This window comes from Tamandua tetradactyla, chromosome 2, assembly GCF_023851605.1.
Source record: "Tamandua tetradactyla isolate mTamTet1 chromosome 2, mTamTet1.pri, whole genome shotgun sequence".
Taxonomy (NCBI): Eukaryota; Metazoa; Chordata; class Mammalia; order Pilosa; family Myrmecophagidae; genus Tamandua; species Tamandua tetradactyla.
The window spans coordinates 84892433-84964521 of record NC_135328.1 but is presented as its reverse complement, the minus strand read 5'-3'; the positions used below and the strand labels follow the sequence as shown (position 1 = coordinate 84964521).

Sequence of the window (72089 nt, the reverse complement as noted above, 5' to 3'; positions counted from 1 at the left end):
CCATGCCTTTTTTGAGCTTCCTTCCTATTCTTCCCAGTTTGCTGAATAGTGAATGGATAATAGTCACGTAAATAAACAAACCCTCCCTGATGGGAAGAGTCTGTCAGCAACCAGGTGGGAAATGATAAGAATTGTTGCTATTTATTGAGCATTTACTGTTTGCCAGGCACTGTTCCATGTGCATTTATTAATCTTATTTAACTGGAAAATGTACTTATGGTAAGAAAGATGGGAAAATATGAGCAAATATGGTTTTGACAAACGTGGGAGAATTTAAATAAGAATAAAACGTAAATACATGTATATATTATAGAGAAAAAACATAAAATTTGTAAAACAAATAATATAAAGGAAACAAAAAAAAGACAAAAAATAAGTAGAATACAGATAAGACTATATAAAAAACATACAAGAAATAAATATTTATATTAAATAACAATGACTTTAATTGAAAAAAATCATGCGCTATTTACAAAAAAAAATCCCACATAAAACACAGGAATCGTTCCAAAATGTAAAATAAAAGAATTTACACAGATACACCAATATAATTAATTAGTAAAAATAAAACAGGAAAAAGCAGAAGCTACAATTATAATAATAGAAATAATACTTCAAGTTAACCATTAAATGAGATAAAAGATTCAATTTTATAAGATAGATATACAATTCATGAGAATGATGAACTTATAAATATACATTTTCCAATAAGCATCTCATTCTATATGCACACATTAGCATATGTAATACATAGTTTTAAAAGTTAAAATACAATAAAAATGCAAAGAAAAGCAATAGTAATAATTTAACATTACTCTCACTATAATGTTAATTTAAGAAGATTTATAATTTTCTCTAAAACGGAAACTGAATCTTCAAGTATCCAGGGAACATTAATGCAAATTCATCATACATTAAGCCATAAAGGAAAAGTCAATACATTCCCCAAAGAACAAAATTTACAGACTCTCCATTCTGACCAAATTTTACTGATATGTGAAATGAATAATAACATTTTTTGTGTTGACAAATCTTCACACATGGATAGTTCATGGTGTGCAGTCAATGGCTCACAATATCGTCACATAGTTGTGTATTTATCACTATCATCATTTTTAGAACATTTGCATCTCTTCAGAAGAAGAAGTAAAAAGAAAAAAACTCATTGAAGCAGAGAGCCTATGCTGCCAGAGACCTTTGGCGATGAAGAAGGAATACATCTCTGGAGGAGCTTCATGAAACAAGAAGCCTGAAGAGAAAGCTAGCAGACATCTCTGTGTTCACCATGTACCTTTCCAGTTGAAGGAGAAACCCTGAACTTCATCAGCTTTTCTTGAGTGAAAGTAACCTCTTGCTGGTACCTTTATTTGAACATTTTTATAGACTCATTTAACTGGGATATTTTCATGACCTTAGAACTGCAAATTAGCAACTTAATAAATTCCCTATTTAAAGAAGACATTCTGTTTCTGGTATATTGCATTCTAGCAGATAGCAAACCAGAACACTCATACATACCATACTCCTTACCCCTCCCTCTCATTGACCACTAGTATTTCTGTCTACCCAATTTATTTTACCCCTTATCCCCCCATTATTTGTTTATTTTTATCCATGTTTTTTACTCATCTGTCCATACCCTGGATTAAAGGAACATCAGGCATAAGGTTTCACAATCACAATGCCACATTGCAAAAGCCATATTGTTATACAATCATCTTCAAGAATCAAAGTCATGTGGGAACACAGTTCAAAAATTTCAGCACTTCCCTCCAACCACTCCAAATATACCATAACCTAAAAAGGGCTATCTATATAATGGCTGACAAACTTCCAAGATAACCCTTCGACTATGTTTGAAATCTCTCAGCCACTGAAACTTATTTTGTCTCATTTCTGTCTTGCCCTTTTTGGTCAAGAAGCTTTCTCAATCCGATGATGCCAGATCCCAGCTCATCCTGGGAGTTCTGTCCTATGTTGCCAGGGAGATTTATACCCTTGGGAGTCATGTCCACATAATGGGGAGGGCAGTGAGCTCACCTCCTGAGTTGGCTTAGAGAGAGAAGCCATATCTGAGCAACACAAGAGGTTCTTAGGAACAATTATAAATAGGCTTAGCCTAACCTTTGCAGGAATAAGTTTAATAGGGGTTAACCCCAAGATCAAGGGCTCAGCCTATTGATTTGATTGTCCTTACGGCTTGCAAAAAATATCAGGAATTCTCCAAATGGGGAAGTTGAATATTTCCTCCTTTCTCCGCAGTACCCCAAGGGGACTTTGCAAATACTTCTGAATAAAAACATTTGAAGTAAATCAGTCAAAATGTAATTTTATGGAGAAAGAGTAAAACAGAACACTCAAACTTTCAAATTATTCTTTTGAAATAGAAGAACTCAAAACTAACATTAAGACCATGGAGACCTATAAAAATATAAATTACTACTTATCAGAATCTATGGGGAGTTGTCAAAATATATTAAGGCAATTTATGGCCATAGAAAAATTCATTATTAAATGACAAAAACTGAAATGAATTGGAATGAATAAGGTAGAAGAATATGATAAAATCAGACTTAGGATGTAGAATGGAATTATTGTGTTAAAAAGTAAGACTCTTTTTGACATCTCGTTGAGGGAAATAAAGTAGACACAAAAGAACAAATATTGTATGATCTCACTGAAATGAAATAATTAGAATAAACAAATTTATAGAGCCAGACACTAGAATATAGGTCACCTGGGGCTGGGGTGGGGGCAGGAAGTGGGAAGTTAATTAAATTGTTCAGAATCTCTATTTTGGGTGACGGAAGAGTTTTGATAATGAATGGCGGTGATGGCAGCAACATATTGTGAATATAATTAGCACCACTCAATTTATATATTTGAAGTTGGTTAAAAAGGGGAGAATTTGGGGTTTATATATGTTACTAGAATCAAAAGTTTTATAATTAAGACTGTACAACACAAACACTTAACCTAATGTAAATCAGGGATTATAATTCGTAGTACAATTATAATAATATTCTTTGTCAATTATAACAAATGTGCCACACTAATGCCAAGTATTAATAATGAGGGGGAGTGTTTGGTCACTGTATTTTTTGCATGATTTTTCTGTGAACTTACAACCTCTCTAATTAAAAAAAAAAGTAGTATTTTTGACATTGTATGATGCATGCTGCTCTCCTGAAAGTTTGTATTTACATAAATCCCAATAACATTCCAAATTATTCTTTATAGCACCCTCTCTAACAAGGTATTATTGAGTTAAGCTAAAATCGAAAAATCTTCACTGAAGGGTTACTTATAACGGCAAAAAATTGGAACAAGAAAAACTAAGGGCTTAGTAACTAACCATTCAATAGATTGAATTTTAGTCATATGTTTAGATGATGCATATAAACATGAAATTATATGGTTCATATAACTTAAAGCATATATGAAATAGCCATAAAGTGAAAACCTATGCAGCCATTATCATACAGTTGTAATAGTTATCACATGAAAAACTGGTGTTTGGTGATACCTGATATTCATCCATTAGCCAATATGTAATTGCCTAGAAAAACAAATCTGTTCTGATGCCAAGTCTGAGTTGTTAACACCTCTTTGAATAACAAATTGGACTGCTTGGCAGTCTTCTCAGAGGCCAGGCTAACAGATGATTTGGTTCCCCACTCACAGGCCTGCTTATAATCTTATCGTACTCCGCTTTCCCACAAAATACACACACACACGTATACACACACACACACACACACACATACACATATGTGTATTATAATGCATTTCTATATTTGCATATTATATACGTTGTGTATGTATTTGTATATAATAAGGAGGAAATACTATAGTAAAAGATAAATGATGCTTTGATTCATAAAACAAGTCAACATTGAACATATGATTTCATGAAAAAGCAAAAGTCTGAGTCTTCTAGTTATAAAATCATTCAGAAAAAGCTTCTGTGAATTAGAGAGCATCCCCATTAACTGCTCATGGCTCAGTACCATCTAAACTGTTCAGAGGCCATCAGCATATGAGGACAAACCAAAAATTAAGTTAACGCCTTCCTAAAGTGATAAAGCAAGTCAGTGTGGCAAAATAACTCAATTCATAAAACATAATTAAGTCTCAAGTTCATAGAGATATGACCTGTATTTGACAATGGTAAAACTTAATTACAAAATTTTCCCACGATTGTATGCCAAATAACCCAACAGGGCGTAGTATGCACAGCTTTTTGTGAAAAAAAAAAACAGAAGTTAGAATGGCTACATTATAAAATGAGTCCCAATTCAGAACCATAATGAGAGTCTATCTTCAGGGCAGCAAGACCACCAAAAGGATCTGTAATCTGAGGGCCAAGGTGTTTTCCCTTCTAAGAAGGTTCCACTTTTGAAGAATGAACTCAAGGGAAGCAAATTCCCTTCTTGCTTAAAACCCTCTACTGTCCAACATCCCCACCCCTACTACCCGACCTGCAGCCATAGATATACTAACTAATACTAACTACCCCTTCTTTCCCAACCCCACTTTCACGACAAACCTACTGGAAGCTAAACTTAACTCAATGCTTGAATTCATTCTGACCCAGACAGGAAATATATTCCTATTCTCACAAGCATAGGGCTCAGAAATTGATTTGATAGTTTTAAGTGCAGTCGCTGGGGTGCAATGCTTGGGATGAATTAACCAAGCCATTGCCCTTGCCTCACCATGGTGTCTATTCCTTGTTTTATTAATTTATTATTATTATTATTATTATTATTATTTTTTTTTTGCATGGGCAGGCACCGGGAGTCGAACCTGGGTCTCTGGCATGGCAGGTGAGAACTCTCCCTGCTGAGCCACCATGGCCCACCCTATGCCTTGTTTTTATGTATGATTTTCATCCTCAGTTTCTGCCTAGAACTATAATTTTATCTCAAACTTGTTCCTTGCTCTGGAAATCAGTTGTTTGTCTTCCTCCTTGCCCATGCCAGTTCCATCTGGCCCATGTAAGTCTAGCCATTCTATGTAATGTGGTCACTCAGCTAGCATCATTGCTGCTTGAAGATACTTAATATCTAGCCCACTGGCAATCCAAAATTGCACAGGAATTTTGAACAGTAATTTGGTTTGTTGCACTTTCACACACCAGCCCAAAAGATCATTCAGTTTCCATTCACACAGTCCCCCCACTCACAATTCTGTTTTATTCTCCTTCCCCATTGTTCCAAAATCATAATCCAATGCTCTGCCTCACCCAGCACAAATATTTTAAGAAGTGGTTATAGCAAGGTGCACACTGGAGACTGAACAAAGACTGGCTATAAGGAATTTAGTAAGACAGATCTGTGATGTACATTGTCTCCATAACCCTGTACAGATAATTTAATCAATCTGTCACATATCTATGAAATAAGAGCAATCACATTTATCCTCCCACTACAGCACTTACAGGCTTTATTTAGTGCTTATAAAAGACAATAAGTTCTTCAAGGAAAGAGTGCTTATCAAGTTCAAAGGATCAATTTTATTATAAAGGAAATGTCAGGTCAATTTGTAAACCTTTTGAGCTAACAATCAAAGAATTACTTTATAATGAACTGTTTATTGAAGCAGAAAAAACAACAACATGTTTTAAAACATTCTAGGATCTGAATGTTTCCATTAATATTTATTTTACTTTTCAGTAAAAATAAGGAATATATTTCCCAGAATAATAAATAATTATATTTCTTCAGTGTGTCTCTATGCAGCTGAAACATATGAGCATATACAAAGAATCAGATAAAAATAGCCTCAATGTTATTCTATTAACCAATCTAGTTTAATTTAACTCATCTTTTTGGAGGGCCTTCATTTTGCTTTTATTTTAAAATAAAAGGAATCGTAACTATTAACTATATATTAGTGGAATTCAAAATATCAAATTTACTTAATTTTTAATATGTGAATGGGGTTTCCCAATGCTTACATTAAATTTAATAAAATCCTCTGCTTCCATTTTATAGCATTTATCTATGCTTCAGGTGTATCGATTTTCTTTAATCAGGCAAAGATCTAAGCTGTAATTTCAAAGACCAATACTAAAGTTAAAAAAAGAACATTAACCACTGAGGAAAATAAGAGCTTTTTAAATAATGGAACTGGTGGCTGAAACACTTTGGGTAGAAGTGTTTGGGTAGAAAATAACATTTTACCAAGATGCTGTGATATTTTGTGCTAATATTTCACACCTAAGGTGTTGTTTTCTTCATGCAGAGGCAGCAATCGCTTGGAAAATAGAGACAACACAAACTAACACACTTGTTTTATTTGTTTTTTTTTTTTTAATTTAAGTCTTAAGCTAATTTGCTACATGGTGATTAATGCTTTAATCAAGATTCTGAAGTTTGAAGATTAATCATTTAGTCAACTAAATATGGAATATGTGTGGATATAAAAATGCTATAAATCAAAAGGAAAAAAATTGGAAACTAAAATAGACATTAAAGAATTGTTAATTTTTCAAAGAAACCTCTGTCCATCTTTCCCTTGGTATCTTTCCTTCTGAAGCTCCAATCCACAGTTTATTAGCTACATTGCTCTGAGTAAAAATTGCTTAACCTTTGTAGATTTTTGTATCCATCACTTAAAAGGTGATACAAGTATTTGTGAATTGACTCTTCTTATTGGGAGAAACAGTAAAGGCACATTTCAAAGGGTCATGAAAAGTGGGGCATGACTCTTGGGGAGCCACTGTTAAAACAACCTGGCACATAGCCCCCCAAAAAGCAAAGAACAAGAGGGGTTCCAGGATTTTCTTGGAATAGGGTCCTACCAGAAGTCAGAGGAAGGGGATTTAAAAGGGAGAGGAACAATTGATATACGTGTTCTCAACTCCTCTATAGCATTAAAATTCCCAGGGCAGAGAGGTAAGTTAATTAGGTTGAGGTGAAAGAACAAAAGCTTGGGGCAAATACACTATCAGAATTTCTCCAAAGAGAACATATCACAGAACACCCCCCCAACACATAACCAAAATAAGGCAGGTGCCGCAGAGTAAAATCAGCAGGATAGCACAAGTTTAGCTCGCTAGAATCATCTGGATTCCTGTATAGTAGTGAAGCCATCCAACAGTTTTGCATATACCCTAGAGAAAGATGCAAATACTTAAGGTTGTCTAGCAACCGTGGAGTGTTGCTGCAGTGACACGGGGTGGGGGTGGGGTTAGTTTTGAGTAGCAGGGATGCGGAAGGACATTTAGCCAAGAGTTTCAGGTCAACGACTTCAGTCTGGATGGAAATCAGAGTTACATACATCACCAGCAAGACAAAGGTGGTGTTATTTCTTAACTGTGCTAAGAAATAACAGCTCTAGATTGAGAAGCTATAGATTGAAGTACTGGGTATCAGCAGGGTAGCGAGAATCCAAATCAGTGTGTGTGAACCTGCATGTGTGAGAGCTGAACTCACTAGGTGCCCACTGCCTCCAGTCACATGATGTCCCTAGCCTGCCTTCTCAAACAGGCCACTACAAGAGCTGGGACAGAGAGAAGATCTAAAAACCTAACAGAGACCAGGTTACAGTCAAACTGACAGGAACTACTCAAGGCAGAATAAATCTAGTTTCCTCTTGACCATTCCCATTTTCTAATATTATGAAAGTTTCATAAAGAAAACCAGGTCAATTGTTAGGAAATAAAATAGCTACAAGTCCTTTGCACTTCTAAATGTGGAATCTTAAATGAAGATAACCCCATAGTATTTCTTCTGCAGTGTGGCTAGGAATTAGGAAGAATCAACAACTAAATCAAACAGGTGAATTGTCCATCATAGTGCTTATGACTTAGAAGTCAGTCAATAGATGGTAGCTTCTGTAATTATCAGATGGCAAAAGAGGCAGGTTACAGACCTCCTTGCTTAGCTGTTCTTGTGCATTGTAAATAATTCATCCTTCATCCCTATAGTTTAATTGCAATTGCTAAGTTGTAATATGACTGCCCATGTGACATGCTTAGTAAGTATCATGTGGCCTGTGGACCACACGGTGAAATGACATGCTGGCACAGGAAGAAGTTATAAGGAGAATGAGTCTTTTGATGAAAGATTCTTTTGACTTGGATCATTAAAGATTGTTTTTAAATACCTATGTCACTCATGTTGGACTATCTGAACAACATGATCTTCACATAAGAAACAGGGTAAGCTCTCACTTGGAGCATCCTGGGACAATAAGATTATTCTGAGCTGACATTATCATCACCAGCACTTTGAGCACATCTCCAGTGAGACACTGACGAGGCTTCAGGACTCATCCTTATATATCTCACTGACAGTGAATTCTCGGCATATACCGTGGACAGTTGTAATTTTTGTAAGTTTTCTGTGCCAGTGTTCATGGTCACCAATCCAACTTGCACCAGCAAGAGGGGGCAAGCATAGCCATCAGTATTCTACACGATGAGAATGAAGCATGCCTCAAATGTATCTCACTACCTGCTTACTATTACCCCATGTCCCACCACGATTCATGAAAGAATATTGGAGGACCCAGCCCCTTAGGGTCCATGAGCCCATACAGACAACTCTGGTTATGCTTCTCTAGGGAATAGTATGGGAAGGTACATTAGGTAAATCCATTGTTTAAAGGTATTGTCAGGAATTGTTTTACCTATTGGAATGTTAAGAGTATAATTGAGAATAATAGATATTTTGTGTCCTGCATTTGTTAATTGCTTTTGTTTTTTAATTAGAGAAGTTATGGGTTCACAGAAAAATCATGCATAAGATACAGAGTGCCCACATATCACCCTATTATTAACACCTTGCATTGATGTGGTACATTTGTTATAATTGATGAAAGCACATTTTTGTAATTGTACTATTAACTATAGTTCATAGTTTAACTTAGGGTTTACTGGGCTGTTCATTTCTGTGGATTTTTTTTGTTTATTCTATTAGCACATATTCAACCTAAAATTTCCTCTTTTAACAAAATTTTAATATAAAATTCAGTGCTGCTATAGTCACAGTACTGTGCTACCATAACCACCATCCATTACCAAAATGCTTCCATCCCAAATAGAAACTCTGAACATTTTAACCATTAACTCCCTCTTCCCTGCCCCCACTCCATCCCCTGGTAACCTATACTCTAAAGTCTGACCCTATGAGTTTTCTTATTCAAATCATTTCATGTCAGTGAGATCATACAATATGTGTCATTTTGTGTCCGGCTTATTTTACTCAACATGGTGTCTTCAAAGTGTATCCATGTTGTAGCAGGTATCAGCTCCATTGCCTTTTGTGGCTAAATAATATCCGTTGTGTATATAGATACTACATTTTGTTTATCCATTCACCAGTTGATGGATACTTGGGTTGCTTCCATCTTTTGGGAATTGTGAATAATGTTGCTAAGAACATTGGTGTGCAAATGTCTGTTTGATTCCCTGCTTTCAACGCTTTGGAGCATATACCTAGAAGCAGGATTGCCAGATTATATGGTAACTCTATACTTTCTCAGGAACTGCCAAACTCTTTCACAGCAATTGTACCATTTTTCATTTCTCCCAACATCGAATGAATGCTCTTATTTTTCCATATCCTCTCCAATACTTGCAATTTTCCTTTTTTGAAAATTTTTTATTAGAGAAGTTGTAGGCTTAGAGCACAATCATTCCTAACATGCAGGATTCCCACACATCACCCCACCACCCACACTTGCATTGGTGTAGGAAATTTATTACAATTAATGATGACACTTATTTTGTAATTCTCCTATTTTTTAACAGCAGTTACATTTGTTAGAATTTTGGAAAGATTATTAAAGTAGTACTATAATTATTGTTCATAGTTTACATAGGAGTATTTTTCCCCATATTCCAGAGCTATTATCTTTTTTCATGCATTACTTTATTACTAATCTACCTGTGCACTAGTAAAAAGTTGTGTCAGTCACATGGTTTTCACAATCACATGGTCACATAATAAAAACTATATAGTCATACAATCATTATCAAAGATCAAGGCTGCTGGATTATAGTTCAATAACTTCAGGAATTTCCTTCTGGCTTTTCTGATACTGTGTACTTGTCTAATGGCTAATGATATTGAGCATTTTTTCATGTGATTTTAGTTTTTTGAGAAACCACCAAGCTGTCCCATTTTACATTGTTATCAGAGTAAAAGAGTGTTCTTATTTCTCTGCAACCTATCGACACTTATTACTTTCCATTTTTTTAATAGCAGTCATTTTAATGGGTGTGAAATGGTATCTCATTGTGGTTTTGGTTTCCTTTTCCCTGATGGTTAATGATGTTGAGCATTTTCTCATGCATGTTCTAGTCATTTTGTCTATCTTCTTTGGAGAAATATCTATTCAAGTCTTTTGCCCATTTTTTAATTGACTTTTGTCTTTTTGTTGTTAGTTCAAGAATTTATTTATATATTCCAGATACTAAATCTTTATCAGATCTGTACTCTCCAAATATTTTCTCCCATTGTGTAGGTTGTCATTTACTTTCATGGTAATGTCCTTCAGAGCACAAAAGTTTTTTTACTTTAATGAGGTGTCATTTATTCATTTTTTTCCTTCTGTCACTTGTGATTTTAGTATAAGGTCTAAGAATCACTGTGTAACACAAGATCCTGAAGATACTTCACTACAATTTCTTCTAAGAGTTTGATAGTTAGGCTCTTATATTTAGGTCTTTGATCCATTTTGAGTTGATTTTTGTATAAAGTGTAAGGTAGAGGTTCGCCTTGTCTTCTTATTTTATTTTGCAAATAGAGTTCCAGTTTTGCCAACAATAGTTGTTGAAGAGACTATTCTTCACCAATTGAGTGGTCTTTGCCCCTTTGTCAAAAACCAGTTGGCCAAAAATGTGAGGGGTTGATTTCTGAGCTCTCAATTCAGTCCCATCGTGCCAGTACTCTACTGTTTTGATTGCTATGGTCCTGTACTCAGCTTTAAGATTGGGGAGTGTGAGTCTTCCAACCTCATTCTTCTTTTTCAAGATGGCATTAGCTATTTGGGGCTCCTTACCCTTCTGTATAAACTTAATGATTGGCTTTTCCATTTCTGCAAAGAAGGCTGAAAGAATTTTGCCTAGGATTGTCTTGAATCTGAAGTCATTTGGGTAGAGATGACATCTTAAAAATATTTAAAACTTCATTCCATAAACATGGAATGTTCTTCAATTTGTTTAGGTCTTCTCTGATTTCTGTTAGCAATGTTTTGTAGATCTCTTTGTTCAAGTCCTTTGCATCCTTGTTTAGATTTATTCCTACATATTTTATTTTTTAATGCTACTGTAAATGGATTTTTTTACTTGATTTCTTCTTCTAATTATTCATTGCTAGTGTATAGAAACACTACTAATTTTGGGGTATTGACACTGTACCACACCATTTTGCTGAAATCATTTATTAACTCTAGAAGCTGTGCTGTAGATCTGGCATTGGTTTTGAATAAGATAATAACTGCTGTTTTATTCTGTTACTTGAAGTATCCTTTTAGGAAAAATTATTTAAGTGTCTGAAGGATTTAGATCTTAAAAGTAATTCCTTCTTCCTGAAATTCACTTCCCTGAATCCTCAAAAGGTCTGCATAAGAGATCCCCTGTGCCACCACCCCCCCCCCCAAAAAAAGAATAAACCAGGTAGGGCCCATAAGTGGATCTACAAATATTTGTTAGAAATAAATCATTCTAAAATAAAGAGCTATGCTATCTGCTCCCTAAATGTCCTAGAGGTGGACTCCCATCCTTCGAAGCCTAATGAAGATATGAATTGTAGCTAGAGACCACAAAAGTGGCATGCAAAACACCCCATTACAATTTTAAAGAATTTTCAATATGCCATCTATTTCTATGCTTATTAATTCACCTTTTCAAATACCTAAACACTAGGCAGGAGCTTCCCTAGTGCAGTGGACACAAGTATTTAATTACATTCTTCTTTGCATATTAATACAATACAATTATCTAATATGTATTTGGCAGCAGATCTATTGTTGGCCAGGATCTTCATCTTTCCTAATATAATTCTGATTAGACAATCACTTCATGGCATTTCCCTGACAACTATTATTGATCTTGGGTTGGGCATGAAATTCATATAGGCCCAGTCTAGTTGAATAAAAGATATATATTTGAATGCTAGGAGAAGAAAATGTGTCAGAAATGCAAATTCTTATGCCCTACCCCAGATAAATGAGGGTAGGTCTCAGAAATCTCCATTTTAACAAGTCCTCAAAGTAATACTGATACTCGTGAAGTTTCAGCTCTACTTTTCTAGATCTTCTTCATTTTATTTCATCAACAATTCAATAAAAGTTTGAAAATATACTATGATAGATTTGTATCAATTTAGCTAAGCTGAAATCATGTTTGCCAGAGTTCCCTTCCCTTTATAGTTCTGAGTTAGGTGAGTCACAAAGACATTTTGTTGTGATTTGGAAGGTGAAAGGAGGGCAGCAGTCATCCTGATTTGTAAGCCCTGAAGGGGAGAGCTGGGCACAGGGCGCTGTTCAGCTCTTACACGTTGAGGCTTACCTGCTGTCTCACCAGCATGGCCTGGGCAGCAGTCAAAGGAAATTCCACTCTTTCTGCACACTCTTTCTGATTTTCTGGCATCTGGACCATGAAGAAGGGCATTGCTTTTCAAGAAGGTCACCCCTATCATTGAAGTGGGAGACATGAAATGAGGAGCAACTGAAGTAGATCCGATCTGTACTCATGGGTTCCAGCTTATCTTCACCGGTTCCAATTTGTCTTTCTTTCTACACTTCCCAGCCACCCTACTTCTACAGACACACACAAATCAGCCTCATAAAGATTGTTTAGCAAGCACCCACAATTGTATAAATTCAAATTCCTATAATAAATCCCATTATTACAACTGCCTCTCCAAGGTTCTGCTTCTCTGATTGACTCTGACGGAAACAAACAGAATCAGGTGCCACTGTAGAGCATGTTTTATTGACAATAAAATGAGAAGGCAAAGAGGACAGTGCATCTTCCTTTTAATAAATCCTCATTAATGTTGCGTATGTTCTGCCCTTGAATATTTGCAATCTGACATCTTTTATCTTCCTTAAAGTCTTTTCTGACCATTTCCTTTTATGTTCAGATTTCTTGATTTTTTTTATCTCACTACTTTTCTTTTCCTATGGTTTAGGCCTTTGCTTATTTCCCTGTGATCTTCAGAGACTGTGAATAATAACTTCCCTTCATTATATTGTTTGTTACCTGGAAGCTACGGGACTTAAAGTGACCAGTTCTCCTCTGAGCACTCTTTTTTCTAACTGACATTAAAATATTTCCCAAAATTTCTTCTACTCTCATATTTTTATTCTCATTTTTTTGTTGTTGCTTCTGTTCCCATTTATGTTTTGCTGCTATTTTTTTTTTTCATGGGCAGGCATACAGGAATCAAACCTGGGTCCTCTGGCATGGCAGGCAAGCACTCTTGCCTGCTAAGCCACCGTGGCCCTCCCACTGCTATTTTTGATAAATGAGATGGCTCTGAATACAAAGAAACTTAGACATCAGTGATTTAATAGGTTTATACCCATTCCCGTTAAATATTTTAATGACCTGGATTTTTAAGCACCAGAGGAACTTTCATATTTTAACTAAAACAGATTTTATTTATTTTTCTAATGCATTATCTGACCTATAGCATAAGATAGTTAGTGAACACCTTATGTTGTCTTTAAAACCACCTATGACATACCTGCTGTAATCAGAAGTCATTAAAGTAAATGGAGCAAGTCATTTATCCTATTCAGTCATCTGGTATCTGTAAATTAACTACCCACAACTACGCTTCCATCATTTTCATATGCTGTAGTTTCTTCTACATTTTTTAACCAGTTATTGATGGTGCTGGTAGGTGATCTCTTCTATTTTATCTTGCTCTGAAATACTACGGATCTATGAATTACAATATAGTATAGAGCACTATTATTATTGTATGGTACATTATATAGAAAAATCTTGTTTTTCATCAAATGATTGAGACGATCCACTTCATCTCTAAATACCTAATGCAAACAAATCTGATCATCTATTTGATAATAACATAATCATGATATTACTTTTAAGTGTTACCTCAAGAAAAGAAAAGAAAGCAAGGTTTAAGAAATATTATTCATGCCAAGTGAGAAGAAAAATTAGAGGTTTCTGTTATACTAGTGGCCCAATTGCTGCATTTCAATTGTTGTTAGTCACTGAGATGGTCCAAATAACTTTGGTAAGTAGTAGCTTCAGTTCTGATTCACAACCTGAATTAGAAATTTGAATTTCTCAATAAAGATAAGGTTGACAGAAAAAAATGCAAATTTCCTTGCAAGCAATTTATTTAAATCTAGGAACCCAAAACTCTTCATTCCCACCTTTACCACATTTTTCAATTTCATAGTAATAATACATATAGCAGTATATATGTATATATATATATATATATATATATGTATTCCTACAATATTCAGTAATGCTGCTAAAAAATGCTTTCAACCATCATTATCATTCTTTTCTTTTTGCCCCTTGATTTATTTAGGACCCAAGTTAATATCTTCTCGAACCCAGATTTGTGGGCTTACATGGATACATTATGGATTCTGATTAGTTTACTTTTATCTTCAAAATGTCCATCCATCTTATTGCACCAAAGTCTATTTTTTTACTTTGTACATAGTCACATAGAAATGAATATACATAGAAAATGATCTTAAATCCCTGGTCAAACAAGGAGGAAAGGTACATCGAGTTCTAGGATTCTCATCGTGCAGTCCTTAACAACCCCAAGGACATATGCTTTTCAAAGAACACAAATCATTTTGTATAAGAAAAGGCTTATGCAGACTAATTGGTTAAACAACAGATCTGTATTCTTACAATAAAAAAATTAATTACAGTGAGAGGAACATTTATACCTTAATTTTGTTTTCTGTACACATTTCAACTGGAATATGCTAATTTATTTAAATATAGGGCTTATCCAGAACTCTACCACTAGTATAGGTCAAAAGAATTTAGAGAAATGGGGAGAAATTACCTTATATGACAAGATTTGAAATGGGACCTTTCCTATTGTCTTTGAATTTCATCTAAATCATCATCAGATCTAAGGAAGACAAGTGGCAGATACCTTCAAATATTCTAAAGAAAAGTACTATATACACTCCTGTAGGATTTACTAAAGGATGACTAATCTCCTCCATTAAGCTGACTCCTCATTAATCCTAATAAAATATGGCCAGAGATTCACTGAGAGCATTTTCTTTGACAGGATTGGTAACATTTAAGTCTGCATGACTTTTCCCCTTACCTCCCCCAAGTAAGCCAGAGAGAGAACAAGTTCTCTAAAAGATGGCAGATTAGAATCTTATGCTCCAGCAGAATGTCTGCAGAGAAATTTGTTAGCCTGTCCTTTGCTGCCACAGGAGCAGGGAAAGAATGTGTTTGAAAAAGCTTGAAATATGTCCACTGAAATTTGTGAAGCATTGAGACTGATGTTGATGGTTTCCTCACTTTTGAAAAGCCTGAAAGTAAGAGGCAGTTTAACACAGACTGCAGGGGTAAGGAGGAAGAGAAAGGGAAACAGTGAGAACAGACTGTGTACTATCTGAATTTGAAGGGGCAAAGGTAATTGAGTTTTTCCTTAAACCAAAGAAGCCACTAAAATGGCTACCTGGCGAGAGACAAGACCCTCTAATTGGGCCTTAAGGATGGGGTGGGGAGGCAGAGTTGCTGAGGGGAAAAGGAAGGAGATAAACCAGAAAATGCAACACTGTCACAGGAAATGGGGATGTTACAACAAGGGAAGGGTGCAGGTGAGTGCAAAAGCCCCAGGGGAGCCAGCTGTTTGGTTTTGCCCCTAGGAGAGAAGGGAAGGTCTAATTACTATAGGTCCATAGAAGTCTTCCTCCAATCACTTTCTCTGACCCTAACCAGATTCTGAAGAGGTCAGAAATCACAGACAAATGGAGAATGATGAAGATCATAGAGAATAAATACTACCAACAATAAAAATGGACCAAGCTCCCATTTCCCAAGACTGGCTCCTTTCAGGAAGTGGGAAAGAGGAGTTATGAATTGGGTCTGAGATGGAAGTTAGATTACGTGGAGTCAAGGGCTCTGAAACCAGGCTGAGAGGGAAGTGATCAACGCAGCTTCGCGGTCTGCTTGAGATGCCACCAATTAGAATGGAAGAAGGATGGTTGCACCTGGTTGACCGTAACAGACAAAAGAGAAAACAAGGAGACTTTCTGATTTTGATCTAACAAGTTCAACACTTATAATAAATCAGGTATACTTAAATATAACAAAAACACAACAAAGTTCAGGAAGACGTTGTTTCAAAGAAAACAATTGGCTTTGACCTATCATCTATCAAAAGTATCTAGAAACATACAAAGGAAATTTGGAGCATTTTCTTTCACCATGTTTGGGCAGCAAATAATAATTGTTTAGGAAACAGCATTTTAATCACACTTAATCCTATTTCAATCATTTCTCTCTCTTTCCAAACATTTGTGTCTGCTGTATCAGGGTGGGGGTGGGGTTAAGGAGGAAGTTTTGGCAATACTGAGTTGAATTTGGTAGAAATTAGCATTTACACCTCTTGTTAATTATTGTGCCTCACACTTAGTTGTATTGTTCCTGAAAAACAATTAGATTGAGCTGGGAGAACTGCGAGAAATAAAGAAGTTTGGAGAGCCGAGTATAGATCTTAGATATTTCTTGATAAAAAATACGGTAAAATGTCGTGAGTTACTAGTTTTGATAGAGAGTATGTGAAGAATAAAAATTTAAAAATCTAACATTATTGGTTCTCGGAGAAATGCATTCATTCCTTCTTTCCTGGTATGCGCCAGTACTATACGAAGTTACAGTTACAGAAAGGAAACACAACACTCCTTACCTTAATAACTTTACAGTTTTGAGAAAAAGCAGTGTATAGATAAATAAGCAACCACTATCGACAAACACATGTATACACACACACTTAGAAAAGGGATTTTCTAAAGGTGTGGGGTAGTGTTATCATGCCTAGAAACGGAGGTGATGAGCGCTGCTGTAAGGAGACGGTAAACTTCGGACTGAATCTTGAACGACAAATAGAAATTACCTAGGGAAAAAGAGAGTAGGCGGTGGGGTGGTGGATAGGGCAGTGGAGATATTTTAAGGTGAAGGAAGAACATATTTAAAAATAGACACTTTGGAAGAAGTGGAAAATTTAAATAGTTTACTCAGTTTAGCTGGCATGTGGGTATGTTCAAAACAGGAGCAGCAAATGTAATGGAGGGAAAGATCAAGAAGCATGCTTTCTCATACTCTCACGGCCTACTTTGACAAGGTGAGAGACAAAGTGAGTGGCGCTCAAAGGACCCTACTTCAACCAGAGAACTCTACTTCAGTGTTTTATATATATGATACTTTTCACATTAGATTTTAGTTGAAGTATTCTGCAACTTAAAAAAAATTAGAATCTGTAGATCTTTAAAAATAGCAGAAGGCATGCGGACACACAAAAAGCACCAAAAATGGGGAAAAAAAATCAAAAGAGGAGAAAGGATATTGAATCACACCCATGAAAGACTTAGATATTGTTGCTTTTTCTTCAAACTCTTCAGTCATGATGTCTTTGATTCCTGTTTCCTGTTTTCTTGAATTTGCCTCTTGATGTTCTCTTTCCCTGATGACTTTTCCCAAACCCACATTTTAAATATTCGCTCACAAATCCATTCTGTCACTAAACATTCTTTGACTGACAGAAAATGCAAAAGTGAGTGATAACTTACTGCCCATAAGGAACTTCCACCTCTAGTAAAGGGGGACAAATGAGGAGGTCACATATATCACAAATCAATATGTCAAGTTTTATGACAGGTGTACAAATAAACACCTATAAGACCCAGAGAATAAACAACCAACCTGAGAGAAAGAACACAAAGTAGAATAGCTAAGACTTATACTCAAATCCCCAACTTGCCATTTCTTAGCTATGTGCCTTTGCTTTTTTTCAATCATTAACTCTATCTACAGTTTAATTTTCTATCAAGTACAATGAGGGAAAATAGAAGTGCCTGCCTTTGGGGGTCACTGTGAAGACTGAATAAGATTATGATGTAAAGAGATGGACATAAAATTTAACCTGTGTCTTCATCACTTAAAAGTTTTCCAGGGAGCACAGGTGGTTCAGTGGTAGAATGCTCACCTTCCATGTGGGAGAAGCCGGGTTTGATTCCCAGACATGCAACCCAGGTGAGTGAGGTGAGATTAAGATTCCCAGAGAGAGGGACTATGGTGTTCCAAGGTCCTACCCTCTGGGCACTTCAGGTTATTCTACACAGGCTGTCTCTGAAAAATGACATAACTCTTGTGGCTTAACCACTGGATTAGGCTAATGCCTCCCTAAATAATATAATGAGATTTAAAATTTCTCCTGAGTTTCCTCTCTGTTGGTGCCCTATAACCACCACAAACTCAAACACTTTTAAACTAAACTCAAAATCTTTCTCTGGCTCCACATTGTTCTCCTCTTCCTATACTTTCTCAGCTCCATCATAGGCTCCCTGTTCCTACCTCACTGTCTTCTACACTCAAATCCTCGCCCAAGTCTGTTCATATAAGACACATTTATCGTCCAAATATGGCTTCACTTATCGAAATTCATTTATCATCTCTTGTCTGAACTTCTGAAATAATGCCTTAGCTATTCTCCTACATTCTAGAATTTCTTTTCTCTACTAATTGACCAATGATGTCTATATGTTCACTCTTCAAAGATTAACCAGACAACTAAAAGATGCCAAGATTTCTTCCATGTGCTAGGAAATTAATAATAAATATCTCCAAGCTACAGAGGCATTTCTTTATATTATCACCTGTCTAATCTTTTCAAAGCTCATCATATTACTTCTGCTAAAAACCTCAATCAACTGTGTATGTCCTATAGACTTTAGCTAGGCACAAATTCCTTAGTATGACATATAAAGCCAATCGCATTGAGGGGCCAGACTACATTAAAAGAACAAGAAAACTTTTCCCCTAGTCACCACTCCATTTTCAACTAATCAAACTATTTTAAACTTCTCTCCAATCTCAAGCATTCTATACTCTTTCTTGCTTTTGCACATGGTATATTGTCCTTCTGTACAGTGCCCTTCTCTCCATATTTGTCTGGGGCAATGTCCCAACTTTTAGTACTAGCTCAATATTTCCTCCATGAAAATGAAATCAGACAATTAGTGAGTTTCTATTGTGTCTTCATCTTGCTTTAGCCCGTAACCAGTCATCAAACATTTTGTACATCATTTTCTGACTGTTTAGTTTAATGCTTTCCTAATGCCAGTGGAAAACAAATCTCTACATCTCCTTAGAAAACCTATTCCTTTTGGACTTGGCCATTGCATTTCCTACTGTTTTTGTACTCAGATACTACAGTCGTATGTAAAATAATTGAAACATTTAAAGAAAGACCTAAATTTATCCCCATATGGCGATATTTTTAAATTAGAGAATATATCAGTCAGGATTCTCCAGAGAAGCAGGACCAAAAGAATGTACATTACCTATCTATCTGTCTGTCATCTGTCTATCTACCATCTATCCGTCAATCACTCTATTTACTTATCTCTCTATCATATATCCATCTACCTGCCTACATACATGCATACACAGAGAGGGAGGGAGGCATGTTTTATAAGAAATTGGCTCATGCAATTTGTGGGTGCTGGCAAGTCTGAATTCCATGGAGCAGCTGGGTAGAAATTCTCCTGATCTCTGAGCTCTCCGTTCTTGTTCTTAAGATCTCCAACTGACTGGACTATGCCCATCCACACATTATGGAGTATAATCCCCTTTACTTAAAGTCAACTGATTGAAGATGCTAATCCTATCTATGATACCTCACATTAACAACTAGGGCAGGGTTTGACCAAATGCCTGGACATCATAATCTAGACAAGTTAACTCATAAAACTCACCACCACAGAGAACATTGCATCCTACTTCTTTTCCTACATAAATTTCTGAAAGAGAAAGAAATTCTAAATGATGAACCAATTCACATCTTAATCATAGGTTAGAAGCAGAATTCATACTTAATCTACAATAATTAAATAATCATTTGGCTGACTGATGCTACCCTCATTCTCCTAAGTTCTCCAAATGAAAGAAATTTAGCAACTAAGATTAAATCCCCCTCTATGTAGTTGATACAAATATTGAATTTGTTCATTCATTCAACAAACAGCCTTTAGATAACCACGTTGTGCTAAGCACATTGCAAGGCTTATGGTATACAAGATCAAATGAGAATTCTTTACCCCCAAGTTACTCATAGTTTTGTAAAGAAACAGAGAGGAAAATCAACAAATGAAAACGGTGATAGTCCAGAGGCTTCGTTTTTAAGGAGGAGGTAGACATACAGATGGGGAGAAAAGTGATGTCAGTGTGCAACAATGAAAGAGAGCATAAGTGTTCTAACAGCTTGAAGGCATGTTTTTATAAACATAAATGTAGGGTCCCTCTTAATTGTAAATTCCTGAAACTACTCCAAGATGGCTCTTTTTAATCATTATTTCTCACATAATGCATTGAGCAGTAGTAAATATTTCTTGAATAGATAACTCTCTTGGAGAAGTAATGAGAAATGGTAGTTCTCAAATTAGTTGAAAATCCTTATATGTGATTTGGAATTAAGATCAGGAAATAGACATAGTAGTGTTTAAAAAGTTTGGAATTTAATCCCTAAGGTTTATTTGGACACTCTAGAGTATCAAATAAATTTGAGAAGATATGCTGCAGCACAGACTATTAATATTAGATTAAAGTTCATTGTGGAGCAGGATTTTTTTTTAATTTCCAAATAGAACTCATTAATTCTGTCAAGATAGAGCTGGCATAAAACAGATACATACCAGTGCAGGGAAAATAAACAGACAAAGTGCATGTGTGTCTTTTCAAATGTAACTTTAAAATGGTGTTGTTTACTATAAACCTCTATCGTATAGAGTAGTGACATGGAACTCACCAACTCTGGAATTTAGTTGGGGAGCCTTTCAATAACGCCATGCAAAGTTGGCCACAACCCATGGTTTTGTGGAATAGTGTGCTATTGTTATTACTCTCCTTTACCTTATGGCTGTGAAATTCAAACAAAGTCCACAGGGCAGCAGGCAAATGCTTCCTGCCCCCAGGAGGGCAGGTGAGGACAACAAGCAGAAGAGTACGAAAGAATAAGGACGTTGGAGTCCATCAGACCTGGATTAAAATGCTAGACTGGAAGCAAAACCTGAGTTCTGTCATTTGTAAATTGGACCTAACTCATGCTTATCCTCCAGGTTCAGCAAAGGTCCCATCTCTCCAAAGCCTTCATAATTCCTTACAAGAAATCTTGACACTTTCCCCACTTTCCATTCCCCATTGTCTTAAAACTTGCTTCCCCAGTCAGTAAAGGACTTACCTACATTTTACCTAGCTTTTCAGGCAAAAGTGTGATGTCTTTGCTACTTTCTTTTATTCAAACGCCAGAACCAATCCATCAGGAATTCCTGTCGGCAGTATCTTTGAGATAAATCCTGAATCTGACCTCATCTCATAACCATCACCACTGTCACCTTAGTCTGAATCACCCTCGCTGCAGGGACCACTGTAATGACCTCCCCCTCATCTTCTTGCTTCCATTCCTGCCATCCTGTGTTTTATTTTGTACAACAATTAGAGCAGTCTCTTAAGATGTAAATCAATCAGATTATGTCACCTCCTTCCCAAAATCCTACAAAGCTTTCCATCTCAATTGGAAAAAAAGATCCAAACACTTGTCATAGACTACACGATCTTACGTGCCTGGTCCCTGCCAGACTCTCAGAAATATTCTCCACCAGCTGGTCTCCTCGCTCTAAACATACTGGCCTTGTTCTAACTCGAACAGTGCCAAACACTCATAGATCTCAGGGCCTTTACATCAACTGTTCTCCAGCCTGAAAGGCTCTTTCCTCAAATCTTCACATGGCTCATGTAAACATGGAATGGTTAATAGTTTCACTAACCATCCTGATCTGCTTGACCTTCCTTTTTATCCAGGGAACTACAAAGAACAAACAGAACAACTGAGTCAGGCTGATATACCAATAATCTTTCACAGCGCCAACTACGACCTCTGACCCTCCAGAGAAGAAAAGGTCATGCTGAAACCAGCAAGTCTGTTTATTTTCACTAGATAGCCCTGCTCCTGCAGAAATATCCTGCCTGTCCAAGTTGTAAAATTAATGAAACGTAGTCCAAGAACAGCATTCCCCAGGCAACTCAAGTAGCTCCCTCTCCCTTGCTCCCCTCCCCATTGCCCTGCCCCCTCCCTTTGTTGCTGGAAGTCATATAAACTGCTTCCCCAAAGCTCGCCTTTTGAGCAGTGACTTCGTGTTGCTGTTCCGCATTGATGCTACTTTAGTTCAATAAAACTTCTTCTGCAATTTGGTTTTCAGCATCTGTTTACAGCAAAGCACTCATTTCTGGCCATAGTTTGGGGTTTTGCTCAGAAAGTCCGTTCCTGAAAACCTGAGCAAGGGGTACCGCCCCCCCGCCCCCATTTCTTGTTACATTGCTTAGTTCTTCCTTATCCTTATCTGATATTCTTTATCTATGTATTTATTTGTTTATTGTACAACTCTCCTAAGGAATCACGGTATCCATGAAAGCAGGAAAATATGTTTCTTTTGTTTAAATATCCTCAGTGATAGCCATGGTGTCTTGCACACAATAGATGGTTCATAAGTATTTGTTGAATAAATAAATTGTTCCCTCACGTACCCTGCAGAGATCCATCTGGATGCTCTCTGTGATTTGTATCTATTTCACCTATATTTCTAGTGCTTAGATTGCATCTGTTTACTTTTCTATACCCATCACTAGATTATATGTTCTTTGGCATCAGAAGGCTTTCCCTGGCTTGTTTTCCATTGTATGTTGGTATCTACCCCAAGTTCTATCATTTAATAAATGCTCAATAAATAGTTGCATAAAATGGTTGATCATAATGTCTGGGACCTCTTTAGTATTAAAAGAAATGATAATGCTAATAGATATTCTTATTTTATACAACTAGAAACTTCTTAACTAGTGCCTGCCTAAGGAGAGTTTAAAAAGCTGATTAAGAAGTAAATATGAGGGTGAAAAACAAGCCATTTGTCATTTCTATTCTAATTTTAGAAAACACAATCAAATTAATTTAGATGTATCACCCCTAGGGCAGTCACTTCTGTGCAGACACAGAAGATACCTGCAGTTTACTTCCAGCATGCTGAGAAGCGTTTTCCCAGCCAAGACAGATAACAGGCATTGGTAGCATTAAACTTATTTCTCTTCTCTATACCATTTGGCACTAAAAAGAAACATACTTTTAACCTAGGGCTGTTGTAGCACACATATTCAACAAAGGCATGAATTGAAAAATACGTTAACAGTGTGCTCTGACCAAACAGAAAAAAAAAAGAAGTAAATTACCTTGTGATTAAAAAGCAGTTTCTAACCTACCAGGAAAGCTGTCAAGAGCTGATGACATTATTTTCAAGGGTAGAGATAGGAGATAATCTTCATTCCTAGAAAAAGCTGAGTCAAATGATTGCCAAAACAATGAAGTAAAATATGAACTTCAAGTATTTCCAATACTGTATGATTTTGAATTACTGTTTTGGGTATTTATTGAAAACAGCAACATGATTTCCAAAGAAAGCTATCTAAATTTGATACTAAGATATCAGAATTTGGGAGGTATAATTATTGTTCTCTCTGGAAATTTCTATTTATATAAATTACTAAAATCAGAGATTCTAGTGTTATCCCAAATCCCCTGAATAATAAATAAATAATAAATCAAATTGGGGGGAAATAAACATTAGGGCAGTCTGTTATATCAATAAAGTACATATAAAAAAACCTTATTTAAAGGGCAAAGCCATTTCAATCCAAACCAGAGTAACATGCAGTATCGTGTGGTTATGATAACAGAATGAACAGGTAGGTAATTTCAGATCCAATCATCTCTCCTCCATTTGCAGTTACTACCTTTGCTTTCCTTTGTGAACACAATTGGAAAACTTTGTTCTCTGTCCTTTGACTCTAGTGATTCTTTAACCACCATCTATCTTTAATCATTCAGGAAATCCTCAACAAAGAGTGGTTTTCACTGTAACTATGTTAGCACACACTTGGAAACTACAGAAAACAATATCTCTCAGCTGGCAACAAACACTAATTCCTGCAAGGTCCATTGAATGGGAGTGTTAGCTTTTGGATTGATGAATTTCTTTTGATCTTTTGATCTTTGACATACCAAGGCTATATTTGATTTCAAACTTATTAAAATGTCAGGTTACAAAAATATTTGGTTGGAATCTTAAAAAAATTTTAAATGGTTAAAAATGTACTCTTTCTAAAATTGTTTAAAAAATAAACAGAAAACTACAAGTGCTGGGAAAGATACAGAGAAAGAGGTATAGCTACTCATTGTTGGTGGGGATGTAGAATCGTGCAGCTGTTCTGGAGGGCGATGTGGCTGTTCCTCAGGAAGCTAAGTATAAAATTGCCATAAGATCCAGCAATCCCATTACTAGTTATGTACTCACAAGCACTAAAAGCAAGGTCATGAATAGGCATTTGCACATCAGTGTTTATGAAACATTATTCACGATTACTAATGGATAGAGGTGGCCCAAGGGCCTATAGACTGATGAATGAAGGGTGATTGTGCAGCTGCAGGAAGGAATGAAGCTGTGATACATGCAACAATATGAATGAACCTTGAGGACATTATGTTGAGCAAAATCAGTCAGAGACAAAAGGACAAATACTGTATGGTTTCACCAATATGAACGAACTATAATGAGCAAACCCTGAAAGTTAATTTAAGGAGCATAGGTTGTCAGAAGATATACAGAGGGTAGAGATTGGGCAATTGATGCTTAAGGAGTACAGAATGTTTATAAAGGTTGATTGTAAGGGTTCAAAGAAATGGATAGCATAGTACTGTGTGATGATAAAACAATATTGTAAGTGGAATTATCAAAGCTGAGTTGAGTGTGGTTGAAATAGATTAGGGTTCTGAATGTCACTAAAAGAAAAGCTAAAGGATAAAAACTGGGACTGTATAACTTAGCAAAACCTAGAGTGAACAATGACGGTGGTTAATTGTACAAGTACAAGAAAGTTTTTTCGTGAACTAGAACAGATGTTATCACTTTTACAAGTGTTAATAATGGGGTGGCAGATGGGGAAAATGCAATGAATGCAAACTAAGGTCTATAGTTAACAGTAACACTGAAATATTCTTTCATTAATTGTAACTATACCAAAGCTATTTGTCAATAATAGGGGATTTTTTTCTTTCTGTCCAGAAGAAATGGGAATGTTCTTAGATTGTGTTGATGAATGCAGAGCTGTATGATTATCCCAGGAGCCACTGATGGCACACTTATGATGGATTGTATGGTGTGAATAAAACTGTTGAAAAAATGTAATTTTTAGAGAGTTAATGCAAAAATAACAATAAAGAGGTTAATGAAAAAATTTTAAATGCATTATCTCACTGTAAGTAATATCTTTCACATAAAGCAATAGAAACATCACAAGGCAATAGAATTTCTGTAGACCTTGCAAAATATGCATTGACTGTTTCTAGATTAACTAATTTCCCTGTTTTTTTTTCTAACAAATTTGTTTTCCCTCTCCATCACTACTTTCCAAAAATCTTACCGGTTTTCCATATATATGTAGTTAACACTTTCAGATGGCAATCCATTTGATAGTACTGTATCAAATGTTTTTAAAAGGGATTAGTTTATGTCAACTTTTGTATATGTTTTCATGACTCAACCCCAAAATACAGTAGGAAACATATAATGTCTTCAATATCTATTACCTTATTCTCAATAGGCCTTCCCTAAAAAAAATATGTAAATCTTAACAGGCACCTTATATGGAATATTTGGTAAAGCTATTGTGGTACACAGGGATTTTGTTATCTATTTCAGCAAGTCAAGTTTAGTTTTAAGTTATCTGCAATATTCTGGGAGAAGAACTCCAGATCTCTCATGTGTCAATTTTTATTCTAGTGCATAGACATACTTGTATATGAAGACAAACCAAAAAACCTGGTAAACAAGAGGAAAAGAAGCCAATTGAAGATACAATAACAAAATGACAGAATTCAGCATTTGGTCATGTTGTCATATAATGTTACTGTAAATCGTATAAATCCATGTAAAAGAATTTTTTTGTTGTTGCTTGTTTGTTTTTATTTTCTAGTTCCTGATATTAGGAAAACTACATTGAAAGAAAAAATATTCTTGAAAGCCCTAAAGATGGCAAGAAGTCTGTAGCCTCAGCGTATCAAATCCACTTATCCCCATGGTACGACTTGGAACAGATATTTCACAGCCTATTGTTTTGAAAGGTAATTCCTGAAATTCTGATTCCCACCTTGATTTTTACCTCTCTCTCTCTCTCTCAATCAATCAATCAATCTCCCTTTCTCTTACTAGTAATGGTGATTGGAAATAAGTTTAAATTGTCAGAGAATAGAAGCTATTATTAAATAATTCCAGATACCTAACAGAGCTGGCATGACCAATCTGTCCTAAACGTATACTTGCTATGCTCAGATCTAAGTTCAAAGCTCTAAACCAGCCACTGTAGGGTCTTTATAGGTTCCAAGGGCATAGCTATGAGTTTTTTTACTCTTAGATGTATTTTTTTACTGTTCTTTAAAGTCGGATCTCATAAATCTGCCAGTTTCTAAAAATCTGCAGCTTTTTGAATAGTGGCCCTTGTATTTCGATTTAAACCAAATGGGAGCAAACTTATTACTTTTATTCTGAAAGGTCATTTTTCATCAAGATTGTATTAGAAAATAAATCATTTAAAGCCATCCTTTGGACGGTTCCTTGCATGAATGTTTTAAGAAGAACATGTAATGAGAGCATCTCTGCAAAGCAAAGTGGATTTGTCAATCCAAAATGGTCTGAAGCTGCCACCTCCTGGCATTTATGTGGTATTTCTCTAAATTCAGTATTCCTCCGCTGAAGAGAAGTGACATAATTGGAACAATCTGCAGTACCTCTACCAGTATCCAAGAGAGGTCTGTAAGTGCAACAAAAGCAAAATGCCAACATCATGGCTCCATTTAAAAACAGGCTGTTATAGTAAAGTCCAAGCAATTTCCTGTAAAATCAGGCAAGGTCTAGTACTTGAGATGGAGACGTTTCTGTATGCCTTTGAAAACTGAAAGTTTACATGGGATGGAGGTTATTATGGTTGGTTGTTTTTTTTTTCCAGTATATTCTCACTTCATCAGGATAAATCACAATTTAGCACTTTATCAGTGCCCAGATTTGAGACTAATCAATTTAATCCCTTACTGTGGAAGCAGATGTTCAGTTTAGAAAATAAGCATCAACCAAATTATTGACAGCTATCTCTGCGTAGCTGAAACTCAAAAATGAAAATTCATACTACTAAAAGATTTTAAGTGCTTGTATGCATTTTTCTGATCATCAGAGCTAAAATGGTGTCTGTTGGGCAACATCAATAATTTATGCCAGGTGTTAGCTTTTTTTTTAGAACAAGCTCTTGGGATCATTCAGGAACAAAAGCCTAGAGCACAAATAAGCTGGTCAGCTGTGAAAACCCACTGAGCTCCATGAATGGCCACTCTCTTGTCTTTCTCAGAAGGCTATTTTCTTTTCATAATTGCCAGAAAAAATAAATTAAGAGCTTTACTATTTTTTCCATGTGCCTATCTTTCCTATAATGCTTTTCTCCAAATGAAGGGTAGCTGGGTAAGATATTTAAAATGAATAAAATAGCTCCAAGTAAAGAAACTGATGACTTTGAGCCTGCAAGAATTGTAGAACCTAAGTGAAGATTAATGAGGCCTGAAAATGGAGGGTCCCATGGTCTCCAAACAATTGCAAGTTGTCTCACCTCAACCTTCTCTACATTGAACAGCTGCCCATTTTCAAGGCTCATTTCAAGCAAAATTGTATTTGTTCCTGCTTTGACTCAGAAATAGTTTGATAAAACCTAGGACAAATAACTTAGCTTTAAAGGTTTCCTCACCTATCTATGTTTTTTTCCAGACCAGGGCAATTCAGCTTGCCTTCTGTCCATTGCAGAGTCATCATGATTGGGTATGTGCATTCTGACACTCTCCCCTAGCCTTGGTAATCAAGGACCAGGATCTTATTAAGAGTCTGTTTATGAGAGTGCACTATTCAAAAAAGGAAACATTATATAGCTTCATTTCTCTTTCCCCGTTCCATAGTCCTAGAGATGGAGTGCCTCTAGTGGTCAAGGAGCTTTGAAGGTCTGCATTATCTTTGATGAAGGGAACAGTGGATGCAAGAAAAAATGATTTTCTCCAATTGACTCTAGATTCCTGGATATTGCTAGTGCCCTATAGTTTGCCCGAGAAGATATAAAAACTGATTTGGTCTTAATCTTTCAAACGTTACGGGAGGTGTACACAACTCCATCTGACTATAATGTCACAGGAATTTTATGTAGTTAATATATCTTTCCTTGTTATCAGAAATGGAGAGACAGTATTAGATTAGTAGGCGTTCATCTAGGCTCTGTGAAAACCACCACAGAAGAGTCTACATTTGTCATTTTGTCCATTATTAGAGACCATCTATGGAATTTCTTTGTTCATCATGTTTGTCCAGTAAGTCCCCTTAACCTTATTAATCTTTTCTTATGGGAACCTCTGAAATGTTTTTACTCCCTACAGTTTACTTGTTCAAATTTCATGTTTACATGTTCAAATTTAGCCAAGGATTTTGGATTATCCGTCTCTTTCCCACCAACATTGACTAAACTCAGAACACTCAAATGCAGAATCATATAGGGTTTTAATGCTTGCCCAACGTGGTCCAATACATACATATATTGAAAACACCATAAATCCCAATTAATAGCAGATACTACTAAAGCAACCAAATAGTATAAGTAGTAAGGCAGGTGAGGGTGATTGCTTTCTCAGATCCCCTCCTCTCTTTCCAGTGTGTTCTTTGATCTCCTTCCAAGGGGCTTCACACCGTACCTCCTGACACTTTCTATAGGCTTTTGCCAACTACTCGGCTACTCAGATTTTGGTTGTTTACCCTGGATGGCCATCAAGTCCGCATTATTTTGCTAGTTTAGATAGTTGTACAACAATGCAGGAAGAAAATAAGTGCTTATAGTGGAACCAGAGAGAGAGGCAGCAACTGGACAATTTGGGCTATGACTGCTGTCCCTGTGTGCCAGCTTGAAATGATGTATGTCCCCTAGAAAAGCCATGTTTTAATCAAAAGCCCATTTCATAAAGGCAGAATAATCCCTATTCAATACTGTATGTTTGAAACTGTAATCAGATCATCTCCCTAAAGATGTGATTTAATCAATAAAATGATTAAATTGTTAAGCTGGATTAGGTAGAGGCATGTCTCCACCCATTTGTGTGGGTCTTGATTAGTTTCTGAAGTCTTATTAAAAAGGAAACATTTTGGAGAATGAAGGAGATTCAGAGAGAGCAGAGAATGCTGCAGCACCATGAAGCAGAGAGTCCATCAGCCAGTATTCTGGAGATGAAGAAGGAAGATGCATCCTGGTGAGCTTCATGAGAGCCAGGAGAGAAAGCTAACAAATGACGCTGTGCTTGCCATGTGCCCTTCCATCTAAGGGAGAAACCCTGACTATGTTCATCATGTGCCTTCTCAGATGAGAGTGAGACCCTGAACCTCATTGGCCTTCTTGAACCAAAGTATCTTTCCCTCCATACCTTTGATTGGACATTTCTATAGACTTGTTTTAATTGGGACATTTTCTCAGCCTTAGAACTGTAAACTTGCAACTTATTAAATTCCCCTTTTAAAAAGCCATTCTGTTCCTGGTATCTTGCATTCTGGCAGCTAACAAACTAGAACATCTTGTAAAGAGATACCAGCAGTGGGTCATAAGGTACAGGTACCAAAAGCTACTTGGGTATCATGATAGGGTCAGAGTCTTGAGAGCCTTTGAAAGCTGAAGTTGTTTTCTTCCCACAAAGATGCAAATAAATATTCATAAGAATTGAAAATCTGTAAGCAGCAGAGGGCTAGATAAGGAAGGGCAGATCCAGAATAGGAAGGAGAAGTTATCCAGGGAGAAGTGGAATGGCATTTCTGCGGGAGAACTATTGTGGCTGAGAGCAAGTCAACAGACATTAAGTTTGATGAAGGCTGTCTTTAGAAGGAACTAATAACCCAGCCACAAAAGAGAGCCCTGCTGTGAAATTCCAATCCCACTCCCTTCCTAGAATCTAGGAAAATAATATTGCATATTTCAAGATACTTTCACCTTTCACAGAAAGTCTGTGGTATGCTGTTTGTATTATGTACAGTATACAGCAATGACATGCAGTGTGCTTATTATACACAGTTGTGATAATCGCATTTCTATAGACATATATAGTGGCGCAGAATATTGCCTTGAAAATGTAAATAACTCTCTTAGTAAATGTGAGAGGGTATGTTCATCAAGGAAAAATATTCTCCATAATAGAAACCTCTTGACTAATTCTTGGTAAGGAGAGTCGAGAACCTGTTAACAGAAATTTTAGTCCCTTCTCATTTCTTACAATTATAATTATGTAATTGTATTTCCTCTATTTTCAAGGAAAGCTGTTCTCATTGTTTGAGTTAATGTAAATATGGAAAAAAGGTGAAAGCTCAATGTGGTATTCTCAACAGCTCCTCTAGGAATCTATTTATTATTTTAGGAGAGACAGCAAAGTATATGTATGTGTGTGTGCATTTATAATTATGCTTCATCCAGAAATTTTAAAAACGTGTATTTGAATAGTAACATGATGACTTCACTTAAAATTGATAAATAAAGGTAATTTCCACCCATACATTCTTGTTTTGTTCCCTACATGCCATTTACATGCTATAAATTTGCTGAGCTAATGCATTAAACACTCACCTTCAATTTTCCCATTTAGGCACAGATTACACTTTGTATATAAATGAGTTTTAGGAATTCAGAAAAAAAATTCTGAGCAAGCACTACTAAAACATGCATATGAATTTATTTATACATGATATACATTTAGCAATCTGTTAAAATATTCTTTATAAATCAGACAAAGAAATGATCAATTTACAAAATGAAATAAATAGTATTTATTTTAAATGTATCAACCTTTTTTAAAAGATTGAATTAGATTATTTTTTTAAATCTAAGCTTTTTAAATATTTATGATACAATTCAAATATCTGAGACAGAGGATTATTTTGCTACTTGGTATAATAACTACCATAGCTGGAAAAAGTTATGCATATACAAATAAAAGAAAGTCATCATTTCAGCCTCAAATTCTTCAAAGAAATTTGCTGGATTATGGCTAGTAAATAGACATCTTTCTTGATGTTCATCAGTTGCTCTGACAAAGTACTTGAAATGGGTTTTATTTTAAATAAACAGTTGCAAAACCAAAGAAAATGCTTTATTTGCTTAAACAGGTCAGAACATTCTAGTTTCAAGTTTTTCGAGTGTACCCATATGAAAGATTTACTGGCTATAGCTTACATCATTTTAGGCATCAAAATCATATAAAACCCAGGTTCATTTCCCGGACCATGAATCAAAAAAAAAGAAAAAAAATCATATAAAGATTCCAAAGTTTCCAAACATCTGTTTTCAGAATTCCTTCTCCCCATGGCACAAGTCTTTTGAGAGAAGCAGTTACTTTTCACTTATCGTTAACATGTTGTAGATAAGTCTCTTCCTAATATCTGCTAAGATAGCATTTCTCCAATTTTCATCAAAGAAAAAGTCAGAACATTTGGATCACTTGTTTCTGTATGATACAGAAGATTCTAAGAAAGCCCTGAGTGTTTAAAGATGTTTGCAATTAACCAAGTATATGGAGCACATTCTGGGGAACACAAGCTGCAAGACGTTGTAATATGATACAAGTGAAGGAGAGCAGTCTGTACAGCAAATATTTCTGATGCTTTATTAATTTCATTTTAGCTAAATATATATATATACGCATGTTATATGTAATATATTATATCTTTAACTAAATTATATATAAATATGTGTTATATATATTTGAAAATCCACTCTTTCCTTAAATAAAGACCCAATAGAAGTTTTGCCCATAATGAGTAAATCAGCCCCTCATAATCAATGAATCTTCATGAATCGTATTTTAAAAGTTAAAAAATTCAGCTAACAAGGAAGTCACTGAAGGATGACACTCTTGGAACAAGCACTATGTCTTCTTTAGTGACCTTCAATGTTCTACATTCCCAATCAATGCTATACCTCCTTTATAATTTTTTTTTTCTAAGACAAATGCTACAGTCTCTTTTGCATAGCCATTTTGGATTTTTCTAATATAGGAATCCAAAGTACAGTTTCCCCCACCTTACTGAGTACCATAATTTCCCACTCCCCTTCCACTGTTGCCTGCTGACCACAAAGCATGCCTTGGAGAGTGTCTTAGTGCAGGTGGAAGGACGATCTGTAGCTGTGACCTGTTAGGGAACCGGGTGTTAAGGTTCTAGGAACTGGCGGGTACTCCCTTGTCATTCTACAGTGCAGTTTTTATAAACACCTATGTCCTGCATTTAAATGGTGAATCTGTGGTGTCCTTTTTGGCACAGAATCACTATTTCAGGTGGGAGAATGCCCCACCTTATTTCAGGAATTACTAGTCTAAAAAAAGGTTAGATTTATTTAAAAGAAAAAAAAAACCTTCAAAATAATATAGCGGTTTGTGTTTTTAAAAAATACGTAAAATAGTCCCTCATTGTCATTAACTCAGTTGCAGGAAAGTTCTTTGAAGTGAATATAATAAAAACTAAAATGTATTTGAGAGGTTCTAAAATCCTAGCCTCGTTTAGTAATTTAGCTATGTGCCTTTTTCCATCGCATCCGGTGAAAAGGTCACATTTGATTGAAAAACTCCATCAGAGGGGATATCAGATTCAACAATACAATAGCAGGAAGATGAGGATGTATGATTCGGCTGACAGCTGTGTTTGGTTATTTGATGCTTGTCAGTTCCCAGAAACCTTATCTTTATTTGGAAGTACCTACTAGAAGATTCATAAGTGACTTCCTATCACAACACAAGCACTATTATGTATTTAATGTGATGTCCTGCTATCTGCGGGAAAAAAAATGAAAATGAGCTCAAATCCAAGATGGGAAATGATGTGAAAGGTTTATTTAGAAAAACCAATGGCCATGCTTTAAAGACTGTCTTTTATTACCCAATAATACTACTAAAAGAATGAGACATTTGTAAGTGCCATCTATAAAACACACACATAATAGACTTCTATGAAATGATTACATATTTCAAACAAAGGGAAATGGAATTTCCTAGACTTCTGAGGGGGAGGGCAAAAAATAAAATCTTGGTTGAATGAGTCCTCCATGCACACCAGACTTGTTCCCCTTCACACAGAATAGGAATCAAAATCACATGATAAATTGCTGCTTATTCTATCCATTTCATGCAAGCATAAACAAGAAAGCAACAAACAGCTAGGAAACTATTCCCAGACTATTTCCAAGTTTCTCAAAAATTATTTCACACAGTACCCTAAACCTATCAAACCCCACAGAAAATGGGAAATAAAGAAATTAGGTAATTTTTTGATAATTTAATTTTTAAACCTTGCCAAAATCCGAAAGCGTTAATAAATAGTGGCTTTGCTCAGAAGAACAGTATCTACAAACTCATGATCTGACCAAGTTTTATTCCATGACACCAGAGTCCAGCCACCCTTGCTGAGTGATTGCCAGGCTGGAGCCAGGTCTAGTCTCAAGTAGAATGAGATTGTCTGCCAAGGCCGGATTTGCCCAAGTCTCAAAAACACCTAAGCTGAGCCCTCAGCATATATTTTGGAATGATATATAAAGTTTAAGTTAACTAAAAGTGAGTAAGAACAGATTAGTTGGGTTTACAAGGGTAGTTCAGTGGTAGAATTCTCACCTGCCGTGCAGGAGACCCGGGTGCGATTCCCGGTCCATGCACTTACCAAAGAAACAAACAAACAGAGCAAAACAAACAAAAACAAAGAAACAAAAATTCAACAAACGGTGCTACTATAACAGGATATTCACATGGACAAATAATGAAATGTGACCCCACCATACAGTATGCAAAAAAAAACAGGGTAGTAAAGTGTGTTTATTTGCTTGTTTTTGTTGTTCTTATTATAATGTGTTTGGTGTGTAGTAACTTAATATTCCAAAAATACCAATAAAACTCAATTAAGGAAAGCCATTATCTGTGCATTCAGTCACACAGTAAACTATGATGTGGTCCCTATTATGGGAGCAAGAATGCACTGGGCACTGAATGATCTCCAGAACAAGACCCTGTTCCTTGCCCAGGGTATTTTTATTGTAAAGGATGACGTGGACCCGTCAGCATGCAATTCAGTAAGTGCCCTAAGGTGGGTAATTCAGAACAAGTTGGGAACAAAATAACAGCCAGTTTAGGTTGGGAAGGAGAGTAGTCAGCAAAGACATTTCGTCCAAGTGATACTCTGATACTTTCTTGTAGGGAATGGAGGACAGGATGAGGCGAGAGAGTTCCAGATGTGGGGGATGGCTCATGATGCATTAGAGGGGTGGGAACTCTGCCCATACATTGTAAGAGGGGGCACTGGGCAAGAGACAAAGTGAAGAGGTAAACAGGTGCCTTGAATTAATGTTGTCAAGTTTGAACTTTATCCTTAGAACAGTGATGAGCCATCTCAACAATCCTCAGCAATGGGCACTATGATATGTATTACAGAAATGGGGATTTAAGACACAAAGATCATGTGTGATTTTTCTAAATAATTACATATATTCTTCTGGGTTCTGGCGGGAAAGAGACGGCGCTCTCAAACTGAGTTACAGAGGATAACTGACTGCAGGGACTGCTCACAGAGGGGACTCAGTACTGAGGGAAATCAGCAAGGTGCTTGTCAAAGCAGGAAGCCTAAGGAGCCAGCGGGAGGAAGAGGTGACTGGAATCCAGAGAGAAAAGGTACAAGCGGTCCACATACATTCCATAGCAGGTACCAATAGGAAGGGAACATGGGGGCATAAACACTGTGACCCCACTTTCCATGGGTTGGAGCCAATTGGAAGGCAGAGGATAAGGGAACCCTTTCCTTAACTCTAGGGCACAAAGCATAGTCGAGAAAGGTGTGGAAAGAATCTGAAGAGGTAAAAAAGGACAAGCAGGAAATCAACAGCAAAACTTAAGCTTATCTCCATACCCCAAATCATTAGATAGAATTTTAAAATATCATTAAATTAACAATAGCAAATGTTACTTTCATAGGCCATTTTTTCCATTTTGATATAAATAAAAAGTTGTATTAGCAGGACATTAAAAGAATGAAATTATTTTTTTAAAAAACATCAGTGAACTAGAAATTCCTGGTGAATTGATAACTGTACTATTGCCTTTGGACAGTAGAAGGTGCCTTTATATTCCCTCGAAGGATGCTGTGGTCATGGTGCTGATAGCAGTAATAGAAAATAATGAATTTATATTCAGTTTAAATAGAAGTGACTATTTGAATAGTCTGAACTTCATGAAAGAATTTTTAAGATAATTAGAACTTAAGCAGTTTGAGATTCATCTATTTTACTGTTAAGCTAATTTACCAATGTTAATTGCCTTAAAGAATGGAGAAAACTTGTTTCGTTGTTTCCTTTTTCCTTTAAGATAATAAAGAATGTTTCCCTACTTTCAACAAATTGGAAAAGTTTAATTTCATCCTTGATCTTGAGGTACATTTAACCAAAGTTTTAATTGAACACTTTATTTTCCAAAAAAGATGATACTTAGTCTAATACAATGTATTATAATAAACTGAGGAAAATCCACTATGAATTTTAATCAATTATTTTAATAATAAAAAAGGAGGTCATACTTAATGAAACATACTATATAATATTTTTTAGAAGAAAGTTTTAAATAAAGGTACAAAACAGAGCCTAGAACACTTGTCTGGGAGAACAGAGATACTTATTTTATTCCTACCAAGGCATAAACTAGCTGTATTAGATTGTTTAACTCATCTAACTTCTCTAGGCCTGTTTATTCCCTTGGTCATTGAGGGAGTTGAATTAGATGACCACTGAGACTTGCTCCAGCTCTAAAATCCTATGATTCCTAGTAATTACAATAGCAATGTCACACAGCTATAACAGGGCAACACGAGGGATCCTTGAGGTGGCCGAAGTATTCTGCATCTTTACTGCAGTAGTGGATACAGGAACCTACACATATGATTAAAAATATACAGAACTAGGGAGTGCGAGGATAGCTCAGTGGTAGAATTCTCACCTGGCATACAGGAGACGCAGGTTCCATTCCTGGTCCATGCACTTCCCAAGAAACAACCAAGCAAAACAAACAAACAAAAATTCAACAAATGGTGCCATAATAACTGGATACTCACATGGAAGAATAAAGAAATGTGACCCCACCATACAGCATACAAAAAAAAACCACATAGAACTAATCAGACACACACATCTGGATACAAGTAAAACTGGGGAAACATAAAAAATATGTATTATATTATATCAATATCACTATCGTGGTTTAATTTAATATTATCCTATAATTTTTTCAAGATGTTATCTTTGAGGGAAACTAAATAAGGAATATTTGGGCCCTCTGTATGATTTCATACAGCTGCATGTAAATCTGCAATGATCTCAAAATAAAAGGTTTAATTAAAAATATCTTTAAATAACCACATCAGCAATTAGAAATGTTGTGTCAGTAACATAGAAGCAAAGGGTCCTGGGTTTGAGTTCTGGTACTTCAACTTGGATGCTGTTAACAGAACTTGAAACTCTTAAGTTTCAGTCTAATCACATGCAGCATGGGGACAATGCTATTAAAGTCTGCATAGACTTCATGGATGAATTAAAACAGAAAACGCATGAGAAATGAGTCTAAAAGATAGCTTTTTAAAAATTTTTAACTTTTTATTGTATAGTAGAACATGCATATAAAGCAAAAAAATAAAAAAGCAATAGTTTTCAAAGCACTTGTCAACAAGTAGATACAGGACAGATCCCAGAATTTGTCATGGGCTACGATACGATGCTCTCACATTTTTCCTTCAGTCTCAAAAGAGAACTAAGAAATACCACTGCCACTCTAACTTTGAAAGAGTGTAGTAAATATTCCTTACCCTGTTTCTGTGGCTCCTTGAAGATAACAGTTTTTATCTCACTGAATGCTGCTTTTTGTCCCTCAGGGACTTTCATTTGCTAAAGAGATTACATATGCTTTATGGTTTCCCTAGGTTTGATCAGAGCTAGCATGCTCACCAGAGCAAGAAAAAAACGTATAAACATAGAAATGCTTCTAAGAATAAAATGGCACACTAACAGGCGCTGCTGTCTTCCTCTCTAATCCTCCCGCCTCCAACCTCATTCCAGGGAAGTCTTCAAAATGTGAGGGAGGTTTACAGATATGGGAAACTAGTGAAAATCTGTCAGAATCCCAATGGAGACAAAATTTATCTGGGTCCTCCGATAGGAGGGAAACACCCCATTCAGAATGGAAGAGGGACAGGTAATTGTGAGAAGCTTCTCCTGGAGAAAATATTCTTCATCATACTTTTTTTTTCCTTTTACTCCGAGTTTCCCCAAGAGATCATCACCCACCCCTTTTAGTGGTAAAGGCTGAAAGACACCAACTGTATCCCTACCCTGGCTGGGGAAGGGATTGTAGCCTCAGAGGACACTAATCTCCGTTGGGTGATGCATGAACAAAAGGTGCAGACACGTCTAATGGCCCGTCTGGGCTCCCTCCACCCACGCTGCTCCAACACGCAAACCCAGGTCTCAGAAATGTTTGAAAAAGAAGAACGCTAGCTGAGGGGCCAACTCCCCTGGTGAAGAGGAAGCAAACAGAACAAAACTCAGATTCTAGCTCCAGAGACTCTCCACATGGAAGCTCAGTTCTTTCCCATTTTTCACTCTCCAGAGGCAAGCGAAGCTAGGGCACTAGACTTTAATCCCTTGGGCTGATGGTACTCCGTAACTGATACCCATGAGGGAATCTGAGATAGTGGGGTAAAATGACAAGACAAGACACGTGCCATCTGAGGAGCACAAATGTTACAAGAGAAAATGATCACCTTTCCTTCCCAGAGTCCCACCATGGCCCGGGGCCAAGGAGGCACTTGGAGCGTGTTGCCTCACCTAAGGGAGGGATACTCAACAAACTAACCAGTGTTTTTGCACCTTAGTCATCAACCAGTCCCCACAAGCTGAGGGAGTGGCTCCCTCTCATAATATTCTTCAGGAAGAGACTAAAGTATGCATTGACTAGAGATGGGGTAAAGAAAATGTGTATGTAGTGTTTCGTCAGGATTGAGAGCAAGATTTAAACTGATAACGCATATCCTGTTGGGTTCATTGATGTCCCGAGAAGAAAGGCAAGCATTTCCACCTGGTTTATGATACCAAGGGCCTTTCTGCTGCTCACCATATCACAGCTGAAGAGACAAAGTGCACAGGCCAGGAATCGAACTCAGCTCTCCCACATGGCCAGTGAGAATTCTACCACTGAACTATCTGTGCACCCCTCAGTTGTTCCTGACATTCAAGGAAAGCTCTGTTATAACACATCTGGAAACAGATGGAAAAGATGTCTCAGAGTCTAAATTCCAGCAATAAAAGACACTTAGATATCAAAATGTCATTTCAACAAAAGGCTACAAAATATACAAAGAACCAGACGAAGAACTGAATGAAATCAGGCAAACAAGAGATGAACACAAAAAGAGTATGGATAGAGAGATGGCAATTATGAAAAGGAAGTAAACAGAGCCGAAGACCATGGTATCAAAATTTAAAACTTCCCTAAAGAGGTTTAACAGCAGATTGGAGCTAGTGGAAGAAAGGATCAAAGAACCTGAAGATAAGGCAAGTGAAATCATCCAGACGAGCAAAAGAAGGAAGAGTGAAGGAAGTGAACAGAGCCTGAGGAATTGTGGAACACCGTCAAGCATTTCAATAAACACATTGTGGGAGAACTAGAAGGAGAAAAAAGGAGCAGAGAGAATATCCAAAGAAGTAATGGCTGAAAACTTTCCGAATTTGACAAAAGACAAGAATATGCTTATGAAAGACACTCAATGAATTCCAAACAGGATAAATCCAAATAGACCCATGCTGCTGTATATTATAATCAAACTGTCAAATGTCAAAGATAAAAAGAGAATTCTGGAAGTCAGAAAAATAAGCAATATGTCATGTTCAAAAGAGCCTCAATAAGATGAAGAGCTGATTTCTCATCAGAAAGCACGAAGTCAAGAAAGCAGTGGGAAGATATTTAAATTGCTGACAACAAAAAAAATTGCCAATTAGAAATTCTATAAGCAGCAAAACTTCTTTTCAAAAATAAGGGAAATAAAGAGTCCATGGGTAGTTCAGTGGTAGAATGCTTGCCTTCCATAAGGAGACCCGGGATCGATTCCTGGACCGTGCCCCCCCCCCCCAACCCCAGAATAAAAGAGTATAAAATTAAAAAGTAAGGGAAATATTAAGACATTCTCAGATGAACAAAAAAATATAATCACACTGCTGAACATGTAAAAGATAAAGTGTTTTGAATTTGAATTCCAGCTAGAAGATGAATTAGCATAAGGACACTGAATATCCTCAAAGAGTAAGAGGGAATAATGACAAGGTTTATGAACAAGCATTTACATTACTTTTTTTTTTAATTTTTTTTATTAATTAAAAAAAAGAAAAGAAATTAACACAACATTTAGAAATCATTCCATTCTACACATGCACTCAGTAATTCTTAGTATCATCACATAGATGTATGATCATCATTTCTTAGTACATTTGCATCGATTTAGGAAAAGAACTAGCAAAACAACAGAAAAAGATATAGAATGTTAATATAGAGAAGAGAATTAAAATAATAATACTAACAAAAAATATATATATATAAAAAAGGAAACAGAAAAAATACAAAAACAAAAGATACAAACAAACAAAAAACTATATTTCAGGTGCAGCTTCATTCAGTGTTCCAACATAGTTACATTACACTTAGGTATTATTGTGCTGTCCATTTTTGAGTTTTTGTATCTAGTCCTGTTGCACAGTCTGTATCCCTTCAGCTCCAATTACCCATTATCTTACCCTGTTTCTAACTCCTGCTAGTCTCTGTTACCAATGATATATTCCAAGCTGATTCTCGAATGTCGGTTCACATCAGTGGGACCATACAGTATTTGTCCTTTAGTTTTTGGCTAGACTCACTCAGCATAATGTTCTCAAGGTCCATCCATGTTATTACATGCTTCATAAGTTTAGTCTGTCTTAAAGCTGCATAATATTCCATCGTAGGTATACGCCACAGTTTGTTTAGCCACTCGTCTGTTGATGGACATTTTGGCTGTTTCCATCTCTTTGCAATTGTAGATAATGCTGCTATAAACACTGGTGTGCAAATGTCCATCTGTGTCTTTGCCCTTAAGTCCTTTGAGTAGATACCTAGCAGTGGTATTGCTGGGTCGTAATCCATTCTGCCATTCTATGTCTTTTGATTGGGAAATTCAGTCCATTAACTTTTAGTGTTATTACTGTTTGGATAATATTTTCCTCTACCATTTTGGCTTTTGTATTATATATATCATATCTGATTTTCCTTCTTTCTACACTTTACTCCATACCTCTCTCTTCTGTCTTTTCGTATCTGACTCTAGTGCTCCCTTTAGTATTTCTTGCAGAGCTGGTCTCTTGGTCACAAATTCTCTCAGTGACTTTTTGTCTATAAATGTTTTAATTTCTCCTTCATTTTTGAAGGACAATTTTGCTGGATATAGGAGTCTTGGTTGGCAGTTTTTCTCTTTTAGTAATTTAAATATATCATCCCACTGTCTTCTAGCTTCCATGGTTTCTGCTAAGAAATCTACACATAGTCTTATTGGGTTTCCCTTGTATGTGACAGATTGTTTTTCTCTTGCTGCTTTCAAGATCCTCTCTTTCTCTTTGACCTCTGACATTCTAACTAGTAAGTGTCTTGGAGAACGCCTATTTGGGTCTATTCTCTTTGGGGTGCGCTGCACTTCTTGGATCTGCAAATTTAGGTCTTTCATAAGAGTTGGGAAATTTTCAGTGATAATTTCTTCCATTAGTTTTTCTCCTCCTTTTCCCTTCTCTTCTCCTTCTGGGACACCCACAACACGTATATTTGTGCGCTTCATATTGTCATTCAGTTCCCTGATCCCCTGCTCAAGTTTTTCCATTCTTTTCCCTATAGTTTCTGTTTCTTTTTGGAATTCAGATGTTCCATCCTCCAGTTCACTAATTGTAGCTTCTGTCTCTTTAGATCTACCATTGTAGGTATCCATTGTTTTTCCATTTTTTCTTCTTTGTCCTTCACTCCCATAAGTTCTGTGATTTGTTTTTTCAGATTTTCTATTTCTTCTTTTTGTTCAGCCCATGTCTTCTTCATGTCCTCCCTCAATTTATTGATTTGGTTTTTGAAGAGTTTTTCCATTTCTGTTCGTATATTCAGCATTAGTTGTCTCAGTTCCTGTATCTCATTTGAACTATTGGTTTGTTCCTTTGACTGGGCCATATCTTCAATTTTCCGAGTGTCATCCATTATTTTCTGCTGGTGTCTGGGCATTTGATCAGATTTCCCTGGGTGTGGGACCCAGCTGGTTGAAAGGTTTTTCTGTGAAATCTCTGGGCTCTGTTTTTCTTTTCCTGCCCAGTAGGTGGCGCTCGTGGCGCTCGTCTGTCTGCGGGGCCCACCAGTAAAAGATGCTGTGGCTCCTTTAAATTGCCAATCTGAATCTCGCAGTCGGCCCGGGAAACCGTGCGTGGAGTGGGGGGTCGCCGGCCGCCGCGGCTTGGGGGAGTGCCGGTCCAAATTGCCCAGCTGGCCCGAGACGCCAAGCGTGGTTGGGAGGGCCCCGCTATCCAACGTTCCCAGTCAGACCGGGGAGCCACGTGCATGGAGGGGACCCCAGTCGCCAGCCGCCCCGGCCGGGAAAACGCGCGCCCCTCGGGTATCTCACCACAGCAGATTCTCCCTGCCCGTTCAGCCGTTCCAGAATGGGGTACGCTGTCTTTTTGGTCTCTGTCGTGGCTCCGGGAGCTGTTTTGTATTGTTTCTGTTTCTTCAGTTGCTTTTCTGGAGGAGGAACTAAGACCCGCACGTTTTACTAAGCCGCCATCTTCTCTGGAAGTTATATCACATTCTTCCTAACTCACTTAAAGCTTCGGCACTGCAACTAAGTAGTAAAAACACAGCATTCACATTTATATTACTTTTATGAAACATTATAAAGATGTATCAAATAACAGAATACACACATTAGAAGAATTTATCAGTGAACTGGAAGATCAGATAAGGCAATCCTCAGGAGGGATTCGAAAGGGGTGAAGAGATTATACTGTCAAGTTAAGACATGTGGAGGTAGAGATAGCCATATCAATATATGTACAGAGATAGCAAAAAAGAAAAATGATAAAATAAAAAAGAGAAAGAAATAACTGAAGAAACAGTAACTCAGAAATTACCAGAATTAGGGGAAAACTGGAAGAGTAACATTGGGGAGGAGAGAAAAACAAAGAAACTTGTAAATTGCCAAGTAAGATATATAAGAAAAGGAATGAAGCTTAGCTGCAAAATGGTGAAATTTGAAGAATTTCAAAATAAAGATAAAAGCCTAACTGACTTCTGAAAGAGAAGGAAACAATATCATATTCACAACAGATTTCTCAACAGAAATATGAATTTCAGGAAGAAAATAGTATAAAGTATACAAAACACTAAAGAAAAGCACCACAAGCTTAAAATTTGTATGTCCAACAAAAATAGCATTGAAATGCCAGGATAAAATAAAGATAGTCTCACTTTTGTAAGGCTCAAGAGTGTTCCTGTGCAAAGAACCTCTTTCAAAAACCAGCTAAAGATATTTTAGCAAGAAGAGGAATTAATCCAAGAAGATACACTAAGAAACAAGTTGAGTAAATATCTTATTAAAAGAAAATGCAACTTATTCTGCGTCTGGATCATACTAAAACGGTAATAGGTCACCTCATCTCTTTAGGGCTTATTCATATCAAGATTTTGGTACAGTGCACTGTTACTGCTTTGTCAGCTAGCACAACTTTCTAATTAGTGCTAAAGTAGAGCAAGGACGCTTGGAAAATTTTAGTTATGCGAAAATTAATAAAGGGTATTTTTCACATGGGTGATAAATGATAGATTAAACACTTGTAAATTTCACTATAAACACTTTGTTCCAATTTAAAAAGTAAATTGATGAAGTATCTTTACTGGCTCAGAGATGGACAAACAGTAGCTGTCAGAAATATCGTTCTTTTTTTCCTCTCATTTACCACAGAGCTAAGCTTAAGCAAAATAGAGGGCCATATAGAAGATGTGCTGAGTCAGATACATATCTGTACATTTAAACAATACTATATTCTATTAATTTCATTATGGATGATACAATAGTCAAATGCATTTATTTGTTTTAAGTTGGACTAGACACTCTGCTCCAATATCACTCTAGCTTGTTCACTCTTCCCTGAAACTAAAGATATTAGAAAACCTATAATCTTTGAATCCATTTATTTTCAACCCTCAAAGCACATACTCAGAAATTTATTCTTGATATGAAAACAATACTTCGTGGATAAATTACAAAGTCTTCCACAAAGCCAATAGAATATACATCTTTAAAACAAAAAACAAAAACAATGCCCTACTCATGTTGACATAGACAAAGAAATGAAGAGGACAATCAATTATCTTAATGATTTAAAATCTTAAATTAACTTTTTCTCAGTTATCATGATGGTATACATCTACTTGCTAGATTTGTTATCAATTTTTACCATCACAAAAAAAAAAGTTCAAAACAAAAATAAAGACAAACACAAAACTCTTTCTACTTGGTTGTAAACGATTAGGAGACATGATTTGGGTTTAATCGTCCCTGGCAATAAAAATTCTTTAGAGAAAACCATATGTTTCACATTCTAAAGAATATGCCTTTTGCTTTCTTTCTTTAATTGGAAAAATAGATTTAAATTTTTTAATTCAGAATTATTAGATATTTCTCACCAAGAATTCATACTCTGAGCTTGAGGATAGTGATAAAAAAAGGAGTTTTGAACTTCACATCAAAAGCTAAGCCATTTATGTTAATCAGTTACTTTCTCTTTGCCACTGCCACTGAATTTGAAATATTATAATCTGGAAAGGAGGGACTATGAAGGACTATTAGAGAAAAAAACCTTAGGTAAATTACCATACGTCACCCAAATGTATATGACCTTTTTCATTTACAGCAGAGAAAACACTTTCTCCCAGTCATCTTTAATTTTTGTTTTAAAAGGTTAGTTTGGATTTTTTTTAATTATCTAGTTTACCACTAGTTGCTAAGGAAGAGCCTTTATGCTTATGAAATGTATGACCCTATAGATGATCTCTTCTTGGGATCTTACATCCCATCTGTTGGTACTAAAAATAAATTTAGGGCGGTGTGATGGTGGCTCAGCGGCAGACCAAGCCAGAGACCCAGGTTCGATTCCTGGTGCCTGTCCATGTAAAAATAAATAAATAAATTTAAATGAATTCTTTTGTTTAAAAATGACTTAAATTTACATAGTGATTAAAAGAATAAGACAAACACACATCTACTTTCCCAGAACAAATTGTTAACATTTGTTCTCCTTCTTTCATATCAAAGAAAGAAGTCACACAAACATTTGTACATTTGAAGCGTGTTGTTTTCTATCCATTTTAATCATAGATAATATAATAGTCAAATGTATTTTTCAGCTTTGGCCTGGACTAGATGCTCTCTTAAATCATTCTAGGTTCTATCCCTTTTGTTTTTCCCAATGAAGCCAAAAATATCTATTTCTTTTTTTCCAGTACAAGATCAAGCTGAAGATCAATGGTCGTATCTGTTTAGTTTCTTTTATCAGAACAGTTCCTCAGCCTTTGTCTTATATGACATTGACTTCCGCTGATTACACTGTCCTTCCTCACCCTTTTTTCAGTAGAATATTCCTAATTTTGTTTGTATCTTTCTTCATAAATAGAATTAGGTTGTGCATTCCCAGTCAGAATACAGCATAAATGATATTATATCTTTCTGATAGTATCACATCCAGTGGAGCATTAAGTCCATTTATGCCTACTTGTGAAATTAGTTTTGATTACCTAGTCGAGATGCTGTCCCATTCCTTCACTGTGTAGTGATTTTTACTCCTTGCGCTTAAGGAAGAATCTGTGGTGATTCTATCAAGGTCAGGCAAATATCCTACTCCTCTACAAAATTTCCCTCTTAGATGAAACATTTAATTATGATTCTTGGTTGACCCAATCTTTATTGCGATGGTTATAAAAAGGAGATTTTCCACTTGAACCATGCCCCCATCTTCAACAGTTAGCATTGTACTGTAAATAAGAGCTCTCATTTCCCCCTTCTTCCACATTTATTTTTAATCTATTTACTATTGCTATAAATCCATGGTTTCTTAAGTTTTCCAAAAATTTATAGTTCATTCCTCTCTTTAATTATTTTGAACTGAAATTGTCCCTGATTTGGCAGGAAAGCACCTTCAAGCTGACATCTGTGTCCGCGTGACCGGTCTCATAATTGTTTCTAATGCTTCCTTACTGTTTGGCGTGACAAGATGCACTAGACTCATCTTCCCTCCCCAACCCTGTACTCAGCATCTTTCCAAGGATCCTATTTCCTTTCCTTTGTACTGTGGCATTAGAAAATAAGGTCTGGGTGCTATCTGTGCTCCTTGACATCGTTGGTGCCTTTGTTTCTAGAGCTTTTCAGTGGACAAAGTTAGGAAACATGCAAGTACATGCACCCACAAACACACCAACAAACAGAAATGCATGAGCATGTACAAATATTCACATAGATGTGTAAACATATTCCTGAATAGACATACACATATATAGTTTAGAAATTAAGAGTACATTTCACCCTATTTCCAAACCTTCCCCATCTGGCTCATCCTTGTCTTTCCCCATTTTCTATTTTTATCTCCATGCTTCCTCAGGTCTTCCAACAATATTGACATATGTATGCATTTACACAATCAGAATTGTTCTGCTGATACTACAAAAACAAATGTAAAAAAGACAGGGATTTGTTGGCTACTTAAGACTATGGATATATAGTTGAATATTGTGCTCACAAATGTCTTAATCCGTGCTTACTTCGGTAGCACATATACTAAAATTGGAACGATACAGAGAAGATTAGCATGGCCCCCGAGTAAGGATGACACAAAAATTTGTGAAGCATTCCATACTTAAAAAAAAAATGCCTTAACCCAGGTATCCATGTATTTTGTTTTCCTTTTCTACCACTTGATAACTATAGACCTTGGATAAGCTTATGAACTTCTCTGAGTTTCAGGATCCTCATTTGTGAAATAGGCATGATAGCAACTCCCACTTTGAAGGGTTATTGTACGAAGCAAACAAGACAAAGACCTTAACACAATGTGTGATGCTGAAAGAATTCAATAATAGGCCTTTAGTGGGAGAAAGAAGAGAAACTTTAGATTTAATAGACTTAATGGTAATAGCGGTAGTAGTGGTGACAGAATTAAATTTTTGATTTATTGAGATATGAGTCTATTCTGCTATTATTTTTGAAACATGGATCTGCTTAGGCCTGATTTCAAAGAAAGGCAATCCATTCCAAATGTGTCAAACTTTAAGTTTATTCAATAAACGTTCATTAAGGGTCTGCTATTTCTAGGTATTGGACTTATAACTATAAGACATGTTCCCTGCCTTTAAGTGGTTTATAAGAGACTATACAGATGCAGAGACGAGTAAACTAAATATGAAGACAGATTACTATAAAAGAGGCATATTGTCAAAAGGGGTGGAGGTTGGGGAGAATGTGTGAGAACTGCAAATAAAATACCTGTGTTTACATATGGGGCCCAAATTGTTCCTGTGGTACCTACAGTATCCACACAAATAATGGTCACTATGAAAAAAATATAGGGAGTTTCTATAATTAATAGTATTCTTTGCCTAATTTTAGAATTTCACTAAAATTGTTTATAGTAATTGGTCCACATTAAAAATGACTGTGTTAAGTCAATTTCCATGATTTCTAAATAGCAACCCTCCACTAGGCTTTGACTTGTAACAACTCAGTTTACAAATGAAGCAATGTTTTATGATGCTCTATTTCCCCATGTATTTTTTTTATCAAGCAAGTCTTGATAGTCTGAAATGATCTTGAATCAGATTCACCTTGCCCTTGGCTTAATATTTATAAAAACAATTTAGGCTCAATGAAAGAAAGATTCTAAACGAACAGCAGTAATAAAAATATCACCTTTTTATAATATCTACCAAGTCGCTAACATATATGACATTGGAAAGTGATCAGTAACCTTTCAATGTGGTTTCTTGGTTTATAGATCTAATACCTGGTTCTAAGAAAATTTATAAAAAAGAAAAGAAAGATCTGGTTCTCCAAGAGGTTTTCTAAAACTATTTTCTAAAAGTTGCCCAAATGTTATGCCATAAAAAAATGATTATGTGGAAATGTCCTCTAACAAGAATATTTGATGATTTCCTCACAGATAGAGAATAAAGCTCTAAATATATTCCCTGGTATTCAACACTGTATATCATTGGACAACTACCACCTTACATTTTATAATTTACTTTCATGAAATTTATGTTTCATCCAAACTGTAATACTATTTCCTTCATATACTCTCAAACTTTGCCTGCATCTTTTCATTACTTATTCTATCCTCTCTTCCTTTCCCTTCATCTTGTAAGTCACTTAAAGCACTTAAAGTGACTTGGGAGATGAAAGAGAGTGATTGGATAGATACAAAGTAATCAGGTGGAAAGAGCGCACATAGGATGCACATGAACTTAAAATGTTGATGGTTCCCATGCAATTTATTAAAAAGAGAAATACATCATTTATTTTTGTGCCTTCCATCCTCAATTCTCATGCTTCATCCTCCTTTCTTTATTTCTTTCTCCCTCATTTTGTTTTCTCTCTTTTTTTTCTCGCTTTTTCTTGTCCTTCTTTCATTCTTTTCCTTTCTTCTTTCTTTTTTCTCTTTTTTCTTTATTCATTTGTTTCTTTTTTAATTGTATTTTTTTCATTCTTCTGTAGAGCTATTCAACAAATATTTATTATTACATCCTATATGCCAGTTACTGCTCCAGTTACTGTTATAACAATGAGAAGATCCTGGTAAAGAAGACAAAATTCCTTGTCCACATTAATTTTTATTGACTGGGTTTTGTAGGTGGCTAGGTAGTTCACCCTAATCACATATTACTGGAGATACTAATAACCAAATAGTTATATAATATAGGTCAGAGTATTTAAACACTCTGAAAAAATGTATCCCCAGTGGGAGTGAGAGTGATTATTTAGATAAGGCATTTATCAATATTCTTTCTGAGGGATGACATGTGAAAGACATGAAAATATCCAGGAAAGTATATTCCAGGTATGTCAGAGATTAACAAAAAGGCAAGACCAGAGATAAAGAAAGAATAGAAAAAAAATAAAAATAGCAAAGAAGCTATAGAGATAAAGAGCAAGCCATATGGGGCTTGGTAGAGCAATGTATGAATTTGGATTTTATTTTAGGTGAAATTAGAAGCTACTGGAAAATGTTATAAACCTAATGTACTTCTGCGTAAGGTTTTACAAATATCATTCTGGCTGATGTTTGTGAGAGTAGATTGCAGGTGGGCAAGGGTTTGTTCAGTGGCTTTATCTGTCATCTAGGAGAGAAGTGATGGTAGCACAGACTAGAAATCAGACTTGGGAATAATTTGGGGAAAGTCTTGAGGATATATTGATGCACTGGGTGTGAGACTAAGAGAGAGAAGCTAAGGATAACTCCAAATCTATTGGCCCACACCCACATGTTTAATAACGAATGCTCAGTAGGTATTTGTTGACTGAATAATACATTTTTGCTCATTATTAAGTATGGTGCTAGATTCAATACTAACATTATGATGAGATTTGCAATAATTATATACATAGTGAGAGGGAGAGACAAAGAGTTTATAAACATTACATTCTGAGCTTTTCTTTTAAGGCTTACAGAAATATGTATTCCGATAAGATGAAAAGGTAGGAAAGTCTACTGGGGATAGGATTTGGGGGTTAAGAATTTTGGAGTTAATCCTTACAGAACTATAACTTTAAAGGGCTTTTCTCTGAATCTAGCTGCTGCTGTGGGTTTTGACTTTTTTTTTTTCCCAGTGCAGCAGGAAAGCAGGAAGAAATAGTAAACTCTGCCCCTGCCCTGATCTCTAGGGTGCCAGCATACATGTCAAATGGTATTGGAGGTTGAACTATGCTCTCTGAATTTAAAATGCAGAAGCCAATACAATACAACAGCCTCATAGACAATAAAAAAAAGCAGTGTTTTTATTCTTCTAGCACACTCACTCATTGGGAAAGTTGATCCCAATTTATGTCCCAGTGATATCAAAGTTCTTATACTTTCCCGCGTATGTCATCTGTTTTCATACCTCGTTCTCTATCTAGACATGCTTTCCTTTCTTTTACTTGTCAGAGTACCACCTTTGTTTTCATTCCAAGCATAATCATCTTTCAAAATTGACCTAAGTGAGTTTAATTTATGCTTTGATAGCAACCTGTGCTTAACTATATCATACCACATGCCACAGCGAACACAGATTAGCGGCAATATTTCTCTCTCTCTCAACTACAGTTATCTTGAGGGCAGAGACTCTTTCTTATTTATCTTTTTATTGTCAATATCTTCACAGTTACTAGTGCATAAATATTTAGATAAATGTAGACAAGAACTGAGGTGAAGTAGAATTGTGCTCAAACTCCCTCCATCCCACCATAAAGTGATGACGCACAGCATTTATTTTAAGAAGAATCAAGATGACCTTTCCTTGCAGAAAGGATATAGTGGGCTTCAGTCAACCATTTTTCTCGTAACAATGAAGGGGAAAGCAGGGTAAATTACAAAAGTCATATTTTTATAAAGAACATCTAACCTAAAATTCCAAAGAGGAGAAAGCCCCTCCAACATAAATTCTTGATCCTGTTCTCTTTCTTTCTAGAGGCAGTTGCTAATCTTAGGCACAGGATTGCCCTATGCAGAAAGACTCTGAGACAGAGGAAAAGTAGCAAAGCATTTAGCAATCAAATAGGCTCAGAGTAAGAAACTGGAAAATTCATTGGCCACAATAAATGGTCAGCTTTACCTTCCAGATATTTGCTTAAATCTGAAAGTTTTTGGGAGACAGAGAAACTGGAGTGAAATCCCTTACAGGCACAAGGTTTGCCGTAAGTACAATACCCTGCTGGGACAAAGGGCCTGTATCAAGCTCATTGTCAGTCTCTCTCTCAATTTTTTTTGGCAGTATTTTCAACTGTGGCGGGGAGAGTCTAGAGACCTAGGCTGAGAAAACCTGAAGGACAAAAGTGGACTTCCTCCAAAATCTCAGGACTAAGAAGGGAGAACATCCAAATAATAAAGCAGATGCACACTGCATCTTACTAAAACAGCATCATAGTCCTGTCGTAGTTCAATGTCCAGTAAGACTGAGGTGATCAGCTTTCTATCCCATCTGCCTATAAAAGGAAAGGGAACTTCTCTGGTGAAATATAACAACATCATTTATATACAATGTATAGAATAAAACTTGAGAAGTTACTATCTCTTAAGAGACAAATGACAAAGAAAGACAAAAAGAAAATCAAGAGTAAGACAATAGTAGACCCAAGGATGACCCAGACAAAAGAGTTACAAATTGACAAATATGCTTTAAATATATATATATATATATATGATAGAAGGATAAAATAATTAAACTCATGGAGAATTCACAGATAAATAAAATTCCCTTTTAATGGACATTTTAGAATTGAAAATGTTATATCTGAAATTAAGAACTCAGATGAATTTAAGAGCAAGGTATAACAGCAGAAATGATGATTATATAGTAGGAAAAGAGGTCAATAGAAAATATCCACGATGAAACACAGAGCTGTGTGTGTGTGTGTTTTAATGAAGGGAAAGAATAAAATAACATAAGAAATAAGAGGAAAATTCAAAAGTTCAAAGATGCATATGAATTTCCATCAACAAAATTAGGAAAGAATGGAGCAAAAGCAATATTTGAAGAGATGATGGATGGAAGTTTTCCAACACTGATGAAGGACAGCCCCCAATTCAAGAAACTCAGCAAACTCTAAGCAAAAAAAAAAAAAAAAAAAACAAAAAAAACCCACATACATACACACACATCATAATGAAAACCAAAGACCTAAGAAAAAGCCTTGAAAGTAGCCAGTAGAGAGAAAGGGGAAGGACTGGGGAGAACCCAGAACATCAAAAGTGGGACAATAAACTTACAACTGATTTCATCATAGAAGCCAAGAATATAATGAAATTATATCTGTAAAGTGCCAGAAGAAAATAACTGACAATCTAGAATTTTATATTATGTGCAGTGAAATGCTAATCAAAAATGCTTGTAAAATACATGGACATTTAATATATTATATTAAGAACAAAATGAGTGAGGAGGGTAAAGAAGTTAAAGTGTCATAGTCTCTTGCATTGTTTGAAAAGCCATTGTAAAAATAAGTAAAAGAAAATACTGAAGAGATTTAAAATGGATGTTCTAAAGGCAGATATCTTATAAAGATCTCATCCAGATAGCACAAACTTCCAAAGTATGCCCAGCCTCCAGCTACAATATTCCTCAAAACCCTAAAGACATCCAGAAACCATAAATAAACCACAAAATAATGAACTCAGCAAACTATCTAACCTGAAGGACATTTGGACACCCCAAATATCCACAAGCCACAAACAATTTATGCAATCTTTGTTTTCTTTAAAAACACTCTCACCTGGAAGTGACAAGACATGGTAGGGGTTGCTGCCTGAATGGTGTTCCTCAAATTGCAATTCTAAGCCCCCCAATAACGGCTTTTGTTGCTTTGTCTTTGAGTGTGCTATTTCTCAGCTGATAGAATAAAAACAGCAGCAAGGTCTACTGCAGTAAGTCAAGGATGCAGGTTTAACTTTTAGGGAAACCACCAAGAGAATAATATAAAAAGGCTCAATAGAGGGCTGAAAGAAAAGAAATGATGATATATTGAATATTTCTGACTAATCAAAAGGATAAAATATAGAAAAAAATTACAAATGCATAAGCAGAAAACAAATGGCCAGATATCATATAGAAAGTCTTAAATACAACAATAACAGTAATCACCTTAAATTTCAGTTGACTACACTTTATGATTAAAAGATTAAACTTGTCAGACTGGATTTACAAATCTATGCAACTATATGCTATTTCAAAGAGAATACTCTAAGTATAAGGATACAGAAGGTTAAAAAGTAAAAGGAGAAAAGAAGTTATATTATGCAAGCATTAACCAAAGGAAGTCTAGTTTTGCTATATAAATACCAGACAAAGACTTTAAGGCAAGAATATTACCAAAGACAGAGACAGTTCATAATAATAAAACATAATTCAATAGGAAAAATAATCATTACTAAATTTGTACCTTGTAACTTCAATATATATATAAGAAATAACTGAGGTATATTACCTAATCACAGCTGAAGATTTTCATTTTCAGTAACTGATTTAAAAAGCAGACAAAAGTTGGAAAAGAGATGGCTGATTTCAACACTATTAACCAGATTCATTTGACGTTTGTAGAATAGCCCACTGAACAAATGTAGAGTATGCATTCTTTCCAAGTGCACAGGAAATTTACTAAAGTCAATCATATGTTGCATCATAAAATTTTAAAGAAAGAAATCGTACAAATTATGCTCTATGACCACAAAGGGTAGACAAATTGGGGATTTAGATAAAATGCAGAAAATGAAAAACATAATTATAAAAATTGACACAAGAAGAAATGGTTCTGAATAGTACTCTATCTAATGAGGATATTAAATCTATAATTTTAAAATCTTCCCACAAGAAAAAGTCAAGTACCACAGTACTTCAGTGAATTTTTCCAAACAACTGAGGAAAAAACAATACCAGTGTTACAAAAATTCTTCCACACAATAGAAATAAAGGGGGTACTTTGCAAAGAATTCTATGAGGTCAATGAATTATAGATACCAATACATGACAAGGACAGTACAATAAAACAAAATGACAAGTAAGAATCTCTCATGAACAAAGATGCAAAAAATTCCTGAAAAATTATTATTGGAATAAATATAATGATATTTAAGAAGTGTAATACATCATGAACAGTGTTTATTCCAGAAATGCAAAGTTAGTACTACAAAAAAAATCAATGTATCCCTACTACCTAAAAAATAAAAAATCAATGTGATCCACCACATTAATAGAATGAAGGAGAAAAACCATATGATACTCTTAAGAAATGCAAGAAGAATGCAATATCCATTTATGAATTTTAAGGTCTCAGCAAATCAGGAAATTAAGAATGGTAGAAAATCTCCTTAATCTACTAAAAAAAAAAAATCTACGAATGAGCAGTATACTTAATGGTGAAAAATATACTTCCCCCTCCATTCAAGAGCAAGACAAAGAGGCCTTCAATCACCAGTTCTAGTCAACAATATATTGGAGGGATTTACCAGCTCAATAAGATTAGATTTTTTTCAGAAAGTACAGAAACAACCCAACTTTCCATCAACAGATGAATGGATAAACAAAATGTGGCATATACACATGATGGAATATTATTCAGCAATAAGAAAGAATGAAGTCTTGAGGCACACGACAACATGAATGAAACTTAGAACATTATGTTAACTGAAATAAGTCAAACACAAAAGGACAAATATTGTATTTCTGTCCTCTCACTGATACGAATTAATTATAATGTGGAAACTCGTAGGCATAGAATATAGAATAAAGGTTACCAGAATATAGAATGACGCTAAAGAATGGGGAATGGTTGTTTAATATATGCAGAATGTTTAAGCAGGGTGAGCTTAAAAGTTTGCAAATGGAAGAGGTGACAGTAACATATTATTGTGAGAATAATTAACAGTGCTGAATAGTGTGTGAATATGGTGGAATGGGGTACTTTAGACTCATGTATATCACCAGACGGAAGGTTAGAGTTTATAACATGAGAATGTACAACACAGTGAATCTTGCCTGGACAATGTCTTGGATTAATTTAGCAAATATTAAAAAGTTCTTCCATTAACTAGAACAAATGCATGGCACTATTACAGAAGTTAATAATAGAGGGGTATATTGGAAAAATGTGAAACTATGGATTATAATTATCGGTAATATTTTAACACTCATCAACAGTAACAAATGTACTATACCAATACTATGGGTCAATAATGGGGCGGGATAACATGGATGGAAGGATTTTATTTCCATTTTTATTTTTATTCCTTTTCTAGAGTAATGAAAATGTTCTAAAACTGATCATGCGTTTGGATAAACAACTATGTGATAATTCTGTGAGCCAGTAATTGCATACTTTCAAAGGTTTTATGGTATGTGAATATATCTCAATCAAACTGCATTTAAAAAGTAAATAAATTGAAAAGAAGAATCAAAATTGTCTTAATACATGGGTGACTAGAGTACACATATAGAAAATTGAAAAGATATCCAAAATAATACACTATTAGAATTAAATAAAGGAATTTAGTAAGGTATATAAATACAAGGTCAGGAAAAGTAAAAAAATTAATTGTATTTCCAAATACTAGGGAAAAAATACAAAAAATGAATTTCCAAATGCCATTAAAAATAGCACCAATAATCGTAAAACATCCATGGATAAATGTTATGAGAGATAAGCAAGACTACTAAACTAATAACCACAGTTACAGCAGAGAAAAATTAAAGAAGACAAACAAATGGAATGTGGATCAAGTGAAAATTCCCGTACATCTGTTATAGCACAATAAATTGATGCAATATCCTAGGAAGATCCATTTGGTAATAACTACTGTATCTGCACATAATCTATGACCTAATAATTATACTCCGAAGTATGCATTTAAGAAAAATTACAATTTTTGTATCAAAAATAATGCACAAAATATACATAATATATTTGCAATAACCCCAAACTTGAAACAAACAAATGTCCATTCAAAAACAAAGCAAAAAACAAACAAAAATACCCATTCAATGTTGAATGCCTAAAAAATTATGCTATAAATAAATGATTCACAATTATATAGCAATAACAAAGAAACCTCAACACAGCATGATAACTCTCATAGACATAACTTGAAAGAGTTCAACATAGTCTTTACCTCAAGAGGCATATTGACTGGAAGGAGCATGTGGGAGTCTTCAGGGGTATTGGAATTGTTCTATATTTTGCTCAAATCAGGCACTTTACTAGTTTTAAGTTATACTTCAATTGAAAAGAAAGAGCTAAAAGAATGGATTATCAGAAACAAACATTTAGTCCCTTCGAGCTATGACTGTGTCTTATATAGTCATCCTGCCTGGAATTTCACAGCGCATTGCTAATACTAATTTACATGCATGTTTTTAATGCTTGATTATTCACTGCATGTAAATAAAGAAGCAGATCATAGGATCCTACTTATCGTTCTACCCTCCTCAGTATCTAACTCATTGCTTGGCATGTAATATATATAAAACAATAAACACAACAGATGATTGTGAGAAATAAGCATTATAACATATGAACACATAACCTAATGCACTGCCAGGCATAGCATGTTCTAAAAAATACTTGTTATTTTCCTTCCCTTCCTAGAAAATATGAATTAATTTTATGCTTAATATGAAGGATTTGCAGCAAATGCCTTCTTGCGTTATATAGCAAAATTATCTCAGTAAAATGTATTCATAATGTGCATTCCCTTTTAGCAACATCGATTTCCTTTAAGGTAAGATTCAAAGAATATGACAAAACTAGGTCAAATAGCAAAGACTCAAATAATGTTGAGCTTCCAATAAAGGTGTTCATGGGTGAACTGTTTTAATTAATGCAATGCAGTATCTAGGATACAACATGTGATTTTTCACTGTTTTTTAAAAAATAATATGGTTCAAGAGGCAATAATTTATTATACACCAGAAAATATGTCCAAGTGGTTCAAGAGTGATAGATGTCTGATTCAATAATATGAAATGATTATGAGACCCATGTTCTCAAACCAGTATTAAGAGATTTTCTTTGTTTCTATTATTAACTCTAGTGGGCCACGCAGCATATACAATGTCTTCTTTGCTGGATCTGGGCCAAAGAAAGGTTACATCTAAGAGACAGGCAATTAAGCATTAACATATGTTGAGCCTGAGAAATATGAGAGGGCCTTGTATTACCCAATCAGAAGTAGCATGACATAATTCCAATATGAACCTCAAGTTGTAATTCATAAGGACAGACATGAAATTGCTCACATTGATTTGTGATTAAGGTGTGGCTCACATGAACAACTCTATGAAGCGTGTTTCTCAGGTGAGTAGCAGCAGGAATATATTTATCTTGTGAAGGTAAATTATTTTCTGCCAGAATTCCTCAAGAGGTCATCTAATCAAATATAAGTTCATATGGCTAATTTTTTTTTTAATTTTTATAATTGTGCTATGGGATAAAGAACTATTCCCATGGGCTAAACCGTTTACTAGTAAGATACTGTATTGTTGAGTCTTTTTTTGAAGACTACAATAAGCCACTTTAAAAAAATTTTAAAGCAAGGGTGTACAATAGTGGCTCAGTGGCAGAATTCTCACCTGCCATGCCCGAGACCCAGCTTCAATTCCTGCTGCCTGCCCAAGCCAAAATATATATATATATATATATATATATGTACATATTTAAAGGAAATCTTAAGAGAAAAAGATACATAGTACAGAGATTTATGACAAGCACAAAAGCTTGCTTAATGCATAATTTTACTATCTCTCCATCTTTTTTTTAATGTTCTTTGATTATATTTATTTGCATATGGGCAGGCACTGGGAATTGAACCCCAGGCCTCATAGCATGGCAGGCGAGAGCTCTGCCTACAGAGCCAGAGTGGCCTGCCCTATCTCTCCATCTTACAATGACTAGATTGTCCTTAGTGTGTTTGTGTGTGCACATGTATATGTGTCCTCAAGTCACTCATGTCACTTCTCTATGTCATGCAAGAAGGCAGATGTGATTCCTCTGTCTTGACACATCTTCATATGTTTTTCTTCCTACTGAAATTTTTACAAGTAAATATTTTATTTTACAAATAAACCCTGGTTAAATTTAGCCAAAAAATAATCTGAGAAGTTATAGCAGCTCCTCAAAGAAAGAAAATGGTAGTATAGTTTCAGAAGATGATACCAATTACTAAATGTTTTAAAAAGAATTTTCATTTTGACATAAATATAAATGTGCCTCTTCACTTGTGATGACCAGAGCAGTCTACTTGTAGTAAAGTCGATGACACAAATACCTTAAAAGCATTTTCTAAGGGTATAGCCTCTTTAGTCAGCTACAATTCAAAGGAGAAAAGAGTGGGAACCTTTTCAGCAGATGGGATGGCATAATGTTGCTGGGATTGGGGATTTGCATGAATATGGATTACAAATAGCACAGATAACACGATGTTCAAAAGCTGTTACAAATCTTGAATGTCAAAGTCATTTAACTGACATTTGGAGGGATATAATTACCTTAAGAACATGAAAATGGGTTGGTCTAAATTCCATGGACAGAGAATCGCAGGCCACACAATGGATTGCTTTGGCAATAATTGTGACAAGTGGGCATAGCAAAGGAAGCCAAGAATGGCACACATTAATGCAGTGACATTTTTTCAATGTGTGCTGCCCTTTCAGGAATATGCAGATGAAGCCTAAAAGACCTCTGACCTATTATAAAATAACAGAGGACAAAAAGAAATTTTTTAATCTATTTAACATAAGCCCTATCACTGGCAATCTAAAAGAAACAAGTTCATTCACATTTCACATTCAAATTTTCACATAGTCAAACATTTAATTATATTTTTAACTTCACCAGACTTTAAGACTTCTACCATTGGTGGCAGGTGTACTTCCAAATCCCCTAAATAGTAATTAGAATATTTGCTTTGTAAAAGCACATAAATCCTGATTTCAAAATGATGCTATTTAGTAAAATTATTTTCTACATAAACATGATTTGTTGACCAAAAATCAAATGTGCACTTTATCTTATATAAGAAAAAAAATTGTTTTCTGCAGGTTTCTCAATTTCCAATGCATATAAAAAAAAAGATTATGGAAAGCTGAGGCTCTCTGATGTACTCAAGATGTAGGAAATATGCCACGGATAGCATACAAGAATAGGCTCCTTGGAGGAGATAATTAACCACATGTAGTAGGGTCTCAGAAGACAGCATAGTTTACTCCCTATTTTCATTATTGGTAGTGCGCCATCAGTATTAAGAATGATATTAAAAGTCACTACAAAAAAGTGATCCCCCATTAGTATTTTATCAGATAATTACATATTATGAAATATTGATTAAGATACAATGCTAGTGATACAATGAGTCCTTTAATACCTAACCACAAAAAGAGAAGTTTTTGTATTCTAATTAATATTTCATTTTCAAAAATGGATGAGATACTTGATTTTTTTCAACAGATCAATATCTCAAGTTGCAATAAATTTTGGAGCCCCAGCAAGTAGACTTCAATTCACTCATCTATTTATTTCCACTCGGATATGAGGACTGATGAACCCAAGACCTTTTTGAACAATCACTCTTTCCTCTTCTCTTCCACAGTACCTGTGGTCTATACTATGCTGTTTAAAAATTAATTCTATTCATTCCTGTGTTTTTTTGTGTGTGTGGCTATTTCATATGTACCCATCTTTTCCCCTTAGTGGAATTATACAAATTATTTATGACAGTGTGAATATTATTTAAGGATATTATAGTTACTCATAGAATTTGTTGATAGATTAGAAATTGTTGCCTGGCAATGAAAACAGCAAACATTGATTGCCTATTATATGCTAAGAACTATGCTGACATCTAGAATAAAAGGACAAATAATACATAGTTCTCTATAAGGAAATCATACATAGTTGGAGAAGACAGAAATGTAGAAAGATGGACACAGCTCAAAGTTAAAGGGATTGAAAGATATGGTGACAATTGCTATAATAGAGAATACTATTATACCAAGTGCTGTGAAAGACCAAGGAATTCTACTAATGAAAGAAATAAAACCCCTCAATTGTAGTGGAATATATTAGTGAGTGGTAAAATATTTCAAGGTTAAGTTTCAAGAATCAGTCAAGATCATGCAAAATTAAATTGATACAACATTTGAAAGAAAGATGAAAATAAAATTGATATTAATAACTCTATGATGTTTCTTCCTCTGACTGACAGCATGTTATAGTAATCATTTTCCTAAAACTAAATTCCCCTTGGCATGTTCTAAACCAATTCTTGTTTAACATTCATTATATTTGTAATACACTACTGCATTTTATTTGTGGATATACTATTTTGAATTTTTTTTTTCCTTATGAGTAGGGCACTGGGAATCAAACCTGGGTCTTTTGGAATGGCAGATGAGAACGCTGACTGCTGAGCCACTGTGGCCCACCCTATACCTAATTCTTATGTGAGATTGGTCTGTAGTTTTCTTTTTACCTGCTTTCTTTATGGGGTTTGGGGATTAAGGTATTCATAGCTTCTAGCAATAAATTTGGAAAGATTTAACATTTTTATATGCTCTAGAGCAATTCATAATGTGAATGTTTTTAACTGGTCTTAAATCATTCAATAAATTTAAACACATCTTGCCTTATAGAAGGGAAATTATATCAAAAATGAGAAAATATCTGCAAATATTTGATAGAATACTGAAACTCTGTATGGCCTTGTTTTCGTGATAGAAAGAAAAGAATTGGGAATTGGATTATCCTAAATTTTCTTACCATTTTCTAAGTATCACAAGGGTTAAGTTTACTCATTACATCAGATTTAATGTATAAATCTTGCATTAAATACAGAGCAAGCGCATTTTGGGGCCAGGCAAATCTCCACAGCTAGAAAACCAAGAATTACTTTATTTAAGATTATGTGAAATGGGCAGGCCACGGTGGCTCAGCAGGCAGAGTTCTTGCCTGCCATGCCAGAGGACCTGGGTTCGATTCCCGGTGCCTGCCCATGTAAAAAAAAAAAAGATTATGTGAAATGTTATTTCATATGATATAAAGTTCAGTCTCAGTAAACCAACGTAGTCATGTACTTTTGTCAAATTTGTCTTACACTGAGTAAGAAAGATCCTGTCTAATGTAAGTCCAAACCTACATCAAAGAAAATAAAATTAATACAGAGCAGAACTTTTTCATCTGCCTTTCTATACCAGCATAATATTTACCTTTTTATTCTTTTGTTTCATTTTTTGTCACTGCATTCGACAGTATAGCATTTCCAGGCTAAAGTTTTATGAAATGGATTTATTTTGCAGTTTTTAAAATAATAGCTTTTCTCATATTCCTTTTAAATTATTAATATGATTGGTTTGTCCTATAGCAGTTCCTCAGAATTCTTTAATTATTCCCAAGAACCTAATTACTGTGAAAGCATGACTAGTTAACTAATGTGAAGGTGGCGTGCCATAAAGTAGTTGGCAGATCATCTTTAATGCAAATAATCTTGTTTCTCCCACAATTTGCACTTCTTTCAAGGTGCTACTTTCTTCTTAATGCTTTTAAATCTCAGATGACTGACTGGAAGCCTGACTTTGGCATGACAAACTTAATTAAAAGAGAGGAAATATGGTTTTTTGCTGAACTTATGGGAACACAACATTTTCAAAGTGTAAACGGGTGGCTTTCAAACTTGTGAGGAAAACACAATATTGTATTCTTTGTCTTACAGTCATGGGTTTGTACAAATGCGTACATGACTGACATCATTCGGCTCAGTGAACAATACCAAGTTATCCAGGCATCCATGAGAACTGCATTGTTGGAATTCATTCACTTATCTCCTTTTGCATCTGTTTTCATGGCATTTCTTCCATTTTTGAAAAGAAGAATGGTTTAATTTTCTTACTTTAGAATTTCTCCCTTTGACTTGGTCATTATAATTAATTGCTTTCATATTTTCAAGTCTCAGTTTTTTCACATATAAATGGATTCAGTTGGATTAGACAATTTCCAAGATTGGAGCCTTGTGTGAACTGCTATCATTTGCAGTTGATAGAACTCATTCACATCATAATTAATAGTAACACCCTGAAGCAGAGAGACCTGGATTTAAGGGCATTTATTCGCAGGCAATTTATTTAAATCCTCTAGCTCTGAGTTTCTGCATATGGAAAATACGGATGGTAATAGAACCCACCTCACAGAGTCACCAGAAATTAACTCTGACGATGTTTGTAAGAAGTTTCACAGTATTTAGTATGTGACGGGTGCACAATGAAAGTAAATATTATAATGATTATTATTCTTCCTTATACATTGATGGGTATGTTTCTAATCAAGTAGTAATGTCAAAGAGAATGTATTCTACAAAATATCTTTTATTTTTAAAGGGCTATAAACCATCTAATTTGAGTCATCATGTTAGTTTTAGTTATTTTACTCATGTCATCCAATTCCTCATATAAACAATCTTCAGAAATATTGAAATATTCCTTATTTTAATCCCTACAATTTTCCAGGAAGAAGATTACCAGAATGCTATCTATAGGCATGGTATGCTGATTTTGAATAAGCTATTTTGATATTCTTGTTACTTCATCATGCAAATGCTAAAACAATGAGTACTCAATTAAAGTCAAGCTAGTTGTCAGTAGGCGGAATGATTATGCAATAGTTATCAGTTACTGAGCAAAGTCCACATAGAGGAGCAACTGTTAGGGAAGTCATGGATACCTGCTAAGTGGCCATCTCCCAGACCTCACCTATCCTACCTCTTTCTCTGGGAATGTCACAGTCACACTTTAAGCAGCCATTCTCCAGCCTTCCACCACCTCTACCTGCTTTACTATGGTGCATCATTCCACCACCTGAGGCCAATGGTAAGTCTAATTGAAAAGCCCAGACAGACCTTAAACCCATAACTTCTGTTTTTTATAAATTAATTGTCCTTAAACCCAAAAATCAGGAACAGGCATCCCTGGATGCTCATCAGAACAGGAATTTGCAGTGACAGGGCCCCTCCTCCCCAGGTGGATAAAAACCACACTCAAATAGTATAGATTTGTCTTTCTTTGGGGCAAGTAGAGCTGCCATTTACAAGCCTCAACACTGAGTGATTTGGACCACCCTGGGAGATGGGCCATGATGGGTGTGTCTTCTGCTAACTTATGTACTCTTAGTGCTGTGTAAGTGACAAAGAGATTATGATCATTTGCCCTTGTGGCCCAATCTTGCCAGTTTATTAATTAAATTTAAATATTTAGTACATATATATATATATATGTATGTATGTATGTATCTCTCTCTCTATATAGGTCAGATTTCATTCTTTTTCCATGTGAGTATCCCTTTATTGCAGCACCATTTGTTGAATTTAATTTGGTTGTTTTGTTGGTTTCTTTGTTTAGTACATGGACCAGGACTTAGTACATGGACTGGGACTTGAACCCGGGTCGCCTGCATGGCAGGCGAGAGTTCTACCACTGTACTACCCTCACACACCTCTAAAAATTTAGCACATATATATTCTTATAACCTGATTCAAATCCTATGAAAGAGGATGGGTAATAAATCAAAACATTAAATGTTTTTTAATGTTTTAATGTCTTCAAAGACAAAAGTTTGGACTTAAAACTCCACCAAATCTGAGATTTTAAAGAGCTATTATGTTTAGGATGGCAGGAGAGGGTGGATTGAAAAGTATGTTTCAGGCCAGCATGTGAGACATTTGAGGAGAGAGGGATAGAGACTGTAAGAAGTTAAATGATAACTAAGAAATTTCAGGAAGGAACACTAATACTCAGAAACCCTAGTCACTGTGGGCATACTTATTTTCTAAGCCCAGAATGACCACTCAAAATTTGGCAGCTTTCAACTCCTGGGTCACACATAGCACATGGGAATCTTACTGTGGTTGGGATCCTGTGATTCAAATCCCACTTCACTTGTACCGTGGTACCAATTACTGTGAGAACCTATCATCTCCTCATTTCCCTAAAAGGGAGCACTTCTGGGTCCTCATTATTCCCTGTATAACCCCACATGTACTTCACGCCCCAGCCCAGCCCCAGCCCGCCTGTGCCAGTTTGAAACTGTTGTGTACCCCGGAAAACCCAAGTTCTTTAATCCTCATTCAAAATTGCCAAGTGGGATCATTTTGATTGTTTCCAAGGAGATGTGACCCACTCAATTGTGGGTGGTACCTTTTTTTTTTTTTTTTTAACATGGGCAGGAACCGGGAATCGAACCCAGGTCTCTGACATGGCAGGTGAGAACTCTGCCACTGAGCCACCGTGGCCCTCTGTGGATGGTAGCTTTGATTAGATGGGTTCCATGGAGATGTGTCTCCACCCATTCAAGGTGGGGATGCTTACTAGAATCCTTTAAGAGATAACCATTTTGAAAAAAGTTTTAGAGTCAACACAGCCGATACAACCAAAGACCTTTGGAGATGCAGAAGGAAAAAACCCCCAGGGAGACCTTATGAAATGAGGAGAGAAAGCTATCAGATGTCACCATGCGCCCTCCCAGCTGAGAGAGAAACCATGAACTTCATTGGCCCTTTCTTTGAAAGCAATGTCTTTCTCTGGATACCTTAACTTGGACATTTTCACAGCCTTAGAACTGTAAAATTGCAACTTAATAAATTCCCTTTTAAAAAAATATTCCTTTCCTGGTATATTGCCTTCTGGCAGTATACAAACTAAAACACAACCTCATTCTTTTGCTCTGTACAGATTCTGGGAAACAAACTGCCCAGTACAGACTCTGTACTGCTTTGAAGTGTTTTACATGGACTCTCCACTAGCATGCAAGCTTCTTGAGGATCAGGGCCACTTCTGCATTCTTTGATTTGTATGTCCTTTGTATTCATGTTGCCTGGTACATAGATGAGCAATTATTTTTTAAAATAAAATAATGACTACATAACCAAAATTAATCACCCCGACGCTCTATGTTCCCATTTCTTTGATTATTAGTCTTTGTTTCTGCAATTAATCTCACATGCCATTTTTTTAATGAGCTGAGTTCCTTGAGGGTAGGAGTTCATTTGTCTTTGCGCCTGATTCTACTGCAGGTGGGCCTTATTAAATGTTAACTAGATCAATATGAAAGGTAGAAAAAGTTGTTCTTATTCCTGCCCTGCAACAACATGATTATTTGACCAGACTTTTAGATGCTGAACTATTCCAAGGCAGGGTCTCAGTCTCAAAACATTGGGTTCATTCCAGGATCATATGAATTATAGAGAGAAAAAGAGAGCAATGCAAACTATTTATGCCTGAAAGCATGGTCTTACTCTAAAAGTCATTTGAAAAATTGGCAACAAGTCTCTGACAAATCACAAACATTGTTATTGTTATCTGAGTTTTCCTAATTATGTATCTATGGCATTACATATTAGGAGACTGTGACCTAGTAAAACGATCTAATTCTGATGTCGCTTCTTGAAAGTTTTGTAATGGATTTGTCTGAAGAACATACCATTAGCTTATATCTTTTTCAGGTAACCAAAAAGGATACTTGACTTTTTTCTTTAAAAGATACAAGAATCCTACATAAACAGTGAATGATTTTTCTAAAAGCATGTTTCTGCAACATTCTGATATGAAAAAAATCAGTTATTTATCTAAAATTCAAATTTAAGTGGACATCCTGTATTTTATTTGATAACCCTACTCTAAGTTCAAATTCCAATTTTCTAACAATCAGTTTGTGTCAGTTATTTAATTTCCTGGAGCCTTACTTTTTTGGAAAATGAGGGTGAACATATATATCTTCCATAGATTTTGAGATGATTTAATGTGATGTTGCTGTGCTTCCTGGCATGGTTACAAGATTGGAAGTTATCTCAAAATACTTTTCAATGAAAAATCTAATATGAATCAAGATAAACTTGAGCCTCTACATGCTAACATTAACAAATCTCTTTCTCTTATATAAAGAGTTTATTTCTCACGCATGCAGCAATTGAGACGACCTTAATCTTATAACCCTGCTATTTCAGCATAGGGTCTCCACCAGGAATGCGAGGCAGAAATGAGGAAAACCAAAGGATTGTCCCCCAGTATTTAAATAATTCAGCATGGAAGTGCTACACTTCAAGTCAGCACACAATCCCTAGACAACACTTGTTGCACAGCCCTACCTAGCTACAACGGGACAGAGAAAAAAACAAAAACAAAAACAAAAACAAAAACAAAAAGAACCTTCTGTAGTGCATGCTATAAGGCTTTAACACAATGTTTATCATAATTAGAAGTGATAATAGAATCTGCAAGTTAGACAAATGCTCAGAAGTCCAACTTCTTAATGCAAAAAGTTTCTTCCAGGCTGTCACCAACACTTCAGCTAGCCTTTGCTTAATGTTTTCAGTGACAGAGGGCTCACGGCCTAAATATTAAAGGTTTCTCTTCTGTTGAACTAAAAATCAGCTTCCTTGTGATTTCTAAAATTGGCTCTACTCTGTAAGAGTCCATAACAATCACTGCATTTTATTTAAAAAAGAGAAACAACTACGGTATAGAAAATAAGGTTAAAAATGAGAACCCATCATCATTTGAAGAATGAAGAATTTAAAAAATTGGAAACAGAGACATCATTTATAAAATCAAAGAATGCTTAGTAAAAACTCAAATATGTAATCCATCAATTGTTATCTTTTAACTTCTCAGAGTAAAAGTTCAGAAGGCAGGGGTGGAGGTAAAGAAAATGAATCTATTAACTTTCTTTTTGTTTTTTTGTTATATTTGCTATGTGTACCTGCTACTTCAATTTGGAACCATAATTTTTATGCAGAAACTTTCTAACCATGAACAAAAAAGCTTAATAACTTTGGCCTGTTTTAAGCTAAATTCCTTTATTATTAGCCAGGTAAAAGTGCTTAATTACATTATATATTTTTTTAAATTAAATTGTTGTAGTGGCAATTCCTGATGTTTTAAGGACCTGATTCTTTATCCAGGGATAAAAATGATAGATATACTTAGTATATATCTTCTATGCTGGTTTGAAATGATGTATGTACCCTAGAAAAGCCATATTTTAATCCTAATCCCATTTTGTAAAGGCAGCTGTTTCTTCTAATCCCTATTCAGTATTGTATGTTTGAAACTGCAATTAGATCATCTCCCTGCAGATGTGGTTTAATCAAGGTGGATTAGGTAGAGGCGTATCTCCACCCAGTTGGGTGGGTCTTGATTAGTTTCTGAAGTCTTATAAAAGAGGAAATATTTTGGAGAATGAGAGATTCAGAGAGAGCAGAGAATGCTGCAGCACCACAAAGCAGAGAGTCCACGAGCCAGTGACCTTTGGAGATGAAGAAGGAAAATGCTTCCCAGGGAGCTTCATGAAACAGGAAGGCAGGAGAGAAAGCTAGCAGATGACGCCATGTTTGCCATGTGCCCTTCCAGCTGAGAGAGAAGCCCTGCCTATGTTTGCTATGTGCCTTCTCACTTGAGAGAGAAACCCTTAACTTCATCAGCCTTCTTGAAACAAGGTATCTTTCTCTGGATGCCTTTGATTGGACATTTCTATAGACTTGCTGTAATTGGGACATTGTCTCGGCCTTAGAACTGTAAACTAGCAACTTATTAAATTCCCCTTTTAAAAAGCCATTCTGTTCCTGGTATATTGCATTCTGGCAGCTAGCAAACTAGAACACTTTCTTTGAATAAGGAAATATATTATTCTATTACCAGATTACTATGTTTCATCTATTTGAAGGAAAGTTTTGTTTCCTTCCTATTTGCTCTTTCCTACTTTCTAGTGTCTGGGTTTAATTTTCTCACTCTTCAGGTTCCTATTTTGTTTTCTTTAGACTTTAAAATGTTGGAGAAATATTAGTTAGCACTTCAGAAAGAATATAGAGCTCTATTTTTACTGACCTACTTATAATTCTGCATGAGAAAATAACCTACCGGCAGAGCTCATTTCAAAATATAGCAAAAGATTTAATAGTGACTACTAACTAACAGGAGCCCTGAGTAGCACCTGGAACATTCTACCAGGGCTGCAAAGGGTTCAGTATTAAATGGTTATAGTCTATATTGTCTATAATTATTCATACAAGATATTAACACAGCTCATAAATGAAACATGCATTCTATCAACCATTTCTAGTTCCTTAGACATTGGTTTGACTGCATTTCATTTTCCCTGATTGCTTTTTATATTTCCTCTTCACTCTTCCATCTCCAAATGTCCCCTTCAATTGTACTGTTAATTTCAAACCGTATAATAACACAATCACAATAAACTATAATGTTGTGGAAACAGTGATGGAAATGGGACTAGGAAAACATGTTCAATCCCGGCTTGATTTATTGCTATGCAAACTTGAGAAAGTCACTTTAGTTCTCTGAACTTCATAAGGACATCTACCCTATGAGCTACCATGAAGAGTAAATGTAAGATGGGTTGCACAATTGCCCCCTAAACTATAAATACTCCCTTTACAATTACAAAATGAGTGTGAGTTCCCTTTCCTTTTCAATGTCCACTGGAAAAAAACAAAAAGGGCTCATAATGAATGGTTTATCCAGGCATGCCTTGACAAAAAGAGTAATAAAATAAGCAAATGCAATATACCAAAACTGAAAAAAACAGAAATTTTTAAGTCCTTGAAAAATATAAATATAAAATAAACAGTTCTGATAGGTCTGTCCCTAAAAAAAGCAAAAAAGTTTTCCATATGCAGTCTATAGAAGAACATTTTTTAGATATGATTGGTTAGAATCATATTTAAGAATCTTCCTAAAATATTTTACAAAGGAAGGAAATCACTACTAATACCTTTTTGGAGAACTCAAGAATGTCCAGATGCTCAAAGGAATGGATGTGGATAAACAGGGTACGGCAGCAGATGCAATGAGTAGAATGCCAGGCCCCTGCTAACAACTTTGTGTTTCCAATCCACCCATAAGAAAACCAAGGCATTCGTGCTGCCACTTTTCTCTACGGATATGCACTTCTGCACGAGGACTATTTCCTCTTGCTGAACATCCCAGGAGAACAACTGAATGTGGACATATTTGTATATTGCAAATTGTGCCTATAACCCACAACTGTGACTCTTATGTTAAGGGCAGGATGCTATAGCCCCTCTCCTCCCACAGAAAGAAACTCTTAATCTTAACTAATAAAACTTGCTTAATAAAGGCCAGAATTTAATCATCTGTTTATTTTAAATGTAAGTGATGGTTCTCAGCCATACAGAGGGTAATGGAGACTGGGAATGCCTTCTTTAGGTTGCAGGGTGTTCCCTGTACCTGGAACATTAGCCTCAGTTTACAGCTCTCCTTCACACCCCTCTCTCTGGTGTCTCTGTCCCTCCCTTTATTAGTTAGGGTTCTCTAGAGAAACAGAATCAAAAGGGAACACACAAATATAAAATTTATAAAAGTGTCTCACGTGACCATGGAAACACAGAGTCCAAAATCCGCAGGGCAGGCTGTGAAGTCGATGATTCCAATGGAGCATCTAGACGAACTCCACAGGAGAGGCTCACCAGCCAAAACAGGAAGAGAGCCTGTCTCTTCTGCATCCTCCTTTAAAGGCTTCCAGTGTTCAGATTAAGCATCATTCATTGCAGAAGACACTGCCCTTTGGCTGATTACAAATGTAAGTAGCTGTGGATGTAGCTGACATGATCATGATTTAATTCTATGAAATGTCCTCATCATAACAGACAGGCCAGCACTTGCCCAACCAGACAAAAAGGTACCACCACTTGGCCAAGTTGACACATGAACCTGACCATGACACTCCCCCAGCTCCTCACTGCCTCAGTCCTGCTAACTTTTTCATTCCCTCCCCTGGGGTGTGATTTCTAATGCCCAGGCTCCAGGACTGATTACCACATGGATTAGGGGAAAGAGAGGGAACCTTATACACTTCTCAAAACAATTTGTATGGAGCAATATATGCCCACACGGAGTCCGTTTGGTAATGTTTTTCTTTCATTCGTCTGTCTGGAGCACTTAATCTTGACTTCCTATATGTCTCATTTGCCACTTTATTAATTAGAAAATTATAATAAGCTTATTTCATGAAAAATATTTATTTGTATTAAAATTCATTTGATCTTACTCCATTCATTACTGATTATGGTTTCATTCTAGTTTATTAGCAAATTTAACCCTGATAACAGTAAATCTATCCAGAGCCTTACTTCTCAATTGGCTTATTTCTCATAGTTTAATTTTAATCTTTAAAGGTTAAGGACAGGGCAGGCAATGGTGGCTCAGTGGCAGAGTTCTTGCCTGCCATGCCAGAGACCCAGGTTCACTTCCTGGTGCCTGCCCATGCAAAAAAAAAAGTTAAGGACAGTCCGGCTGCCACCATTGTTGCACTTCATGGCCCTCAGCACAGGGGGTGCAGGCAGTGGACAAGCTCGAGGTTCTTGGGGCCCCTGGTGACCTCAGCCCGCTGCATCCCATGGAGACTCCCGGCAAGCACCACAAGGACCGGACCCACCAGGGTATTTCATCCCTGTATGTTATGTCCCACGTAGAGGGTAGGGCAATGAAGATGACTCCCATGAGTCTGGCCCTGGCACCATCAGATCAACAGTGCCATCCTGACCAAAAGGGGAAAAGAAGTGTAACAAATAAGGTATCAGTGGCTGAGAGAGTTCAGAGACAAGAGGCTACTCTGGAGGTCACGTTTACACAAGCTTCAGTTTGACATTGCTGCCTATCTTAACTTGCCAAATTCCAATCAAAAACATTCCTGCCACCTAGGACATTATATAAGATTGCACAAGGGTTCCATGCAGTAGAATAACTTTCCCAAACCTGCAACCTCCAGATGGTCCCTGGACCAGATAAATCCTGAAATGCAGAGGAGTCAGCCTTTCCAGAGCATCAACTGGTTCCATCCTTCTACCCCACACTATCAACAGCCCCTTCCAGCATAAAAGAGTTGGAATGGCCATGGCCCAGGTACCCCTAAGGAATGGGAGAGGGATTGGGGGTGGCAGTGGAGTTGTGCAGAGAGGGTCAGGTTTAATAAGAGTGTGAGGGCTGAATCAGTATATTGATGTTTCTTTTGGTCTCCAGTACCTTAGAGCAGCTAGAAATAAAAACCTAGAATTGTGGAATTGCAACCCATACCAAACTCTGAAATCTGTTCGACAACTAATTGTTGCAATGTACTTTGAAATTTATTGCTTTTTTGTATATATGTTATTTTTCATGGAAAAGAAAAAAAAGAGAAAGAAGAGTATAATAGAGAAGATAGGATTTAGCAAATGAAAAAAAAAAGAAATATGAAAGCAAGTAGATTTCATATTTGTTCAAAAGACAAGAATTCAAGCACTGGAGGAAAAAGGTCCAAATCGTAACCACGTTTTCTTCAGCGATATCCCATATAACATGAAATGATCCAATGAGAGAAAAGGTTGGTAAGGTTAAATATGTGGAGCTTTTTAAGGATGAGGAAGGAAAATCAAGGGGTTGTGATGTGGTTGAATTCAAAGATGAAGAATATGTAAAGAAAGTTCTAGAAACTGTGACCAAATATGATCTTAGTGGAAGATGCCTGGATATTAAAGAGAATTCTGATGGAGAAAATGTTCCTAGGGTGCTGGAACAACAGGACCATTATTTCCAGGAAGAAGTACCTGATATGGGATCATGTTGTTGAATTTACCACCTTCTTCTCTTAATAATCAAAACATCCCTCCTGAAGTTATCAGGAACATGCAGACTGGTAAACTTGGTTCTGCAATTTTTGTTACTAATCTTGACTTCAAAGTTGGTGGGAAGAAAGTAAAGGAAGCATTGTGCATACCTGGAACTGTAGAGTGGGCAGATATTAAAGAAGACAAAAGATGGCAAGAGCAGAGGAATGGGCACAGTCACTTTTTGAATAAGCAGTGAAGCAGTTCAAGCAATTTCTATGTTCAGTGGGCAATTTTTATTGTATAGCCCTGCACATGTGAAAATGGGTGAAGTCTCTCCTTCATGAAGACTATGGTTCACATGATAGTAAGACAGCACAATTACCATGTGGTCTTGGAGTGGAACTTGGGTCTGGTGGAGCCTGTTAGTGCCAGCCAGTTGAACTTTGGTGGTGTACTGGGAAATTTAGGTCCAAACAGTATGGGAATGGATGGGACAGGTTTTGGAGAAATGAATGGAATCGGAGGAAGAATTGGGCTTGGTGGCCTGGAAGTAATGAATAGCACGGGTGGGTTTGGTGGAGTTGGCCAAATGGGAGAGCTATACGATGGTACAATGACTAGTAGCATAGAGAGAGATTTTTGGATGTGGTGATATTGCAATATATCATGACTTTGGAGATTCCTTTGGTAGACTTGCTGCCTTTTGACTTGACTTGGCAGAAACTAAAAGAAAAAATTCAGTCCATGTGATCATGTAATGTTTGCAGAAATAAAAATGGAGAATGGAAAGTCAAAAGGCTTGACTCCCCAGAATCAGCTAAAAACGACTGCAGAATAATGAATGACGTAAAAATCAGTGGAAGAGAAATTGATGCATGCTTAGATCATAATGCATAATTTCAAACCACCATTGGAACATTCCTACATCTGTTTTGCTAAATTTCCTAGTAAAAGTAAATTTTTAAGAAATGCTGCATGCTTACAAAAGCTATAAAAATGAACTTTTAAAACTCCCACCAGCTTTTAAAAGTATAGTGTTAAAAATATACTATGATTTTTTTTAATCTCAAGTTTGGGTCTTTAAACACAGTAAGTCTGGTCATTAAATGAATGGTTATATTGTGTTTAATCAAATAAGCCATTTTCTAGTTACTTTCATAGTGGCATTCGTTTATTCAACTTTCCCTGACTTTTATCAATTTATTGTAAGGTAAAACAT

General features: G+C 35.9%; 1 non-coding gene and 1 pseudogene across 1 annotated transcript; both read left to right on the top strand.

Annotated features, from left to right (window-relative positions):
- The first annotated feature begins 46284 nt into the window (after positions 1-46284).
- LOC143675183 (U6 spliceosomal RNA) lies at positions 46285-46391 on the top strand. Its single transcript, XR_013171427.1, has one exon. It is a non-coding gene; the product is annotated as a U6 spliceosomal RNA (small nuclear RNA).
- Positions 46392-62029: 15638 nt separating this feature from the next.
- LOC143656963 (myelin expression factor 2-like) lies at positions 62030-71577 on the top strand (annotated as a pseudogene).
- Positions 71578-72089: the final 512 nt, after the last annotated feature.